Below are 72,089 nucleotides of genomic sequence, written 5' to 3'. Positions count from 1 at the left end.
TCCAATTTCCAGCCCTTTGTATTGCAATGGCACTCAATAAGAGATGACCAGAGTTCAAGCGATATTTAATTATAGCTATGTCTTATCCAAGCCATAGAATTGACTGTACAAGTTTGGTTTTCTTGTATGAAAAAGCAAAATGGCAGACATTGTAACCGAATTAAAGCTTCATTTGTAAAAAGCCCTTCTAAATTTATTTGGCTCCTGGAGATGTCTTCTTTGTTACAAGTAACCGTACCCTTTCCCACTCCTCAGACTTGAACAAAACAGTTCAGTTACCCAAATATTCATATAATATTTGAATAAATGAGGGATTCAGGTTTCCAATACATGGATTAGTAACAATTGTAGTCTTAATACCACTTCTATAGTTTTCATATTATACTGTACAATATAAAAAGAAGAGGTGGAACTGCAGCATATGGTCTAAAATGCAACAGACAAAGTTTAAAGGCATGAAATTAAATAATTTCTGTAAAATAACTAATAATTTACAGTATACGTATATAAAATGTGTGTGAAAGTTTCAATACCTTCACAGAACTTGAGATAGTTAATATGGCATTTACATTTGTTATGCTACTATTCTGTGTAATTTGCCATATGTGCCTAAAAGAAGCTACGCACAGAATTACTAACAAGAAGTCAGCTGTGTGCAGGAAGTTTATCTTCCGCTATCATCAGAACTTGCTCCAATGTATTCAGTTCTGATAAGCTCTTCAAGCTCTTTGTGAATGTTATTAATACCTTATGTATCAGGCTTGTAATTTAGTATTTCCGGCCCTGTAACTGTAAACAGAAGATTAGTTAAAGAAGTGTATTTTTTTAAAAACAACATTTAATTAGGCTTGTTTCAAACTACCCCCAGTAATGTAATGTACTTGTCACTAGTTTTTGTACTCAAACTGAATAAGCCCTGCAGAAAGATCTGTTTGCCCCCACAATTTCCAATTAGTTGAACATTCCAGTTTCCAGAGCTTTTTGTACACATCCATCCTATCATTGGTGTGAAGATGTTTGATAATGTCACACTAAAGATGGACATACACTATACAATTATCTGGCAGATTTTGTCCGTTTTTCAGTGTTTGGGAGCAAATGGTCGATTGTCAATTGCTTTCATCCATTACCAGATTTTCATTTCAACCAGCCAGATCTGGCAGATAATCTGCCAGATAATTGTATAGTGTGCTCAGCCTTTAGCTTGGCATCTCAACTTACTTTATCCTAGGGGGAGGGTGGGGGGGAGAGGGTAGAAATGGATGCTGCATATCAAAATGAACAAAGTGCTGCTGTTTATGGTACCCTACTGTAAAAGAAAATGCATAATTTCAGAACTGTAAATAGACCATGTACATAGTCATGTAAAAATAATTTTGTGATTAAAGCCCTTTTAAATAAAAACACAAAAGTAAATTAAATCTTTGTTTTGTTCTTTTTTTCAAGTACATTAAAATAACATTACACACAAGTTTCAGACCAATGGAACTGTTAGTGTTGAGATCTTGATGCATGATTGCAGGTTCTATCTACAGCCTAATCACAGCTTACCAATATATGTATGTATAACAGAAAATACATTTTTACACTACCTGTTATGTGTAGATTATTGCCCAGGCACTCAAAACACTCATATTGATTATAGAGCTCTCACAAGCTAAGCTTTACCTATCTTTCTCTAGCATCCATAAGAGATATTGGGGAGCCTTAGTATGATTGGGGGGGGGGGGGGGGTATAGACGTGGTCCAAATGAGCCGGTGCACTTTGAATTTCTTCACTGGGTGTGCTGGCTTCTCCCCTCTATGCCCCCTCCCACATGCAATTTAGAAAAAAGTGCCCTTGGGAGAGGATGCACATCTCTGCAGCTCCAGAGAGTTTTCTTCAATTTCTTTAAAACGTTTGTTATTTCGGTATGCTGTTTGGGCAACAGCATACCTGCACCGTGGGAGTTAGGGGGTGGTCACCGGCCTTGTGAGGTGCAGAGCCGCTTCCCCGCTGCAGGACCACCGTCCTGAGGGGTTGTTGTTCAGCGGGGCACTGCGCCCGCAGACCCCTAACATATGTCTGAAGATGATTACTGACGAGTACAAACCGGGGCCCCCGCTAGGACGGTCCTACGGTTCAAAGTGTGGCTGAACGCGGGCACGGCATACGGGACCCTCCTGGGGGGGCCCTGCTAAAGCCCCCTCTGTAGACTGGCATAAAATAGCTTGAACTAGCACTTGTGTAATGTTTTTAAGCAAAACAGGAGACATTGCTAGTATAAAAATCAGAGAGGGGCAGGTAATAACACTTACATGTGTGGCCAGCAACTAGGACTAACGTCTTCCTGACGATTGAAACTGAATACTTACAGATATTCTTCATGCATTGAAACAACCATGCAATTCTGGTGGAATTTGGAATAACTGGATAACTGTTTATCGGTTTCTGTGGAACCAGGACCTTGACAGAGAATTGCAAACGGTGGGGATGACTTATTACAAGTTTTATCACCATCGGATATTTCCAGTGGTTGGAGTATTCAGGAGGAGACCAGATAAGAGATTTATCCTATTCTTGACTTTTTGACTGATTGACTTTATTTGGACATTTATGCTCTATAATTGAGAGATTTCTGCTTTGAGAAAAGTGTCTGGAAGAATTTATTTCTAATATGATTCCATCCACTGATAACTAGAAGGATTGGCTTCATAACCATAAGACACCGAATAAGGAGTGTCATATACCTTCTTAAGTGCGCAGGAACTTCTTTTTTATTTGTATTGTATTCTTGTGATTGGTGCAGTCACTTCTAGTTCCAGCAGCCGGTTTACCAGCAAGGAGCGCAGGTGGTAACTTTGTTTCTTTTCATAAAAATCACAGTAGCTCCGGTGCCATTGCAGGGGGTGGAGCTACCTCAGAGCAGGACCAGAGGCATTTTGGCGCCTTCCTCTGCTTAATGCAGCCACAGACAGCAGACACAGCGCTTCCTGCCTTACAAGCCACGCTGGAAAACTGGTTCAGAGTATAGCAAAGGGGGAGAGCCGCTATTGTACACTATCTGGGTCCTCTACAGGACAGAAACGATTGGTGTTACTGTGATATAAATAGCGGTCAGTCTCACTAGGGGTGTGCTGGTGTGTGTGTGTCTCTCTCTCTCCTCTCACATACAGTAAGGGTAGGCTTGAAAAGTATTACTGTATGTGTATGTTATTGTGCTTACTGTGAAACATGGGTAAACACAAGCTGTGCAGTGTATGTCACACTAGATTATCTCCATTATCATCTGATTCTGTTTCTTGTGAACAATTCAGCAAATCTTCACAAATCAGTTAAGGGGCTGGAGGAGAGGGTCCAGAGCCCTCCTGGCTAGGGTCTCTTAAAACTATGATGTCAGATATGTCATCCCAGCTCACTGCTAATGTACAGAAAACTCAGCTACTACAACAGACTGTTGCAGACTTAGCTGCTAGCGCAGATGTTACCCAGCCCCCCCGCCCCCCCTCTCATGCAGGTCCACAGATGCGTGGTTTACCTGCTCTACTCTGTGATACTGATGAGGATATACAGGAGGGTGGGGAGGACTTGGATCCCGTTAGTGGGGATTCCGATTCTGCTCAGGGTATTGAACCCCTCATTTTGGCAAAGAAAAATCCAGACCAAAAATTCCAAGTGTCAAAACAGTTTTTGCGCACTTCCCATTTGCACCCGAAGGTAGAAAATTCTGGGAAGAACCCCCGGGGGTTGAATGTATCAGTCTCTCGACTAACCAGAAAGGCGGTGTTGCTTGCCCCGGGCTCCTTTACCATAAAGGATCTGTGGGACAGAAAAATAGAAGCTACGCTCAAATCTATTTACATGGCAGCAGGTGTATTGCAAAGGCCGGTCATAGCGGGTTGCTGGATGACCCATGCCATTCATTCATGGGCTACTCAAATTCAGGAGGGCCTCTCCAGGGATATGCCTCTGGTCATTACGGTGACCCTCCTAAGGCACATTCAGGACACTGCACGTGTCCTGTGTGATTCGCTCAAGGAGATGGGCAATATTAATGCTAGGACTTCTGCCATGGCAGTGTCAGCGCGCAGGGTCTTGTGGTTGCTTCAGTGGATCCAAGTGCAGTGTGGAATCCCTCCCCTTTTCTGGGGAATGGCTCTTTGGGGATAAGTTGGATACGTGGATTTCCAAAGTCCCTGCTGGGAAATTCACGTTTCTCCCCTCTGGGGCCCCGCCGGCGAGACGCTCCTACCTGGGGCCGTCTATTCAGTCCTTTCGGTCTAACAGATTTCAGTCTAGGGCCAGAGGTGCCTCCAATGCGGCTAGAGGCACCAGAGGTAAGACAAGAAAGCCTGCAAACTCTGGTTCTCAGGATCAGTCCACCGGTTCTTCTTCCACTAAGGCCTCAGCACGACTATGCCCACCCACCCCGAGATGGGAGCTCGTCTGCGTCACTTCAGTTGCGTCTGTGAGATTTCCTGCCAGGATACCTGGGTCAGGGATCTCATTTCTCAGGGCTATCAGCTGGAGTTCGACGGTGCTCCTACCCAACGATTTTTCAAATCAAGCTTACCAGCTTTGGAGGATACGCAGGTTACGTTATGACAGGCCATGCAAAAGTTGGTCCAGTCACGCGTCATTGTTTCAGTACCATTATCTCAACAAGGAAAACGTTACTACTCCAACCTGTTTGGTACCGAAGCCGGATTGTTCGGTGAAGACCCATTTTGAATCTGAAGTCCTTGAATCCTTATCTAAAGGTGTTCAAGTTCAAAATGGAATCCCTGCGAGCAGTGATTTCAGGCCTGGAAGAACAGGAATTCATGGTTTCCTTCGATATCAAGGATGCCTACCTTCATATCCCGATTTGGCCACCTCATCAGGCGTACCTGAGGTTTGCCCTGCAGGATGATCACTACCAGTTCCAGGCCCTACCCTTCGGCCTATCCACGACTCCGAGGGTTTTCACAAAGGTGATGGCGGAGATTATGTTCCAGCGCCGGGTCCAGGGGGTCAATGTTGTCCCTTACCTGGACGATCTGATCAAAGCAAGATCCAGGGAGCTTTTATTGCTCCATATCGCCCGCACTATCCACCTTCTGTCACACCGTGGGTCTATCCTCAGCTTACAGAAGTCCCACCTGGAGCCAACTCAGCAGCTTCTGTTCCTGGGTATGTTGCTGGATACTGTGGCGGACAAGGCGAGAACACTTCGGGAGATGGTCCGCATGGTGCGCTGACCTACTCGAGTGTCCATCCATCTTTGCATAAGATTCTTAAGCCTCATGCCTCTAAGCCTCATGCCAGAGGTTCCATGCCAGAACATTTCAGTTGTATCTCCTGAGCAAGTGGCCCGGATCACATCTACAGATGCACCGGATGATTCGACGGTCACCTCAGGCCAGAATTTTCTTCCTGTGATGGCTGCAGACCTCCAATCTACTGGAGGGCCGGAGTTATGGGACCCAGGATTGGACCCTCTTCACGACAGATGCGAGTCTACGAAGATGGGGAGCTGTCACCCAAGGGGCGCAGTTCCAGGGTAGGTGGTCAGTAGACAAAGCCCGCCTTCCGATTCTGGAACTTTGGGCGATTTACAATGCTCTGCTTCAGGCCTCTCCTTTGCTTAAGGATCACGCGATCCAAGTACAATTGGACAACGCCACAGCAGTGACGTACATCAATCGGCAAGGGGGGACAAAAAGCAGAGCCTGCATGCAAGGTGTCAAGGATACTTCTCTGGGCAGAAAGAAATGCAACAGCAATGTCGTCAATTTTCATTCCGAGTTTGGACAACTGGGAAGCGGACTTCCTGAGGAGTCTTTATCTCCACCCGGTGGAGTGGGGACTCCACCGTCAGGTATTCCAACAGATCATTCAACGGTGGGGCTGCCCGTAGATAGATATGATGGCTCATCTTATCTCTCATCTTAACAAGAAACTTCACTGGTATTGCTCACGAACCAGGAACCCTCAGGTGAGGGCAGTGGATGCATTGACGTCGCCTTGGCCCTACCGGCTGGTCTACCTGTTTCCTCCGATTCCGTTGCTCCCAAGGGTGCTCAAGCGAATCAGAAATCAAGTAGTACAGGCAATTCTGATTGGCCTCGGAGGGCGTGTTACACGGATTTTCTGGACATGTCCGTCGAAGACCCTTGGCATCTACCACTAAGAAGAGATCTTCTTCAACAAGGACCGTTCGTCTACCCGTACTTACGGTGACTTCATTTGACGGCATGGAGGTTGAGCGAAACATCCTAGCTCACAAGGGCCTTTCCACAAAGGTTATTGCTACCATGGTTCAGGCCCAGAAACCTGTGACATCAAAACACTATCATATCTGGAGGAGATATGTCTCTTGGTGTGAGGAACGCGCATATCCGCCTGCAGATTTCCACTTGGGACGTTTCTTATGTTTCCTGCAGGCTCGTGGATAAGGGCTTACGTCTGGGGTCATTAAGGTCCAGCTTTCAGCTCTCTCCATTTTTTTCCAAAAGAAATGGTCACTGTTGCCAGAAGTTCAGACCTTCTTGCAAGGGGTACTCCATACAAACCTCCGTTTGTGCCGCCCACAGCACCTTGGGATTTGAATGTGGTGATGAATTTTCTACAGTCCTCTTGGTTTGAACCTCTGATGACGGTAGAAGACAAGTACCTCACGTTGAAGACAGTGATGTTACTGGCCTTGGCTTCTGCTAGGCGTGTCTCAGAATTGGGAGCCTTATCGTGTAAAAGTCCATACTTGGTCTTTTATGATGACACAGCGGAGCTCAGGACTAGGCAGCAGTTCCTGCCGAAGGTTGTCTCTGCGTTTCACCTGAATCAACCTATTGTGGTTCCATCCAGGTCTGATACTTCCGCTCCTCCGGAGGCATTGCATGCTGTGCGAGCCTTGAAGATCTATGTCAAGCGAACGGCTCAGATCAGAAAGACGGATTCCTTGTTCGTGCTCTATGATGCGCAGAAACAGTTGTCCTGCTTCGAAGCAGTCCATTACTCGTTGGCTTAGACTTACTATACAACAGGCCTATGTGTCTGCAGCCTTACCTGTTCCTACGTCTCTGAAAGCCCACTCTACAAGATCTGTGGGCTCTTCCTGGGCTGCTGCCCGAGGAGTCTCGGCCTTGCAACTATGCCGAGCGGCTACCTGGCCAGGGAAGAACACTTGTGAAGTTCTACAAGTTTGATACCCTGGTCAAAGAGGATACCCAGTTTGGGCAGGCGGTGCTGCAGCAGTCTCCGCATGTTCCTGCCCGTTCTGGAAGCTTTGGGACGTCCCCATCGTACTAAGTCTCCCCAATATCCCTTGTGAATGCTAGAGAAAATAGGATTTTAATTAACTACCAGTAAATCCTTTTCTCGTAGTCCATAAGGGCCCTCATTCCGAGTTGATCGCACTAAGCAACTTTTTGCTGCTGGCGCGATCAACTAATCTCCGCCTATGGGGAAGTGTATTTTAGTTTAGCAGGGCTGCGTTCGCTTGTGCAGCCCTGCTTAACTAAAAAAGTTTTGTGCAAGTTAAGAGCAAGGCTGGAGCTACTTACCCTGTGCGACGGATCCAACGACGAAGGTCCCGGCTTTGGCGTCAGACATCTGCCTTCCGTTCGCCTGGACACATCTGCGTTCGGCCGACCACTGCCCAAAAATGGCTTCCAACGGTGAGTATCCGCCCCGGAACGCCTCTCTGCTGTCAATCTTCTTGTGGTCGCCGCTGCGACCGCTTTCTTCATAGTCAGCGTCGTTGCCTGGTGATGGGCGTGCATGCACATTATGGCCTCCGCGCGTGCACAGTAGTGACCCGGTCGCAGCTGTGCGAACAAAAGCACGCTGCGATCGGGTCTGAATGACCCCCATTGGACGCCCACCTCAGTGCGTTGACTTTTCTGCAGGTTCTCTGTTATGCGGTTACCTGTTTAGCTGTAGCTGCTGTTGTTTCCACCCATTGCTGGTTGTTATATGTTCGTGGTGTGCTGGTATTAAATCTCACAACTCTTTATCACGTTCCTTCTCTCCTATATGTCCTTTCTCCTTCGGGCACTGCTTTACCTATAACTGCCTGTGGGAGGGGGCATACATGGGAGAGGCCAGCACACCCAGTGAAGAAATTTAAAGTGCTCCGGCTCCTTTGGACCCCGTCTAAACCCCCCCCCCCCATTCATATCGTACTAAGTCTCCCTAATATCCCTAATGGACTACAAGAAAAGGATTTACCGGTAGGTAATGAAAATCCTGTTTACAGTATACTCCCATCATTGACACCAAATTCCTTGGTTTTCTATCACACTGCTACTTACAGTATTTCAGTGTCATTTGCTGATACAGCTATGTTTATATATACTTATCCTGTACTGTCTGGAATTGTAAGTCACTGTTTTCTTGTCTTGCTTATTTCTTTGTGTACTCTGTAATTTCTAAATAACGGATGATGATTATACTAATAGAGCTATTTTACCAATAACTTCATAATACTAAATAATTGCAAATTATAGCTAGTTTGTTTTATTTAGCTCAGAGTGTAACTACAAAAATGAAGCACACAGGTCTATAAACAATACACTTCAGGGAGATATCAATTGCCTAATTTTCTCCCCCCAGCGCTACCTTATTAGCCGAATCCGCTGACACTTATTGGGTGCTTGGTTCACCTGCCTCAGGCAGGTAAAACCAAATCCTCGATAAGTGTTCTACAAAGCTGCAATCACTGCCGTGGAAACACACAGCACATTTTCACTGAAACTGTGTGTTTCCGTGCCGTATAGGGTACTTCAATGCATTTTATAATTGGATAGCCTAATTGCCATCGTGCAAAAGTTTTGTTAAATGCCCATTTTTGCCGTGCTGTAAATTACTGCGGTAAGTAGGATACCCCCTTAACCACTTAACTGATGATTTTTTTCTCTCCAAAAATTGCTCCGAAATTGTTGGGGGGATTTTATGAGTGAATTAGGTGAAGAACATGAATTTAACTTTATCCAAAATGATTTTAGTAAAAAAATAAAAAGTAAATTTGTTTTTTTTTTTGGGGGGGGGGGGGGGGGATTAATTTTTTTTTTTAATTCTCAAACATCGAATAGGAACATACCGACCATTGGAACATCGTGACTTTAGGTTTTAGATCCCGGACAGCTGCCAGGTACATGGGGGGGAGGGGGGGTCTGGGGGTTGCTTGGGGGTGCTGGTTTATACTTCCCCAGTGGCTGCTATTGTCTGCAGCTGCGGGGTAGGTGGGGGATCCTGCCATGCTGACCGATCAGCAATGATCGGCAGCACAGCAGACACAGGGGGAGGGTGCGGTGAGGCAGTGGGACCTTCCGGTCCTTCTGACAGCAGCAGCAGAGGGAAGCTTCCATTCCCTGCCGCTGCTATCGCTATTTATCTGACTGGTTGCATCCTGTGCAACCAAGTCAGATAAAACACTACCTGGTGTGGTCGCATCTGATGCGACCATGCCAGGCAAGTGGTTAAGTAAAGGGTAAAAAAAGCGCTGATAGTAGCAGTATTTGTTTTATCCTTCAACAGTGAAAAAGATTATAAATAGATAAATATAACTAAACACAAAAATACTGCATTGCAGAGTTGTAAATGGAAAACAAATTTTTCTGCAGCGGGGTACACTGGGGTTCCACAGGATAACATTGGGGTGTAGAGTTGGATCTTGATCCGAGGCACCAACAGGCCAAAAGCTTTAACTGTTCCCAAGATGCTTAGCGCCGCCTCCTTTATATCCCTGCCTCCTTTATATCCCCGCCTCCAGGCACAAGCTCAGTTGGTGCCTGTAGTGTAGGCAGCAAACAGGGAGGGCTGCTCTGGGCAGCCCCGAAAAGAGCTTTCAGACGACTTCAAGGGCCGCAGCATAGGCACTTACAAGTGCTTTATGTCATTCTGACATATCATGCTGCGGCTCCCTCCCCCCGGCGGCGCTGTATACTCCCGCACCCTGGTTGCCGGGTACTTACAGCGGAGGGCACCGGTTTCCACTAGGGCGCACACTTTTGCCGCTGCTCTCCAGGATCGTGTGGCCGCATCAAGGGAGGAGGTAAGAGGGTCCCCCAGGCGGGACCTGCTGTAAATCGCCATCCGGCGCGGTCTTTAGGAGACGGACCGCGCGCGCTGGCGTGGACACTGTGGCCGTACAGGGACCACACAAGACCACCAGGGCAAGGGCACAGGTCGGATTACCTCATAATCCGTTTTGCTAAGGCCCGCAGTACCCGGTAGTGAAGTCCAGCAAGGGGATAAGACTTTGACCTGTAGCCCCTCCCTCAGCCCCAGGTGCCATTTACTGCTAATGTTCCTGCCCTGGAGCTGCATCTCTCTATCTCCCTCACTCCCTCTCAGCGTTTGGGCGCCATTACACACATGCTGAGCTGACTTTGGGACTGCTGGGCAATGTCTCCTCTGTAAAGCCGCCTGCATCCTCAGCGCTGAGTATTCTACATGTCTTTTAGACAGTGTTAGTTAAGAACAAGTGCATACATTCAGGGCTATTTAGTACAAGTACCCTGGATATACATCCAGTCTTTACTCTGCATTGTTAGATCTATATACATATATAGCATTAGTTTGTAGTGCAGTTACTTAGTATTGCTAGTCCAGTGCAGTTTTATTGTTTGTGATAATTTCTGGATTGTACATGTGACTGTGTGTGTGCCAGTAGCTGCTGTGTGATTTCCATTCCGTGTATCTCACATATACTGCTATCCCTATATTCTGTACCCTGAAGGGGGCTAAGTGCATCAGGGTTCTAATATAATATAGTGTTTCATAGGATATACTCTTGTGATATTTTTCTTTGTGTATTACAGTCACCATATACCTCTTAAATCCTCCGTGTGTGCTCTGCTTGCAGACACACTATACAGGGGGATTTCTGCCAGGTATTTTGCTTTTATTGTACTATTTTGCCCTACGGTTACGCTTTCATATAATGTCAGCTAAACAGGTTGATAATTCTATGGCTGATCCTGCAACATACAGTGCTACTGCCATGAATGTCTGAGGAGAATATTGCTGCTAAGGGTTCAAGTACTAGGGGTTTTATACCCCTCAGTCAGTCTACAGCAAAGGGGGCGAATCATGACCCGCCTTGGGCTACATTTTCTAATTTACTAACTACGCTGGTAATTAGACTTGCGCCCCCTATTGGACCTCCTGTGCCAGTACAGTCACATATTGTCCCTGCAGTTAATCCGCCATGGGCAGATACTCTGTCCTCTCAGTTACAACAATTAAATCAGTCTTTGGCTAAGCAAAATCCTAACCCTCGCCCGCCTAAGAACAAGGGGTCGTCTAAGAGAGCTATTACTTCCTCACAATCTACACATTTTTCAGTTACTTCATCTGATGAAGATGGCGCATATACTGATGGGTGTAGTACGGTATGCCGGCGCTCGGGCTCCCGGCGACCAGCATACCGGCGCCGGGAGCCCAACCGCCGGCATACCGACAGCGGGGCGAGCACAAAGGAGCCCCTTACGGGCTCGCTGCGCTCGCCAAGCTGCACTATTTTATTCTCCCTCCAGGGGGGTCGTGGACCACCACGAGGGAGAATAGCTGTCGGTATGCTGGGTGTCGGGATTCCGGCGCCGGTATACTGTGCGCCGTGATCCCGACATTCGGCATACTGAAGACCACCCATACTCACCCCTCAGACACTGATGCAGATGCTTCTGATGGGGAATCTATGAAACAAGTGGATGTTCCTGACCTCTTGGAGGCTATCAGGCTGATTCTTCAAATTGATGATGACGAAGAACCTACAGCTACCTCTAAGAAACCAGATACGTTCAAGCGTCAGAAGGTTAATAAATTAGTTTTGCCCCACTCTGACCACTTAGTATACATACGACAGGAATCCTGGGAGTCTCCAGGAAAGAAATTCTCCCATCTTTTTAAATGCTAGCTTGTTATCCCCTCGCTGCAGAAAGTAAAAATTGGGAAACACTGCCGCCGGTGGACTCTCAAGTCGCGCGCCTCGTGGTGTCCTCTGCCTGTCACTACCGTCACCTCTCTGAAGGAACCGACTGATAAGGGTGTGGAGGGTTGCTTGAAGTCTATTTACACTCTTGCTGGAGCTCTGCACAGGCCTACTATTGCGGCCTCCTGGGCTGCTAAAGCTATTGAGGCCTGGGTTCAGGAAGTTGAAGCGGAACTACCGTCTAATTTTCCTAATAATGTTAGACAGTGTCTGTAACGGACGCAGCCCAGCTGGCTCATGAGGAGTACTTTTTGCCAGCCTGTTTCTGGATTCAGTGCGTTAGTGTAAAGAGACAGGACAGAACTTGGTTATCACCTATACAGCATGCTGCCTGGATTCACAATAGAACTGGACATCACATATTATTGTGAAACATTATCCCTCTGTTATATGTGTTTGTGCTTATCAGGGATTAATATGTCTAGCCTGATATTTTGTACAGAATGCATATGAAGATGTATATATATGAATGTACTGGTTATTGTATTATAGTTTGTAAAATAATGTGTGTGTGTCCCCCCATGTGACTGCTTTGATAACCTGTTTGTTTGCTGTTGGAGATACAGCCAGTCTCAGATGTCAGTCCATACACCCCCCTCATTCTTCCCCAGACAATGGATTCCAGGCCACACAATCAGATTAATTAAGGTTCATTTAATTAACATCTATTGTGTGCTAGAGGACATGCCTGGGCATGTTAAAGTAGGTCTATCTGAAAGTGTTCTGTAGTCAGCCCCTTTAATGTAACCCACCCAATACAGAGCCAGAAGGTGTCGCCTATGGTAGGACAGACAAAGGTTTGAGGATAACAGAGGCTATTGAAACGGAGAGTGCACGGAAGTTCCTGGCCTGAGTGGAGTGATGTGTTTGGCTTCTGAAAGCTACTGGTAAGGTAGTGCTGCCAGTGTGCTGAGGCCTAGAAGCATTGTTGGGATCCGCAGGTTTCAAGAGGCTACTGGACGTGCACTGAGGGGGAGATCTACACAGAAGGACAGAGAGAGTGGAGTTCTTGACCTGAGAGGAATAAGGTGTATGGCTTCTGAAAGCTACTGGTAGGATAGCACTTCCAGTGTGCTGAGGCCTAGAAGTATTGTTGTTATCCTCTCGTTTCAAAAAGGCTATTGGACGTGCACTGAGGACGAGGCTTCCAGTGTGCTGAGTGAGGATTGTGTCTGAATGCATTGTGGACACTGGATGACAAGCTTTTCCTGGGAGTGCAGACTTGTTGGCTCTGCTATACAGATACTCCCTCACACATCTGTAATCCTATACTATTGTGGGAACCTAGTAGGTAAGATACCATCCTGGCATGTAATAGTTGCTGTTTTGTGTACTGTGTGTGTATTTTTACAATAAAGGGCATTTGCCACTTTACTAAACTGTTTACCTGAGTGATCAGAGAATCCGTATCCTCACAATTGGTGGCAGCAGTGGGATCACTTGGTCCGGTATCACAAGAACCGGGAGGCTGCGAGGAATGCAAGCGTTTGCAGTCCAAGAGCCTTGCAGGGACAGCACAACACGGGAAACACAGCACTCAGAGAAAGCCAGTCAGAGGACTTATAAGAAACATCAACCATGAAGAGATACAGCTCCCTAAACCTGAAGAGGATCCAGGAAATATGCCGGGCAAGGTAAATTTCTACCACCCGTGATGACTCCAGGACACAGCTAGTGGGAAAACTACACCAATGGGACATGTCCCTACTCGATGAGGCAATCGGTATGAAAACAGTGGAGGTCCCAGCGATAGAATTCTCTAAAGTTGGGACTCATGTAGCAGAGATTCTGGATGCCAGGCAATCAGGTGTGGACCAGGAGCAACCCTGTATGTTGGTACTGAGTAATGGGGCCATGCTATTTGCAAAACCATCTGAGGTGAGCGTTATTAAGGAAAGGCAGGAGAACTTCCCAGAAATGGTGGGGGAATGGTCCAAGGAAACTGGGGTGAGTTACTACATCACCTCACTGCCTGAGGAGCAGATGCCACTGGAGTCCACAGACCTGGCACTACTCTTTCCGGAACAGCCAGTAAAGATTCCTGAGATCACAGCTACCGTGCAGACCAAAACCACCACAGGCCAGTCAGCAGTGCGCAGTGGAAGCTGTGACTACGATCAGCTTTGCCGAGAGCTGCAGGAAGTTCTGAATCGGTGGATCTTGAAAAAAGGTCTTGGGTCAGTAAAAGCATGGCTGCCTGACATTTTACTCAACCTTCAGGATTGGGTGGCCAAGTGGAAGCCACAGTCCCAGGAAAAGCCACAAAAGGGGCAGAAGGAAGGCACAATGCGACCCAGCAACCGAGGACACTTGGGAAAAGTCTGGAAGCGGTGCCATCGATGTGGACATTGGGGGCATCTACGTCGGGAGTGTCCCAGAAAAGGAGGTCAATTGGATCAATCCCAACCCATGGGTGTTGTTGGCAGGAGCCACTGTTGGAAAAACAAACATTACCCCCCTGATGCGCCAGAGGCGAGGGGGGTAAATGCTATTTGCAATGTTATTGTTGGTGAAAAGCAAAGCAACAGGCAAAGGAAAAACTTTCACCACTACACACCAGTGACAACTGGGTATCAGCAACCCATTTTCCCCACCTCCGGACCTCTGAGGGTGAGTAGCTAAGACCATCCTGAGGGGGTGTTAGTCCTAGGGGAGGAGGCGAAGTCTAGACTGCAAGAAGCCCAGTTACTAGATCCAGAGCTAGATGGGATGCGGGCAATTGCAGATAGGGCATATGAGACCGGGATGCCAGAGGAATGTGTTTGGATGGATGGATTACTGCATACCGTGTCCAGTCCAAATCATAAGTACAGGCTGGTAGTCCCACCCGAATATCGGGGTCTGTTCCTAGCTCAGGCCCATAGGGCAGGTACCAGTCACTGGGGAAAACGAAGAACAAGAGCCCGGCTCAGGCAGCATTTCATGTGGTTAGGTTTAGCAAGGGATGTAGATCGCTACATAGCCAACTGTGCAGATTGCCAGAATAAGTTACAGCACGGCTGCATCAGTGACAGTCAGACACAGGAGGAGGGTAGGCAGCATAGACAGCAAGGCATTGAGGACTGTGTGCTATCACTGTCAGTAGTCCCTGGGGGAGGTAAAGAGCAGCAGGAATCCTGCAGGCAGTCAATCCATAAGCGGGCGCAGACTGGGGAAATAAGTAACCCCAGGACAGATAGGAACTGGGGGAGGTGGAGGCGCAGCCAGGCAGGGCCCCAGGCAACCAAGGAAAGGCAGTGGGTAGGTCACTCAGACAGTAGGGCTCAGACTAGCTACTGGAGAAGGAGACAGAGACTTCCTTCAGAGGTTCGGGGAACTGACTGGTGCTGGTGGTTACAAGAGAACAACATGGGACAACAAGTAAACGCTGGAAGTGGTGCACAGACCAGCAGGAATTGTTTCAACATGCGGAGGTCAACATACAACCTGCAGTAGTGTCTGCAGAAGAGACTGGGGCTCAAGTTTAAAAAGTGGGGGAGGTATATGTAACGAAACGAGATGGACTTGGACTGAGAACCTTTTTATTCATCACTCGTTTCTCTCAGTATAATGTACTTTTTAATCCTTGGCCCAGTCTAGGTATATACACCAGAGCATAGGTGTATCATGTGTTATTTCATGTTATTAGGTATTTAGTGTCTTGCTATTACCTGCAATATGGTATGTATTGGAGATATAAAGACAATTGCCATACTGTGTGACTATAGCAGGACAGGTCATAATGTGTGACAGGAGGAGAGCCAGGCAGCTGTGCTAGTTCATTACCATTTGTATCACATATGTGAGTCCATTGTGTGAGGTGTGATAGGTGTTGCTGGTAATGTAATCAGAACAATGACTGAGTGACTGGTAAGATAGCTAGCTGCCAGCCCAAGTTATTTATATAGGTCATCAGGTCATCTGGGAGGTAATTAGGTTAGAACTCCCAGAGGATGTACAATGGGTCTCCACAGCAGGATACTGGCTGAAATAGCCTTGGGATATCCTGACCCAACCTCCTGAGTAGACTGTTTGGCACCAGAGGGGATCTGCCAGTCAGGTATATAAGGAGAGCAGGTCTCAATGGAAGGGAGTCTATTGTGGTGGATCCTGTGAATCAGACATCAGCAGGAAACACTCTGAGCTGGGCATCGTTGTGCCACCAGAGGAAACCCTACCAGGACAGGGTCAGTGTGAGCCAGTACCCCAGGCTGGGGGACACAGGACTGTCTAGCAAGAGGTAGTGGTAAGGATACAGATTACTTCTATTGCTACTTATGGATGCTGACTGCAAGAGTCTGCTGGAGGATATGTGCTACCAATTACCCTGTAACATGTGACTATTTTATGGTGCTGTGCTGTCATAATAAAGACTTATTTTTTATATATTCTGATCTGCCCGAGTGAATTGAATCCCACAGAGGGTAACTACCATCCCAGTGAAGCGTGGTTTCCTCAGTGTCTTTCATACATTATTACAGCCTCTCATTATATTCAGGAGGTGGCATCTGATGCAGGTATCCTGGCGGCCAAAGCGTCTACTACATCTATTCTGGCTCGCCTGATTGCGGTCCTGGTCTGTAGATCTGGACTCCAAAAAGACCTTGGAGGTAATCCCTTTTAAGGGAAACATACTTTTTGGGGAAGACCTCAGTAAGATTGTTGCTGACTTAGCATCGGCTAAGATTGCATGTCTACCTAGTACTACACCTTCGGCCCCGAAGGCTAAGGGTACTTCCTTTCGTTCCTTTCGGCCTCCAGGTAAAGCAAAGGGTCAGGTGTACCCGAAACAGGCTCGCACTTCTAAGCCCAAACCTAAACGTGCCTGGGCTGCCCGTCAGCCTGCTTCCAAAACAGACAAGCCTGCTGCATGACGGGGCGGGCCTCCCTCTGGGGTATCCCAGGGTGGGAGGCTGACTTCTACGGTTTGCTCAGGTATGGTCACAGACCACTTCGGACGCCTGGGTAAGGGAAGTCGTCGCACACGGATATGCCATCTCTTGTCCCCCTCGCCAGTTTTGCTTGACAAACGTCCCTATAGATCCGGTGAAAGCAAAAACTCTCCATCTTGTGGTGCAATCCCTCCTGGACACGGTAGTGATAGTGACAGTGCCTCTGGCTCAGAGAGGCAGGGGTTACTATTCAACGCTGTTCCTAGTTCCGAAGCCGAATGGTTCTTCCCGGCCCATTCTCAACCTCAAGTCTTTAAACAAGTTTGTGAAAGTTTCCAAATTCCGTATGGAAACTCTTCGCTCTGTTGTTCTGGCTTTTGGAGCCCAAGGACTATATGGTATCTCTGGACATACAGGATGCTTACCTGCATATACCTATTGCAGTGTCGCATCAGCAAAACCTGCAATTTGCTATTGGCAACCTCCATTTTCAATTCCAGGCCTTACCTTTTGGTCTGACCACGGCTCCAAGAATTTTCACCAAGGTCATGACGGCTCTACTCCACCGTCAGGGTATCAGGATCCTGCCGTATCTGGACGACTTGTTGATCCTGGCGAACTCTCCAGAGGTTCTCCTCTGTCATCTGGAACTGAAGGTCCAATTCCTGCAAGCCCACGGGTGGCTCATCTACTGGAAGAAATCTTCCCTGGTCCCTGCTCAGAGTATGGTGCACCTGGGAGCACTATTGGACTCCCACAATCAGCGGTTGTTTTTGTCTCTAGAGAAGGTCCTGAAACTTCAGGATAAGATATGATGCTTCCTCTCTCACCCACATGTGTCGATACACTCGGCGATGCAAGTACTAGGCCTCATGGTGTCTGCTTTCGACATGGTGGAGTATGCTCAATTTCATTCCCGCCCTCTGCAGAAGTTGATACTCTCCGAGTGGAACGGCCTGCCTCACCCGATCAGGACTCGCATGGTCTCCTTGACTCCGGAGGGCCGCCTGTCACTGAGCTGGTGGCTACAGGACCAGCAATTGAGCAGGAGTCGTCCCTTCTGGATCTCCAACTGGGTCTTTCTGACGATGGATGCCAGTCTGCGGGGCTGGGGCGCGGTGTTGGAGCAACACTCTCTTCAGGGTCGGTGGACCAGGGAGGGATCTCTCCTGCCGATAAACATTCTAGCATTGTGGGCAGTGTTCAATGCGTTGACTCTAGCCCTGCCTCTGATACAGAGCAGGCCTGTTCAAGTACAGTCAGACAACGCCACCACGGTGGCGTACATAAATCATCAAGGCGGCACTCGAAGCCGCATGGCAATGATGGAAGTATCAAAAATTCTTTGTTGGGAGCAACGCCATTTGCCACCCATATCGGCAGTGTTCATTCCGGGAGTCCTCAGTAATCAGGACGTACACGCCGGAGAGTGGAGTCTTCATCCTAGTGGACAAGTGGGGCCTACCAGATGTAGACCTAATGGCGTCTCGACACAATCACAAGGTTCTGGTCTTTGGAGCAAGGACAAGGGATCCTGAAGCAGCGTTCGTAGACGCACTAGCAATTCCATGGAACTTTCGGCTGCCATACGTGTTCCCTCCGGTGTCACTTCTGCCCAGGGTGATAAGGAAGTTCAAGCAAGAAGGAGGAATACTACTTCTAATCACTCCAGCGTGGCCCAGACGACATTAGTTCTCAGACCTACAGGGTCTCTCGATAGAGCGTCCTCTTCTACTTCTGCAATGCCCAGACCTTCTCGTTCAGGACCCTTGTGTCTACCAGGATTTGGCCCGGCTGGCTTTGACGGCGTGGCTCTTGAAGCTTCCGTACTGAGGACCAAAGGATTTTCTCTTATGTCCTAGAGGATGCTGAGGTCCACATTAGTACCATGGGGTAAAGACTGGTCCACCAGGAGCCATTGGCACTTTGAGTTTGAGAATGTGGGCTGGCTCCTGCCTCTATGACCCTCCTACCAGACTCCATTCAGAAAATGTGCCCGGAGGAGCTGGTCACAGCTAGGGGAGCTCCATAGGAATTTCTTTTAGTTTTATTTTTTTGAATAGAGTTTAGGCACAGGGAGGCTGCTGGCAACAGCCTCCCTGCTTCCTGGGACTAAGGGGGGGAGGGGGAGTAGTGTCCACCCTGCGGGGTGCGAGCCACTATCTCCGGATACTGAACTCCTGAGGTGACAGTTCGATCGCCGCCACAGGGGATCGCTCACCCCAGCAGCATGCTGCCAACCCCCTTACAGAGCCAGAAGACGTCGGTGGTGAGTTAGTCACCGGCTCCCTGACAAGCGAGGAGCCGGTGGGAAGATGGCGGCAACAGGGTAGGGAGCGCAGTACTAACTGCGCTCCGGGGCTCAGTGGTACATGGTGCGGCGCTGGGAGGGGCGCCCTGAGCCAGCACCTACACCCTAAACTGGTCACACAGCTTGTCGGGGACCCGGATCACCGCCAGCAATTCACCTCAGGCCAGTATAAAAATTCAAATACAAGCGGGAGCCAGCGCCATGGAATGGGGTGGAGCTTCTCAGAGCGGACCCAGCTGCGTTCAGCGCCATCTTTCCTGCATGCAGACGCTGACAGGGGAGAGCTGTCCCTCCACATCGACTCCAGCTGCCTTGTAACGGTACCAGGGGGTTGTAGAAGTGGGGGGGGGGGGAGGCTGTGATTAGACACTGTAACCTATTAAGGTACACAGCGCTGGTAAGGGGTGTCCTTATCTCCCAAGGCGCTGTGTGTGGGTTGGATCCAAACTCTTTGTCTCTCTTGGCATTCTTACTGGGGAAACTCTGCCTGCCATTTCCCTGTGTGGGGGGGGGGGGGGGGGGTGCTTGCTGTCTCACATAAGCCATGTCTAGAGATTCTGTGTCATATGCTGCGGAAGATATGTCATCTCAGGATGATCCCATTCCATGTAATCAGGATTGCTCTGGTTTAGCACAGATTCCATTAAGAGAACCGGAGTGGTTAACCTCTATCAAGAGTATGATTTCTCAGATTTCTACTAGAGTAGCACAAAATTAAAATGCAACTCGGGTTTTACAGACCTCAATGGCTGTTTGGTCCGGGTCGGCACCTTCAGGGGCCCCTGGCACTCTCTCAAAAAGGGCTCTTGCCCAGATTATGCAAGACAACACAGACACTGACTCTGACACTGTAGACGGTGATGGGAAAGTGCTGAGGGGGGTGCCATCTCTTGCAAAAGGGGTGCAGTTAATGATTGAAGCCATTAGAGACGTGTTAAATATTGTTGACACAATACCTGAGCAGGTTGAGGAGGCTTACTTCACCGATACTAAGAAAGCCTTCCTAACCTTTTCTGTGTGTAAAGAATTAAATGCTACATTTGAAAAAACCTGGGAAAACCCAGAGAAAAAATTCCAGATCCCAAGAAAGGTTCTGGTTGCATTCCCCTTCCTTGAGGTGGATGGGTAGAAATGGGAAACCCCACCCATAGTTGACGCATCGGTATCCAGACTGTCAAAAAAGGTGGTTTTACCTGTCCCGGAATCTGCCGTGTTGAAAGAACCGGCTGATCGCAAAATTGACACTACGCTCAAATCCATATACACGGCTTCAGGGGCGATATTACGTCCTACTATTGCCTGTGCATAGATTTCTAAAGCTATAGTAAAGTGGTCAGGCTCGTTACTTGAGGAATTGGATACAATGGATAAATGTGACAATGAATTGTTCTTGCGTAACATACAGGATTCTGCGGGATTTACGGTCGAATCCATGAAGGACCTGGGTTCGATGGCTGCTGGGATTTCTTCCATGTAGGTCTCAGCTCGTAGAGGGCTCTGGCTGCGCCAATGGTCTGCCGACACGGAATCCAGGAAAGGCGTGGAGAACCTACCCTATACAGGTCAGGGCCTATTTGGGGAAGCACTAGATGCGTGGATCTCCACAGCAACGGCGGGTAAGTCACCCTTTGTCCCTTCAGCTGCGCCTGCCATGAAGAAACCTTTTTCTTCAGCTACGTCACAGTCCTTTCGGACTCCTAAAACGAGAACAAAAAAGCTGCATAATACCTTCTTTAGAGGAGGGCGGGCAAAATCCAAAAAACCTACTGCTGCAGGCTCCCAGGACCAGAAGCCTGCTTCTGGTACACCAAAATCCTCAGCATGACAGTGGACCGCACGGCCTGGAGGAGAGCCCAGTGGGGGCGGGGCTCAGAAGGTTCAGTCACGTTTGGGTGACGTCGGGCCTGGACCCCTGGGTGCAAGATATTGTGTCCCAGGGGTACAGGCTGGAATTTCAGGAGCTCCCGCCTCACCGATTCTTCAAAGCAGGCTTGCCAGCTTTGCTACCAAACAGGGCTGTCCTACAGGAAGCCATCCAAAAATTAGCAGGGTCACAGGTCATTGTCCCAGTTCCACTTTATATGCACGACAAGGGTTGCTATTCAAACCTTTTCGTGGTACCGAAACCGGATGGTTCGGTCAGACCAATTTTTAATTTGAAATCGTTAAACCACTATCTGAGGGAGTTCAAATTCAAAATGGAATCTCTGAGAGCGGTGATCTCAGGTCTGGAGGAGGGGGAGTTTCTGATATCCCTGGATATAAAGGATGCGTACCTCCACATTACAATTTGGCCACCGCACCAGGCTTATCCCAGATTTGCACTGTTAGACAGTCACTATCTGTTTCGGGCTCTGCCATTTGGCCTCTCCACAGCACCAAGGGTGTTTACCAAGGTGGAGATGGCGGAGATGATTGTTCTCATCCGCAGGCAGGGAGTAAACATAATTCCATACCTGGACGATCTGCTCATAAAGGCAGTATACAGGGAGAGGTTGTTACAGTCGATTACTCTTAACGACTCAGCTGCTCAGGAATCACGGTTGGACCCTGAACCTTCCGAAATCACATTTGGAGCCGACAAGGAGATTGTCTTTCCTGGGGATGGCCCTCTACACGGAAATGCAGAGGGTGTTTCTTCCAAGGGAGAAAGCGTTGGTGATACAGTCTATGGTCCGGGATGTCTTGAACCCTGCCGGGTGTCGGTTCATCAGTGCATTCGCCTTCTGGGGAAGATGGTGGCCTCATACGAGGCTCTACAGTACGGAGGATTCCATGTTCGACCCTTCCAACTGGATCTCCTGGACAAATGGTCGGGGTCTCATCTGCACATGCACCAGAGGATCCGTCTGTCGCTGAAGGCAAGGATTTCGCTCCGCTGGTGGTTAAAAATGCCTCACCTTCTGGAGGGCCGCAGGTTCGGAATTCAGAACTGGATCCTTCTGACCACGGATGCAAGTCTCAGAGGTTGGGGAGCGGTCACCCAGGGGGAAACCTTCCAAGGAAGGTGGTCAAGTCAGGAAGCCATTCATAAAATAAATATTCTGGAATTAAGAGCAGTGTACAACGGTCATCTCCAAGCGGCACATTTTCTTCTATAAGATCAGGCCATTCAAGTACAGTCGGACAATGTAATGGCGGTGGCCTACATAAACCGACAGGGAGGAACAAATGTCAGATGTGACAAGAATCCTACTTTGGGCAAAAATGCACGCGTTGTCGCTGTCAGCGAACTTCCTTCCGGGAGTGGATAACTGGGAAGCAGACTTCGTCAGCAGGCAGTATCTCCATCCAGGGGAATGGGGCCTCCATCCGGAGGTGTTCACAGACGTGACCTGTCGTTGGGGCATGCCTCAAATAGACATGATGGCCTCACGTCTCAACAAGAAACTTTGGAGGTACTGTTCCAGGTCCAGAGACCCACAAGCAGTGGCGGTGGATACCCTGGTAACTCCGTGGGTGTTCCAGTCAGTGTATGTGTTCCCTCCACTTCCACTCATTCCAAGAATCCTAAAGCTCATAAAGAGAACAAGGGTTCGGGCAATTCTCATTGCTCCGGACTGGCCAAGAAGGGCTTGGTATGCGGGTCTCCTGCTGGAAGAACTGTGGCCTCTCCCTCTTTGCGAGGACTTTCTGCAACAAGGGGCATTCGCTTATCAGGACTTACCGCGACTATGTTTGACAGCATGGCGGTTGAACGCCAAATCTTAGCTTGTAAGGGTATTCCGAGCAAGGTTATTCCTACCCTGATACAGGCTAGGAAAGGGGTAACGTCTAAATTAAAATTACCATCGCATTAGGAAAAATGTGTCTTGGTGTGAATCCAAGAAATTTCCTACGGTGGAGTTTCAACTTGGATGGTTTCTCCTCTTCCTGCAAGCAGGTGTGGCTATGGGTCTGCGTTTGGGATCCATAAAGTTCCAGATTTCGGCCTTATCTATTTTTTTCCAGAAACAATTGGCTGCCCTCCCTGAGGTTCAGACCTTTTTGAAAGGGGTTCTTCACATCCAGTCTCCCTTTGTGGCGCCAACAGCACTCTGGGATCTTAACGTGGTGTTGCAGTTCCTGCAATCGGATTGGTTTGAGCCTCTATAGGAGGTTGAGGTCAAGTTTCTCACGTGGAAGGCTGTCACTTTGTTGGCCTTAGCTTCTGCTTGACGTGTGTCGGAGTTGGGGACTTTATCCTGTTAAAGTCCCTATTTAATCTTCCATGAAGATAGAGCTGAGCTCAGGACTCTTCAGCAGTTTCTTCCAAAGGTTGTGTCAGCTTTTCATATCAACCAACCTATTGTGGTGACTCCTCAATTACATCAAAGTCCTTGGAAGTGGTGAGGGCTTTGAAGATCTACGTGAAGAGGACTGCTCGTCACAGAAAATCGGACTCTTTGTTTGTCCTGTATGATCCCAAGAAAATTGGGTGTCCTGCTTCTAAGCAGATGATTTCTCACTGGATTAGGTTCACTAACCAGCATGCATATTCTACGGCAGGATTGCCGTGTCCAAAATCTGTTAAGGCCCACTCTACTCGTAAGGTGGGTTCTTCCTGGGCGGCTGCCTGAGGTGTCTTGGCTTTACAACTTTGCCGAGCGGCTACTTGGTCAGGGTCGAACACGTTTGCTAAGTTCTACAAGTTCGACACTTTGGCCTCTGAGGACCTAAAGTTTGGTCAGTCAGTTCTGCAGGAGCCTCCGCGCTCTCCCTCCCGTTCTGGGAGCTTTGGTACTAATGGTACTAATGTACCCCATGGTACTAATCCCTATGGTACTAATTTGGACCCCAGCATCCTCTAGGACGTAAGAGAGAATAGGATTTGAATTACCTACCGGCAAATCCTTTTCTCGTAGTCCGTAGAGGATGCTTGGTGCCCGCCCAGCGCTTCGTGATCCTGCAGTGGTTACTTAGTTCAGTACTGCTTTGTTCTTGGTTAAGTACTGCTTTTGTTACTTGGTTAAGTAATTTTTCAGCTTTTGCTGAGTTTCGAGCTTGTTAGCTTGGTTTAAAAGGAGGGGAGTATGCTTTGCGCTTGAAACAATATATCAAAAATTATATGTGCAGTCGGACAAAGAAGATAGACTCAGTACAACTTCAAAATGATAATAAAAAAACACTTTTATGGTATCAATTAAAGCAGAATATGCCACATATAGAATGAATTAAAATAATGACAGTTTTACAATTTGTTAGATAAACTAAACTGAAAATAAAAATAAACATAAGAATAAAAATAAAACAGTTAAATGATTATATTCAAATGGTGATAATAAAAAAATCACAACACTGGCGTCCCAGTGTATTATTTTGGGTTTGTAATTCCCGCAGGGATAATTGACAGTCTCACAGTCTCAGATATTAATATAGTTCTTTAAAGGAAAGGTGCAATCTGTAATTAATGCTCCCGTGCTGGTTCCTGCGTTAGTGTAGAAACAGGGTCCTCATTAGATGAAATACACGAGGAGTAATAATGTGTGCTTTATTTCCTGTTATAATTACAGCTGGTAGTTGCCGTCTTTCCCGGTAAGGTTTTGTTAATTATAAATATAGCAGCAATGTTCAATTTAGATGGATTTAGCCGCCGTGAACAAACTACTGGGAACAGGTGTTAGGCGTTTCGTCTCCGTTGCTAGGAGACGAAACGCGTTGACGCCCACTCTCGATACACTTCTCACTTGGTGATACCCGCCGAAAGGACCCAGTCCGCAGCTCAGCATAACCGTGACAGCTTCGGTCACAGCTTTTTGCCGCACGCTGGATTCATCATTGCCGCACGGCTGTACAAACACTGGTCGGGTGAGTTCTGTGTGACCCCCGCTGTGGGGCCTAACACCTGTTCCCAGTAGTTTGTTCACGGCGGCTAAATCCATCTAAATTGAACATTGCTGCTATATTTATAATTAACAAAACCTTACCGGGAAAGACGGCAACTACCAGCTGTAATTATAACAGGAAATAAAGCACACATTATTACTCCTCGTGTATTTCATCTAATGAGGACCCTGTTTCTACACTAACGCAGGAACCAGCACGGGAGCATTAATTACAGATTGCACCTTTCCTTTAAAGAACTATATTAATATCTGAGACTGTGAGACTGTCAATTATCCCTGCGGGAATTACAAACCCAAAATAATACACTGGGACGCCAGTGTTGTGATTTTTTTATTATCACCATTTGAATATAATCATTTAACTGTTTTATTTTTATTCTTATGTTTATTTTTATTTTCAGTTTAGTTTATCTAACAAATTGTAAAACTGTCATTATTTTAATTCATTCTATATGTGGCATATTCTGCTTTAATTGATACCATAAAAGTGTTTTTTTATTATCATTTTGAAGTTGTACTGAGTCTATCTTCTTTGTCCGACTGCACATATAATTTTTGATATATTGTTTCAAGCGCAAAGCATACTCCCCTCCTTTTTTTCTCTCTAGATTTTAACGTTGCAACCTGGCAAGTTGTTTATGCTTAGCTGCTGAAACATCTCAAATATATAACTATTTACACTATTACAGCGCCGGGTTATCACAAACGGTCTCCGTTTTGTGATCTCTTTCTTTTCTTGTTAGCTTGGTTTGCCTTGTATGTGTGAGCTGGTATGAATCTTGCCACTATCTGTGTAAAATCCTTCTCTCGAAGATGTCCGTCTCTTTGGGCACAGTTTCTAGACTGAGTCTGGTAGGAGGGGCATAGAGGGCGGAGCCAGCCCACACTCTCAAACTCTTAAAGTGCCAATGGCTCCTGGTGGACCCGTCCATACCCCATGGTACTAATGTGGACCCCAGCAGGACTACGAGAAAAGGATTTACCAGTAGATAATTAAAATCCTATTTTCTGAGGCGGTTATTCAAACTATGTTAAAGGCCTGTAAACCGGAGTCTGCTCGCATTTATCATAGGGTCTGGAATTCTTACTTTTGCCTGGTGTGCGACTAACGATTATAACGCATACAAGTTCAGTACTTCCAAACTTTTTGGCTTTCCTGGACTTAGGACTTCGTCTGGCCTCCCTCAAGGTTCTTATTTCTGCCTTGTCAATATGGTTTCAGAGACAAATTGCGACTCTGTCTGATGTTCATACATTCACTCAGAGTGTTTTACGGATTCAACCTCCCTATGTCCCACCTGTGGCTCCTTGGGATTTGTCGGTTGTTCTGGATGCCTTGATGCCTTACGAGTCTCCGTTTGAACCTCTTGAGTCTGTGGACCTTAAGTGGCTTACTCAGAAAAAAAAAAAAAATTCAGAAAGGGTAACCGACAGGACAAGGTCTGAAACACATCTAGCAGAGGCAATAGCTAGCAAGAACAAGACCTTACGAATAGTAAGGTCTTGTTCTTGCTAGCTAATGCCTCTGCTACATGTGTTTCAGACCTTGTCCTGTCGGTCACCCTTTCTGAGTTTTCACCGTGACTGGCCGGTTCTTAGAACTCGCCCTGGTTATTTGCCTAAGGTGGTGTCGTCTTTCCACCTTAACCAGGAGATTGTGGTCCCAGCATTTGCCTCTCCAGGTTTGTCCTCCAAAGAGCGGCCTTTGGACGTGGTACGGGCTCTCCGTATTTATGTGAAGAGTACAGCTTCTCTTAGGACAGGGCTGGCCAAACCAGTCCTCGAGATCTACCAACAGTTCACATTTTCCAGACCACCTAGCTGGTGCATAGGTGTAGTCATTACTAATTAAGATGTGCTGCATTCATTCCTAACTGACCATTCTACAGATCTCCAGGAGGCCTGGAAAACATGAACTTTTGGTAGATCTCGAGGACCGGTTTGGCCAGCCCTGTCTTAGGAGATCTGATTCCCTCTTTGTCCTTTTTGGTTTTCACAAACGTGGCTGGCCTGCTAATAAGCAGACCTTGGCCAGATGGCTTAGAATGGTGATTGCACATGCTTATGTACAGGCTGACCTTACAGCTCCTGCTACCATCAAAGCCCATTCTACTCGGTCTGTTGGACCTTCTTGGGCGGCCCGCCGTAGTGCCACCCTTGATTAGTTGTGCAAGGCGGCTACGTGGTCCTCAGTGTACACGTTCATAAGGTTCTATGCCTTCGATACTTCAGCCTCCCAGGATGCCTCGTTTGGACGCCGGGTTCTTGTGCCCGCAACAGTGCGTCCCCTCCCAAAAGGAACTGCTTTAGGACATCCCCGATATTATATCTGTGGAACCCCAGTGTACGTCGCTGCAGAAAAGGAGATTTATGGTAAGAACTTACCTTTGTTAAATCTCTTTCTGCGAGGTACACTGGGCTCCACAGGGCGCCCACCCTGACTCACTTAGCTTCTTTGGGTTTGTATGGCATTAGCCGCTGGTACCTTCTCCTGTCGTGAGAATGTAGTGTATGTGGCTACTAACTGTTGTTGTCTCTCTTACCTGATACTGCATTGGACTGGTTAACAAAACTGAGCTCCAGTGCCTGGAGGTGGGGATATAGAGGAGACGGCACTAAGCATCCTGGGAACAGTCAAAACTTTTGCACTTTGGGGGGGCCTCGGATCAAGATCCAACTCTACACCCCAATGTTATCCCTGTGGAACCCCAGTGTACCTCGCAGAAAGATTTAACAAAGGTAAGTTATTACCATAAATCTCCTTATTTCAGTATAGTTCAACATAAAAACATATACAAAACAAGCATATAGAAGGACTGAGGAATCCAAATTAATTACTAAATAAAATATAGACCTGCTGTACCGTACATTTTTGCATTGCATGCCCAACAGGATATAATGAGCACAAAAATGACAGTATAAGCAAAGCTGAACACAGAATACAAAGTAATACATGGGTAGTCAATAACTACATATTTTTGCATATAAATAGAGTGTAAGCTTGGGAGCAGGGCCTTCCTACATCTATGACTGTATGTTATTACCAGGTTTTGTTTTAGCATTGTTTCCAATTGGAAAGCGCAGCAGAAAATGCTGCGCTATATAAGAAGCTGTTAAATATAAAGTCGCCATAACCACAAAATAAGCATTGACTGAACCTGTATTCTCATTGATATGTAAGTCATTCAGTTTCTCTTTCATCCTGGAGGACATTGGACCATGGGGTTGTAGATTGGGACTGCAGGAGCTGGTACTTAAATTAAGATACAGCTGTAGCTTTAAGATTCTCCCCTCTGCAACCTACACCATGCCAGTGTACTTTAATCTAGCTAGTTTGTTTTTTTGGTTTAGGTGCTGTCACAGTACATTTCGGGAAGCTGCAGCTGTTGTCAGCTCCTGCTCTTCCTGTGGGTTGGTCCTCGGTGGTGTCTTCCACTAGGTCGGATCTATTGCTGTAGTCTATTGCTATATTGTCTGTTTCTGACCAAACTCTTGAAGGTTAAGGGTTATTCTCCTTTGGCGGTCTGTACTATGTTGCGGGCCCAGAAACCAATTATTGATTTCATATACACTTGCCACAGGGTTTTGCAGATCTGCATATTATGACATTGAAGCGCAGGTTTTGCCTTCCTCATTTCTTGGCCTTACTTTAGGGCAGTTTGGAAGCCTGTTTACAGTGTTGTTTGATAGTGCAACTTTCAGCTGTGTCACTTTATTGCCATTGAATTTCCAAAAGGACCAGACGCCAACGTACCTTTTGCTGGGCTACCCAGCAGTATCTGCTGACATCGCAAAGTCAGAATTACTGGACTACACAGGAGTAACTGCTGACATCACACAGGCAGATTTGATGGACTATTCAGCAGTAATTGCTGCATCACAAAGGCCCTATTACTATATTACCCAGCAGTATCTGCTGACATCACAAAAGACCTATTACTGCGTTACCTAGTAGTAACTGCTTACATCACAATAGACCTGTTTCTGAGCTACCAACTGATGACATCATAAAAGACCTATTGCTGGGCTACCCAGTAGTAACTGCTGACATCTCAAATGCCCTATTATATGCTACTGCTGACATCACAAAAGACATATTGCTGGGCTACCAAGTAGTAACTGCTGATTTCACCCCATTTTGGTCGCCACTTGTCTCTTGTATGTCTAGCCGGGGACAAGGAGGGATCTGGCTGATTGCGGCTGAAGTGCCATGATGCTGCTGTGCTGCCTCAGCCTGTCTGTCATACAGTTTGACAGGCACAGCAGTGGATAGCTGGCCACTGGAAATTGACTGACACCAGAAAAGCATAAAGCCTGTGCAGTAGAGTGGAAACAGTGCCTCTCCTGCCCATCGTCCTCCAGCAAAGCTTACCGCATCATGCCGGCCCTGCTGCCAGTCTATTGCACTCCATGATCTTGGCTTTTAATGTTCTGTAATCATTCATTAGAATTGTACCACAACACCGTAAAATAACTGCATGGAAAAGGTAAATTAAAAGGTAATGGAACAGTGCATATGATAAGAGACCAGTTGTGCATACAGTACATGGGGCAGGAAACCATCAGGACAGGCAGACAGCGGTCCAGATGGTGTGCACAGATCAGTGCCGTAACTAGACATTTTAGCGATGTGTGCAAGAATCGGCATCGGCGCCACTACCCCCTCATGTGAAATAGGGGCATTGCGCGCCGTAGGTGCGCGTAAAATAGGGGCGTGGCTTCATGGGGAAGGGGTGTGGCCACAAAATAATACCAATTCATATTACTGTGCACAGTAGTCTCCATTATTCAAATTACGCCACACAGCGCCACTACACCAGGTAGAGCCCCTTTTTACACATTACGGCAGACAGTCCCCTTATTACAATTACGGCAGACAGCGTCCCCTTTCTTACACATTATGGCAGACAGTGTCCCGCTTTTTTACACATTACGGCAGACAGCGTCCCTTTTTTACACATTACGGCAGACAGCGTTCCCTTTTTTTACACATTACGGCAGACAGCGTCCCCTTTTTTTACACATTATGGCAGACAGCGTCCCCTTTTTTTTACACATTATGGCAGACAGCGTCCCCTTTTTTACACATTATGGCAGACAACGTCCCCTTTTTTACACATTACGGCAGACAGCGTCCCCCTTTTTTACACATTACGCCAGACAGCGTCCCTTTTTTTACACATTATGGCAGACAGCGTCCCCTTTTTTTTACACATTATGGCAGACAGCGTCCCCTTTCTTACACATTACGGCAGACAGCGTCCCCTTTTTTACACATTACGGCAGACAGTGTCCCCTTTTCCCTTTCCTCGGCGGCACATCGCCATATGTGTAGGGCCCTTAACTTTCAGAGTGAGCAAAGCACATATACTACTCCAGATTACCACCTGCAAACTTTCTAGCCAACGACCTTGTGACCCCTCACACACACACACACACACACACTCAGCCTGTGCCCTACACACACAGCTTGTCCCCCCTCCCCCCACACACAGCCTGTCCCCTACTCCCCACACACACACAGCTTGCCCCCCCAACACACAGACACACACAGCCTGTCCTCCCTCCCCCCACACACAGCCTGTCCCCTACACACACAGACACACAGCCTGTCTCCCCCCACCCCACACTATACCTGCCTCATACACACACAGTCTGTACCTCAAATCCACACACGCAGTCACTCACTCTCCCCACCCTCCCCTGTTCCCACTGTTACCTCCGACAGAAGAGCAGAGGCCAGGGACGCGAAGACAGTCAGTCACTAAAAACCACAGGCAAAGTCGGGGCGTGGCCTAATCGTGGACCCGTGGCCACGCCCTCTTTGAGGGGGAAAACCAATTACAGCAATCGAGGATAGGCGGCCTGGCGCAAACTCACCCGGCGTCTGCTGACGGGCGCTGCACATGCTGAAAGTTCCTCGGACACACCAAGCAGCGTGGACCTCCTGCAGGTGTGTGCCGGCGGTCCTGCGCCCTCAGTGCACATGTGCTGTGTGCCAGGCACTGCCGGCACACACCTAGTTACGGCTCTGGCGCAGATCTAGGAGTGACAAACTGGAGAAAAGGTAAGGCATGGGGGAGACCAAGCTTGCAAGTTAAAGACGAGGGCTGGTATGTAATGAAGCCGAGTTCGGCGGCCGTTCAGGATGCCGGATGAACTCGCTTTTTTTTTTCTTTTTAAAGGGGAAATCATTTACAAGGCATTGTTTAGAAAAGCGTCCCGAGTTCAGCCGTCACCCCACATCGCCGCCGAACTTGGACTTCATTGTATCCCGCCCAAGATGTTAAAGACAATAAGGCAAGGCTCAGTGGAAGAGAGAAGGTTGAGATCAACAAGGCATGAGAAAAATGAAATGGTGGGGATGAAGTAACATGATCAAAATTTGGAAAAGTGAAGATTTTGAGAAGATGCAGGCTTGATTTATAGGGGTAACTACAAATGGCCACATAGTGGGAACAACAAAGATGGAAAAAATGGCAGAGTACCAAGGAATAAAATTCAATTCCCTATAAAGGGTGTGCGGTGTGTAAAATACGGCAATGACACCTGAATTCGCACTCCTGGCTCCTTTCAGTGCCCAACTAGGAGATTTTTGCATGCAGCCCTATTCGGCTGCAAACAAAAATTTGGGAGTCGTTGATATCATAAGTGCAGCAAAGCGCCGCACTTACACCTGCCAACACATCGCAGGGAATTGCATTGACCCCTGAATTAGAATTGCAGACATTTCTGGAGACATAGTAGATTGTTTTGAGTGTCATTGGTGGTGATCTTTTTTTTTGGAATTGAATCGGGAGTGTAGTGATCACCAACACCCTCATCTTTGCCATAGTGCAGAAGTATTATAGACCTGTGTTCTTAGTGGATAACAGTCAGATGATAACTGCTCCTCCTTTTTTTTTTTTTTACCGAGCTTTTAACCCGTGGTTAACCTGAGTCGTGGTTCGGTGTAAAAGGACTAACCCAGGTCCAGTGACCTGGGATTCCAACCTGGGTATCTTGCAGGGTTCATCCCAGGAAAACCCTGGTTAGATGGCAGTGTGAAGAGGTAACCCGGGCCGTCCAACCCGGGTCCCATTCACCACATCGGGATATTTGAATTCCCAGTGCAAGGAGATGATGTCATCTCCAAGCACAGGCACTGCACCCATGTGCAGTGTGGATGGGACCAATCCAGTAATAGTGAGAAATGGGTCTGACCCGGTTTGGAACTGTATTCCAAATCCTGGGTCAGAAAGGGACTGGTGTAAAAGGGTATAATTTTAGTGAGCTTCTGCTCCAGCCATAGGGTTTTATTATTATTTTTTATTCAGTAGGCGCATATGTTGCTAGTACCTTATTGTAATGTGCCTAGTCCAGAGGTTCACAAACGCGGTCCTCAAGGCACCCCAACGGTACAAGTTTTAGGTATATCCATGGCACTGCACAGATGGTTAAATCAACTGACTGATGTTCTAAATAAGTCAATTGTGGCCAAGCATAGATAAACTTAAAACCTGGACCATTGAGGACCGCGTTTGAGAACCTCTGACCTAGCATGATCTTTGTTTGTAAGGAGTGTGATGGAAGCACTGGAGTTTATATACTACTGTATGCTGGATATAGCTGGTGATTCAGACCTGATTGGTGGGCTGTTAAAATTGTTGTGCTGCGTTCAGATAGTCGCCGCCCAAGGGGAGTGTATATTCATTGTGCATGTGTGTGATTGCATGTGTACGCCGAGCTGCTAAAAATCCCTCAGCGGACAGCTGCAAATCCACTGTGTGCAGTCTGTGCGCAGGCCGGGACTTACTCCTATAGTGCGATGAGAACAGGCTGATCGGGTCCAGAGCTGACGTAGCATACCCTCCCTGAAAACGCTTGGGAACCCCTGTGTTTCCTGGGATCCAGTCTCTAGGTCGACCACTATTGGTCGACGGGGTCTCAAGGTCGACAGGTCAAAACCTTGCCCGAAGCGAGCCATGCGATAGGACACGGTGCACTAATTGGGGTTTCCCGGTCACTCTACAAAGAAAACAACACAAAAAAAACATAAAAAAACTCATGTCAACCTTTTGACCTGTCGACCTAGAACATTCAACCTAGAGACCCTGTTGACCAATAGTGGTCGACCTAGTTACTATCTACTTTCCATACCACACCCGTTTTCCCTGACACTACCAGAAAACGGTCAGTTACCATCCACAAACGGCCTCTTCCTGTCAATCAGCATACGAATGGCTGTGGGATTGCATTTTTCGCACCAGCCTGTCACTTACCGGTGATGCCTGTTGTTTTCTGACACGCTTGCGCATTGCGGTGCATGCACAGTGTATTGTTGATTGCCCGCTGTGCAAAAACGCACTGCATGGTTCAGATCTGAATCGCCACCAATAATTCGCGCGAACACTAGCATTGCAGATTTGTCAGCTTTATAATAGTATACGGTGGGGTTATTTTACATGTTAAACAGTTTGGGTATGGCTGTATTCTTATTACCTGAGCATTGCTGTTTTGCACAATGTTATATTTTTTCATTATATAAAATGTTGTACTTTATCTTTTCTATATTATTTGAAAGTGCAAGGAGCTGTGACGGTATCCATACTATATGTCTACACTAAAAAGGTCTACAGTCAATAGGTCTACCACTAATGGTAGACATGTGTTAGGTCGACAGGGTCAAAAGGTTGACATGTAAAAGGTAGACAGTTCAAAGGGTTGTTGTGGTCAAAAGGTCGAAATGACAATGGTCGACACACATGGCAGATACAAGTTTTTTCATTTTATTTCAACTTTTTCATACTTGATCATCCACCAGGACTACGATTTGGGAATAGTAACCTATGCCGAGCATGGCACCTTACCCGAAGCATGACAAGCAGAGTGGGGCACCTTGCCCGAAGCATGGCAAGCGGAGCCAGGCACCTTGCCCGAAGCATGGCAAGCGGAGCCAGGCACCTTGCCCGAAGCATGGCAAGCGGAGCCAGGCACCTTGCCCGAAGCATGGCAAGCGGAGCCAGGCACCTTGCCCGAAGCATGGCAAGCGGAGCCAGGCACCTTGCCCGAAGCATGGCAAGTGGAGCCAGGCACCTTGCCCGAAGCATGGCAAGTGGAGCCAGGCACCTTGCCCGAAGCATGGCAAGCGGAGCCAGGCACCTTGCCCGAAGCATGGCCAGAGCAGAGAGGCACTTTGCCCGAAGCATGGCCAGAGCAGCGAGGCACTTTGCCCGAAGCATGACGAGAGAAGCCAGGCACTTTGCCTGAAGCATGACGAGAGGAGCGAGACACCTTGCCTGAAGCATGGCGAGTGGAGCCAGACAACTTGCCCGAAGCATGGCGAGAGGAGCGAGGCACCTTGCCCGAAGCATGGCGAACGGAGCGAGGCACCTTGCCTGAAGCGAGGGGACGGTGTACACTGATGGGACATGTTTGTTGAAGAAAAGTGGCAAAACACACATAAAAAGTTTAAAAAAAAAATCTGTTTACCTTTTTTGTGCCGAACCATTTACATGTCGACCTTTCCTGCTGTCTACCTATTTTATGTTGACCCTGTCTACCATTAGTGGTATCCCTATTGACTATAGACCTTTGTAGTGTAGATTTAATAATCCACACCCGAGTGACACCATAGTGATCGCACATAGAACAGCTTTGTCTGTTATGTTGTGAATCTGTAATCTAACCCTTTACTCTTGTACTCTTGGATTCGGTTTGTCTATAGTCTACTTTAATGCCTCACTTGACTGACTCTCTCTCTCTCTCTGTGTGCGTGCGTGTGTATGTATGGATATATATATATATATATATATCCTGATGAAAATGCCTAACTAATAAATGGCATTGAAACGTTGTGACTTACGGAGCTTTACGACTGGTTTATTGGAGTGCCGCACCTACCTTCTGCGTATATATATATATACATCATAGATATATATATATATATATATATATATATACATCATAGGTCTGAATGAATGAAATATTCTTATTAAATACTTTGTTCTTTACATAGTTGAATGTGCTGACAACAAAATCACACAAAAATTATCAATGGAAATCAAATTTATTAACCCATGGAGATCTGGATTTGGAGTCACACTCAAAGTGGAAAAACACACTACAGGCTGATCCAACTTTGATGTAATGTCCTTAACACAAGTCAAAATGAGGCTCAGTAGTGTGTGTGGCCTCCACGTGCCTGTATGACCTCCCTACAACGCCTGGGCATGCTCCTGATGAGGTGGCGGATGGTCTCCTGAGGGATCTCCTCCCAGACCTGGACTAAAGCATCCGCCAACTCCTGGACAGTGTGTGGTGCAATGTTGCGTTGGTGGATGGAGCGAGACATGATGTCCCAGATGTGCTCAATTGGATTCAGGTCTGGGGAACGGGCGGGCCAGTCCATAGCATCAATGCCTTCGTCTTGCAGGAACTGCTGACACACTCCAGCCACATGAGGTCTAGCATTGTCTTGCATTAGGAGGAACCCAGGGCCAACCGCACCAGCATATGGTCTCACAAGGGGTCTGAGGATCTCATCTCGGTACCTAATGGCAGTCAGGCTATCTCTGGCGAGCACATGGAGGGATGTGCGTTCCCCCAAAGAAATGCCACCCCACAACATTACTGACCCACTGCCAAACCGGTCATGCTGGAGTATGTTGCAGGCAGCAGAACGTTCTCCTTGGCATCTCCAGACTCTGTCGCATGTGCTCAGTGAGAACCTGCTTTCATCTGTGAAGAGCACAGGGCGCCAGTGGCGAATTTGCCAATCTTGGTGTTCTCTGGCTAATGGCAAACGTCCTGCACGGTGTTGGGCTGTAAGCACAACCCCCACCTGTGGACGTTGGGCCCTCATACCACCCTCATGGAGTCTGTTTCTGATCGTTTGAGTAGACAATGCACATTTGTGGCTTGCTGGAGGTCATTTTGCAGGGCTCTGGTAGTGCTCCTCCTGTTCCTCCTTGCACAAAGCCGGAGGTAGCGGTCCTGCTGCTGGGTTGTTGCCCTCCTACGGCCTCCTCCACGTCTCCTGATGTACTGGCCTGTCTCCTGGTAGCGCCTCCATGCTCTGGACACTACGCTGACCGACACAGCAAACCTTCTTGTCACAGCTCGCATTGATGTGCCATCCTGGATGAGCTGCACTGCCTGAGCCACTTGTGTGGGTTGTAGATTCCGTCTCATGCTACCACTAGAGTGAAAGCACCGCCAGCTTTCAAAAGTGACCAAAACATCAGCCAGAAAACATACGAGCTGAGAAGTGGTCTGTGGTCACCACCTGCAGAACAACTCCTTTATTGGGGGTGTCTGTCTAATTGCCTATAATTCTCACCTGTTGTCTATTCCATTTGCACAACAGCATGTGAAATTGATTGTCAATCAGTGTTGCTTCCTAAGTGGACAGTTTGATTTCACAGAAGTGTGATTGACTTGGAGTTACATTGTGTTGTTTAAGTGTTCGCTTTATTTTTTTGAGCAGTGTGTGTGTATATATATAATCATCAAATTCGCCGATGACACCACCGTCATCGGACTCATCAAGGACGGTAACGAATCGGCCTATAGACGGGAAGTAGACCGGTTGGCCCAGTGGTGCATCCACAACAACCTTGAGCTCAACCCCCTCAAAACTGTCGAGATGATAGTGGACTACAGGAAGAAGTCATCTAGTGCACCTCCGTTAACGATTTCTGACAGTGTGGTATCGCTAGTGGACTCCTTCAAGTTTCTAGGGACCACAATCTCCCAGGACCTTAAATGGGGGTCCAACGCTGACGCCACTGTTGGGAAAGCGCCGCAGAGGTTGTTCTTCCTCAGGCAACTAAGGAAGTTCAACATCCCACAGAAGCTTCTGCTCCTCTTCTACTCCGCGATTGTGGAGTCGGTACTGTGCTCCTTGATACTCGTATGGTACAGCTCCGCCAGCGCGAGGGACAGATGCAGGCTCCAAAAGGTGGTCAGAACAGCAGAGAGGATCGTCGGGGCCGACCTTCCCTCAGTCCAGGACCTGTACCTGTCCAGAGCTAAAAAGCAGGCAATAAAGATAGTAAAAGACCAGCTACACCCGGCCACAGCATGTTTAACTTGCTTCCATCAGGCAGGCGTTACAGGGCCGTCCCCGCCAGGTCCACCAGAAGCAGAGGCGTAACTAGGGTTTTTGGAGCCCAGGGCAAGATGTAAAATGGCGCCCTCCCCCCCCCCCCCCCACAAAAAAAGCACACAAAAAGAAGCATGTGCGCGCGCCGGAAAAATGGGCGTGGCCACACACCAGAAGGGGTGTAGCCATGCTACAGAAGGGGTGTGGCCACTGTAAATGGCCCACAGTGCCAGTTACATTGCCCCACAGTGCCAGATACAATGCCCCACAGTGCCAGTTACAATGCCCCACAGTGCCAGTTACAATGCCCCACAGTGCCGGATACATGCCCCACAGTGCCGGATACATGCCCCACAGTGCCAGTTACATTGCCCCACTGTGTCAGATACATGCCCCACAGTGCCAGTTACATTGCCCCACTGTGTCAGATACATGCCCCACAGTGCCAGTTACATTGCCCCACTGTGCCAGATACATGCCCCACTGTGCCAGATACATGCCCCTCAGTGCAAGTTACATTGCCCCACAGTGCCAGATACATGCCCCACAGTGCCAGATACATGCCCCACAGTGCCAGATACATTGCCCCACTGTGCCAGATACATGCCCCACTGTGCCAGATACATGCCCCACAGTGCCAGATACATGCCCCACAGTGCCAGATACATGCCCCACAGTGCCAGTTACATTGCCCCACAGTGCCAGATACATGCCCCACAGTGCCAGTTACATTGCCCCACTGTGTCAGATACATGCCCCACAGTGCCAGTTACATTGCCCCACTGTGCCAGATACATGCCCCACTGTGCCAGATACATGCCCCACTGTGCCAGATACATGCCCCACTGTGCCAGATACATGCCCCACAGTGCCAGATACATTGCCCCACTGTGCCAGATACATGCCCCACTGTGCCAGTTACATTGCCCCACAGTGCCAGATACATGCCCCACAGTGCCAGATACATGCCCCACAGTGCCAGATACATGCCCCACAGTGCCAGATACATTGCCCCACTGTGCCAGATACATTGCCTCACTGTGCCAGTTACATTGCCCCACAGTGCCAGTTACATTGCCCCACAGTGCCAGATACATGCCCCACAGTGCCAGATACATTGCCCCACAGTGCCAGATACATTGCCCCACTGTGCCAGATACATGCCCCACAGTGCCAGATACATGCCCCACAGTGCCAGTTACATTGCCCCACAGTGCCAGTTACATTGCCCCACAGTGCCAGTTACATGCCCCACAGTGCCAGATACATGCCCCACTGTGCCAGATATATTGCCCCACTGTGCCAGATACATGCCCCACTGTGCCAGATACATGCCCCACAGTGCCAGTTACATTGCCCCACAGTGCCAGTTACATTGCCCCACTGTGCCAGATACATGCCCCACTGTGCCAGATATATTGCCCCACTGTGCCAGATACATGCCCCACTGTGCCAGATACATGCCCCACAGTGCCAGATACATGCCCCACAGTGCCAGTTACATGCCCCACAGTGCCAGATACATTGCCCCACAGTGCCAGATACATGCCCCACAGTGCCAGATACATGCCCCACAGTGCCAGATACATTGCCCCACTGTGCCAGATACATTGCCTCACTGTGCCAGTTACATTGCCCCACAGTGCCAGTTACGTTGCCCCACAGTGCCAGTTACGTTGCCCCACAGTGCCAGATACATGCCCCACAGTGCCAGATACATGCCCCACAGTGCCAGATACATTGCCCCACAGTGCCAGATACATGCCCCACAGTGCCAGATACATGCCCCACAGTGCCAGTTACATTGCCCCACAGTGCCAGTTACATGCCCCACAGTGCCAGTTACATGCCCCACAGTGCCAGTTACATGCCCCACAGTGCCAGTTACATTGCCCCACAGTGCCAGATACAATGCCCCACAGTGCCGGATACATGCCCCACAGTGCCAGTTACATTGCCCTACTGTGTCAGATACATGCCCCACAGTTCCAGTTACATTGCCCCACTGTGCCAGATACATGCCTTACAGTGCCAGATACATGCCCCACAGTGCCAGGCCCTGCTCAGTGCCAGATACATGCCCCACTGTGCCAGATACATGCCCCACAGTGCCAGGCCCCACTCAGTGCCAGATACATGCCCCACTGTGCCCATGCCCCCCCCCCCCGTTCACTTACCTGCCGCTTATGTGAGGGGAGGAGAGCGCAGCGCCTCTCTCCTCACCGCTCCGTCCAGGTCTCCCGTCCCATCTCCGGCGGCTGTGTCTGGCGCCGGTTCGCTAGCCAATCAGAGCTCGCGGACCGGCAGCCAATCAGGAGCCGGTCCGCAAGCTCTGATTGGCTAACGCCGGAGACCGGACACAGCAGCGCTGCTGGCAGCGGCGGTGAGGGGAGTGAGAGACGCTGCGCTCTCCTCCCCTCACATTTAGGGTTGACGGGGCCTGTGGGGCATAATGCCCTGGCCGCCGGCGGCGCCCCCCTCTCCTAAGCCTGCCATGGCGCCCAGGGCACGTGCCCCGCTCGCCCTACCCTAGATACGCCTCTGACCAGAAGCCTCAAAAGTTTCTTTCCCAAAGCGGTCCGCCTGCTGAACTCCTGAACATTGACTGACTAGACGTACATGTAACTAACTTGTGTCCCTGCGGTATACCTATCTGTGTGACTTTACTTGCCCCTCCCCCACCTGCTTATCTGTTACCTACTTGGCTGTTGTATAGCAAACCGAAGACAAATTCCTAGTATACGCAAGTATACTTGGCCAATAAAGCTGATTCCGATATATATATATATATATATATATATATATATATATATACATACATACATACATACATACATTTATTACTACAATGGTCTTTCTGTGAATTCTGCTGTCCCTAAATTACAGCAGCAATGAAAGTAGTGTAATTAAAATCATTGATGGATATATTGTTACAATAAGTCAAATAATAATTTTGGTATATCATGTGAATACAGATCTGAGATACCTGCACTTCCTAGTAGTATTTTGCGCACTCTTATCATTTTCTGGTGATTTTCTGTATTGAGTGCTGATTGCCTTCTATATATTACATCTGTACATTATGTTGGTCTTTCTAAATGCGAAGCGCCTTTCCCCTTCTATATTTATGTTTACAGCAACTGTATCAGTTGTTGCTTTTCTCTTTGCAGGTAGTATTTAAGTATTCAAAGTTTTGGTAAGGGAAGGAATATACAATACAAAGTGTTGTCATTTATTGCTGGTAGTGTTGAATACTTCTGTTCTGTTCCTGTTAAGATGAATGTAATAGAATAGTTTTCTATTTCCAGACCCTTCAAAGATGTGACATCTTCACCGTTATCAGCAGGATGCACTTTGTTACATACTGTATCTGTATAAATTCCAACTTTTGCTTGTTTTATGATTATTAGACCTTCAGACTTGGAGTAGTACATTGCTGGCACAGGTATTTTTCCAATAACATCTGTTTCTTTTATGATTTAAATGTAGCCATTGTTTCTATTAATACAGGTTGAGTATCCCTTATCCAAAATGCTTGGGACCAGAGGTATTTTGGATATTCGGATTTTTCCGTATTTTGGAATAATTGCATACCATAATGAGATATCATGGTGATGGGACCTAAATATAAGCACAGAATGCATTTGTTACATATACACCTTATATACACAGCCTGAAGGTTATTTTAGACAATATGTTTTATAACTTTGTGCATTAAACAAAGTGTGTATACATTCACACAATTAATTTGTTTCATATACACCTTATACACACAGCCTGAAGGTCATTTAATACAATATTTTTAATAACTTTGTGTATTAAACAAAGTTTGTGTACATTGAGCCATCAAAAAATAAAGGTTTCACTATCTCACTCTCGCTCAAAAAAGTCAGTATTTCAGAATATTCTGTATTTCGGAATATTTGGATATGGGATACTCAACCTGTACTGTATTTTTTTTTATTGTTTAAATAATGTTTGATTATTTTCTTTGTTCACAACTGAAATAACTGATAATAAATAACTCACAAGATCTCTGTTCATTCTGTTATTTTAGGATATCTGGCAACTATGATTGTATTCTTACTGCTGATCACTGAAAGCTTTGTGAATGTTGGTGCATTTTGCCCTGTTACATGTGATTGCTCAACGAAAGATGTAATTTCTTGCAACGATCAGTCAATTACAAGCATTGCCAAATTAGCTATACCTAATAATTTTACTTATATTATTATAAGCAACACTCAAGCTACGGAGCTGACAGACTGGAGCTTTCCAGAAATGCCACTTGCTTTACGCCTGTCCTTGGAAGGCAACAAATTCTCCACAATAACTGCTGCGGCTTTTCAAAAATTCCCTTTTCTAAAATCTCTCAAGTTAACCCACAACAATTTAAGCACTCTCTCTTCTGGAGTGTTTCATCCTTTAATTCATCTTGAACAGTTGTTTCTCGACAGAAATGTTTTAATGCGGCTTGAGCCACAGATGTTTGACACCCTGAGTGATCTGAAAGAACTTGCCTTGAACAGAAATAATCTTACAGAATTACCTGCTGGATTGCTAGATCAACTAGTAAAGCTACAAGTCTTAAATTTATCTAGAAACAAACTGAATGTTTTGCCTAAAAATATTTTTGGTTCATTGTTCAAGTTAACACAGCTTGTGATCTATGATAATAACCTGGTGGAGATAACATCCTGGATGTTTAGTAATCTCACAGAACTCGTTGAACTTAATATGCGTTCAAATTTAATCCAAATAATTGACAAAGATGCATTTTACCACCTCCCAAAGCTAAAAAAATTGTCTCTGCAGAAGAATCATCTAAAAACATTGCCTGATGGATTATTTCTCCACTTGCCCATGTTAGTTGCATTGTCATTTTATGAAAACCCATTGATGGAACTTCCCACTGTACTGTTTGGTAAAATGGACTACCTAAAATCATTCTGGCTATATCATACAGATCTTACAACAATACCTAATTTCTTCTTTAGCAATCTAACTAACCTGGAGTTACTTGTCCTTACAAGGAATAAAAATCTTCACACTCTCCCACCAGATTCATTTAGTGGTCTGAGTAAGCTTGTGGAGCTTGCATTGCATACTAATAACTTTAGCTCTCTTGGTGAAGGTCTATTCAAGGAACTACAACAGCTCCAAATTCTTTCTCTATATAATAACAATTTTGAGGTTCTCCCAGAGAACTTTTTTCATCCTCAAAAAAATCTTCAGACTGTATATCTTAATAGCACTAAAATAAAGACCCTGCCAGGGAACTTATTTACAGGGTTGACAAATCTTCAAATGGTCCGCCTTGATGGCAACCCTTGGACCTGTGATTGCAAACTTAAGGATTTCAAGGTGTGGCTTGAAATGAATAAGGGAAAGATAAAAAACATAATGTCACTTGTGTGTACGAGTCCTAGAACACTGCAAGGAATCCCTGTATTGGAGGTGGAGGCACTGATTTGTCCCTATACAATAACTACAGCTGAGGACAAGAGTTCTTTCATGGTAACAACAGGTTCCAACTCTTGGTATGGTTTCACCAATGTTTCACAGGGCACACTTCCCAGTGATGTGACTGTGACTTCTTCTATTGGAAACCAGTTTCTTAATGAAACTCATTCCTCTCTCAGTGATCCTACCACTGACTGGTATTACGATGATACTACAAGTCCTTCTTTACTCAGTCACTTAGGAACAACCACTGAAACAATATTATCTGAGTATGATTTACATCATATAAAAAATATATTCAGGCTTTCTCTTCCATGTGGAAAAATATTTTATTATGCCCTTTTACTCAACACAGTATTGCAAGTGTTAACGTTATTACTAACATGCTTCAGCTTGATGAAAATTAAGATCCTCTATAATTACTTTGATAGTTGTACTGAACCTGTAGTTCTACTGCGCATTTTAATACCATTAAGTTCTAATCCCAGGTCCAGTACAATAGAAATGTGATTTTCTTGAGACCTAGCTCTTGTGTAAAGGTTGGTACACAGCTCTTGTGTAAAGGTGGGTACACACTAGGCGAAGCTTAAATGCCGGCGATGAACGACGACATCATTGAACGATATAGCACGTGCACACTGAACGTTATCGCTCAACGATAACAATCAGTGACGTCATCGCCAGCATTCCCAGACATGCAGCTCAGCCCGACATTGACGGGTTTAGGTGACATGCACCAATATTGGTGATCGCTGAACGACGTGTGGGAGCGCTCATCGTTCACCAATAATAATTCACCAATAATAATAATACACACTGGACAATATAAGCCTAAAAATAAACAATAACTTTTATGTCATTATCATTTATTTTTTTAGGCTGAAATCGCCTAGTGTGTTCCCGCCTTAAGTATGCTTTATGTGAAAGTCTTATCTAGAGGAGGGGCTTTAGCTTTAGTTATGGTGCCAAATACTTCTGAATCTTGCCTATCCTATATAGTATAACATTCTGCCATTATGAATTGTATATAATAAGATTTGTCCCCATTGACTTATTCCATGTTTGCATGTTGATTTATTGATCCTCAACCATTTTTTATAATGTTTTCTGTTTTATAATCCACTTCTTTGCAGATCATTATTTGATATTCTGTAAACAAAGCACATGAGATTAAATGTTTATTTAATATTATTATGTATCTATTAAGATGGGCTCTCCATGATAAAAAAAAATTCTGCCAATTATACATAAATTACAGATTATTATTATCCTTTATTTATATGGCACCACAAGGGTTCCGCAGCGCCCAATTACAGATGCACATAATCAAAACAGGAAAACAGTGACTTACAGTTGAAGACAATATAGGACAAGTACAGGGTAACGAAGCATAACTACAACAGTAAACAACATAGAGATAAGTTTCAAGGTGGTAAAAAAAACTGCAGGATTATTAACGTAAGAAAAGGATAAGCACATGAGGGAATAGGGCCCTACTCGTGAGAGCTTACATTCTAAAGGGGAGGGGCAGAAAGACAGGGGTGACACAGATTTGGGTATCAAATTCTACTGACGCTTTGTAGTAAATTTACTAAGCAGCGCTTTTCAAAGCTGCTGCACTTTTGGCAAATTCAGCTGCTGGATTTAAAGCGGCAATAATAATAAATACAAAACATGCCTAGTTTTATATTTAATGTTATTGCCTCTTAAAATTTAGTAGCTGAAACCGCTATCAACGTGGCAGCGGCTTTGATAAGTGAAAAACAACACTTCGGAAATGTACCCCTTTATGTTCTTAGAAAATGTTACTGCAATTGAAATCAAATGCAATCAAGGAGACAAATAGAATCTGCAATTGAAACTGGGAAAATAACAGCTTAGTTTTATGTTATTTAGTAAAGTCAGGAGACTGTCACATTTTTTTTCTAATTTAATTTAATTTCATGTTTTGTTTTGTTTTTTATACTGAATACCAGCAAATTAATTGATGCTTGATAACAAAGGAATTAGGATCTAGCCAACCCTGAAAGCCCGGGATTCTATATTTCATAACTAGCTGAGCTGGGGTACTTGTCTACGTTTGTATCCAGAATATATGATTCAGTAAAAAAAAAAATAAGAAAAAAAAATTCCTTTCAGGTTTTAATGATTTAAATATCCTAAGGCTTTTGCAGACTGGACCTAATTATAACGCTGAAATTTAGGTTCTGGTAATTTGTGATTATGAGAAAGTTTAAGGTGAGAATTTTCCCCCAATTACTGTACATGTTGCTGGTATTGGGTACGTTTACATGAAACATACTTTTTTTGTTTGTATAACTGATGCTCTTCTAGACAAGAAAATCTGCAGGCTTTCTTTTGCGGACCTAATCGAGATGTCTATCTGTGGTCAAACACTGTTGTTTAAGGACAACATCAGCAACATATTCCAGTGATTCCCAAATTGAAACTGGGTATCTCGGGGTACTTGCAGGGGTGCCCTGGATTGGGGAGTCCAGGACAAATTAAAATTATTTATGGTCCATGTAATAGCAAAACCACTGCTTGTGATTTCCCATCATAAAATATATGGACAAACCTGTCCCTCACCACATACCTGAACCTTTTGATGACCTATAAACACAAATGACTTAATTTAATTTGTTTTTCTGAATTTCACAATAAGAAATGTTTGGCCTAAGAGGGCAGTGAAGAAAATTCTGATACTCTAAAGCGCCATTATTCCAAAAAGTTTGGGAACCACTAATACAATATGGGGCTAACTCAGACTGGATCGCTGCAGTGCCAGCGATCGCAGTCTCCATTTTTTTGTGGAGTGCGCACGTGCACCCCGGGAGCCCAGTGACATGCTAAAAGCATCTCTGGGCTGCAATCGCCTTTGCCTGATTGACAGGCAGAGACGGTCGCGGGGCGGGAGGGGCCGTGCCACGGTCTGGACAATGCAAGCGTGTCTGGACCGTTGGGGCAGGCCGCGGTGGCTGGGTGACGTCACATGCAGCCGCTGCAACCCGGAACATGGCGGGTAGCCCCCTGCCAGCGTGCAGTAGCTGCGTTGCCAGGGAGCTACTCGTCTGGTGCAAAAGCATCGCCGCCGTGTGATGCTTTAGAACCTGTGCTAGAGGGGTAAGGACTGACATGCGGGGCGGACTAGCCCTGTGCTGGATGTCCCCCCGCATGTCAGAGTAAATGACAGTAGATGTGCTAAATTTAGCACATCTACGATCATCTCTGAATTACCCCCTTTATCATTCAAAACAGATCCCTCCAGCCCAGGTTATTCCCCATTGTTAACAAGTTTGTTATTGTCCACTGAGACACATCAGTGACAATTGGGTGGGTGATTTGACTTCATACTTAGAATGTATATAGTAAATGTAGCTGCTGGTATAATCCAGTCCTTTGCTTGAAAGGAAAGATTTAGTTCACCAGCATAGACAGCTGTCTTCTGCCTGGCGTTCTGTATGCCTCAGCTATGTGCATTATTTTAATTTGGATGTACTTTGTTTTTGTTTTTTACATGCAGCAAATTTGTTAGCTAATGCGCAAAACCAAGTGTACTGCAGGTGGGGGTGGTGGGGGGGGGGTAGATATAACATGTGCAGAGAGAGTTAGATTTGGGTGGGTTATTTTGTTTCTGTGCAGGGTAAATACTGGCTGCTTTATTTTTACGCTGCAATTTAGATTTCAGTTTGAACACACCACACCCAAATCTAACTCTCTCTGCCTGGAGTGTTTTGGGTGGGTCCATTGGTGTCTGACCTTTTTCCAGATTTTTTTTTTCCAGAATTGTATTCAAATGAGAGGGGGATTATGTTGGAGGTGGCTGTCCTTACCCACCAAGGCCTGTCCTGCAACAAAACAGATTGGCTGCCTGTCATTACAACAGTACAGAATGAATGTCAACATAAAACATCAAGCGCCAGAAAAAACTTCCCTTAGATGTGGGGAACTCTGTAGAGAATAATCCTTTCTACTTCACAAAAGATGGTTTCTCCTTCCACTCTCAATGAAGATGGTACATAAAAAGGAATAGGACAATACAATAGTGTAGTATGTCTATACCAAGTGATATTGCACCCGAGTGATAAAATCTGAAGTTAGGGGACAAGTGCAGGTCCTTCACCACAGCTTCAATAACTTTCCTTTAATCAGGAGATTAATTTCAGGTATGCATACCCCAACTCACAGGTAAGATGTTTATTTTCAAACATATAAAGGTATCTTTGACCGGATATATCCCCAATGAAACTGTATTTAGTGAGCGTACCCCAACTCACAGAAAATGGCGATTTATAAATCACATAAAGGTTTCTTTTTTGAGGTGGCAAGAAAGGACAGCGTACCCCAACTCACAATTCAGTTGATTTTCGTAAGCATATAGCGGTTTCTTTAGATATCCAAAAAAGACTGACCAGTGGGAAAAGTCCAATGTATTTATTCCATAAAAGATGTACCCCAAATAGGTTTAACAGAGATAAAGGGGTGCAGAAAAAAAAATCCATAAAAACATATAAAATATATATAAAAAATTACAGAGAGCATAGTGGCATGGTCTCACCCAGGGAAATAGGCTACTGGTGTTCGAACCCCTGACAAGTCGGATTCCGGAATATCCCACCAGTTAAAGGCTTCCAGAGTCCAGATCCAAAAGGGGAGACCAGGCAATCCAAAAAAATGATTAGCTCCTGTCTGCAACCAACGCGTTTCGATCTCTCCAGGAGATCTTTTTCAAGGCATGCAGACTGGGAGCCATGTGTTGGAATTTATACCAAACTGATGCTTCACACAGGAAGTGAGGTCACGGGTTGAAATAGCCCTTTTTATATCCTTTTTAGGTACTCTATTCAGGCACAGGTGATTTTGCCTAATACATTAATATGATTTAAATTTATATAGTCCCGAAAGAGCATTTCTAAATCCCTGATAACTTAAAATACAGAGATAATTGATTGCAGAACCGGAAGCGTCCCATCCCGGAACGCACCGTGAACCGCATACAACTTCCGACAATCTCGGAAGTTGAAATTACTAAAACATAATACTCGTTTTGTGCTCTCTCGCGAGAGCAAGCGTGCCGACCGCTGGAACACATATGCGTTCCACTGAAGCACTTCCGCAATCACAACTGTGGAATCGGAAGCGCTCCGTCACGGAACGCGTCGTGAGCCACATGACAACTGGACTTCTCATGTTCTCTCGCGGGAGGGGACATGTTGGCCGCTGGAACGCATGTGCGTTCCACTGAAGATTTCAGCAACAAGTTTAGCCATTTTAGATAAACTACATGCGTTCCATTTTCAAAGTGGAACGGAACGCATGACATTTCAAAGGATCAATAAAAAAGGCTTCCAACCCTTACTTAATACAATATTTCAACATATTAAACAATAAATAATGCAGTAAAACATAATACAATAAAATATGAAGTACATCATTCCATCAGAAAACCGGGTCCAAGGTGTTCCATCCAAAATTGATTTCACATCAAGTCCATAAAGAGTTCATGTTTTTTTTTTATATACAAATATAACTGGGGAGGAAACAAACAGTGATTAGTGAGTATAGCAGACTTTTTATAAAAACCGTTTTGTCTCGAAATCACTATTGAGACCATTGGGCATGAGGGTTTTGTAATTGAAAATAAAGGACATTTCTTTTTTTGCCAATTGACTGGCAGTGTCTTTACTTCTAATGTCCTGTTCGATCATAAATAGACCATAGAAGCCAACAATATGGGTGTGTGAACATTGATGTGTCTGTTTGAAGTGAAGAGACAGAGCGTGTGTTTCTAGACCATTTTACAGAAAGGCGCCCAATTTGAGAAATCAACTAGTGAGCAGTAGATTACGAGGCCACAAAAAGGGAACCATTACATCGAAAGGGTTCTATAGATGTGGGCTTTGTCAGGGCTGTAAAAATATTAAAGGAGAGGGAGCTAGCAAAATTGAAAAGGTAAACATTAATGGAAAACTGTTTTCTATCAATCAATTTATCACATGCAATAGCAAAAATGTGGTTTATGCAGTGAAATGTTCTTGTGAAAAAATTTACATAGGACGTACATCGAGACCGCTCAAAGTGAGAATGGGGGAGCACTTGAGGAACTTAAAAAATGGTCTAGAAACACACGCCCTGTATCTTCACTTCAAACAGACACACCCATATTGTTGGCTTCTATGGTCTATTTATGATCGAACAGGACATTAGAAGTAAAGACACTGCCAGTCAATTGGCAAAAAAAGAAATGTCCTTTATTTTCAATTACAAAACCCTCATGCCCAATGGTCTCAATAGTGATTTCGAGACAAAATGGTTTTTATAAAAAGTCTGCTATACTCACTAATCACTGTTTGTTTCCTCCCCAGTTATATTTGTATATAAAAAAAAAAACATGAACTCTTTATGGACTTGATGTGAAATCAATTTTGGATGGAACACCTTGGACCCGGTTTTCTGATGGAATGATGTACTTCATATTTTATTGTATTATGTTTTACTGCATTATTTATTGTTTAATATGTTGAAATATTGTATTAAGTAAGGGTTTGAAGCCTTTTTTATTGATCCTTTGAAATGTCATGCGTTCCGTTCCACTTTGAAAATGGAACGCATGTAGTTTATCTAAAATGGCTAAACTTGTTGCTGAAATCTTCAGTGGAACGCACATGCATTCCAGCGGCCAACATGTCCCCTCCCGCGAGAGAACATGAGAAGTCCAGTTGTCATGTGGCTCACGACGCGTTCCGTGACGGAGCGCTTCCGATTCCACAGTTGTGATTGCGGAAGTGCTTCAGTGGAACGCATATGTGTTCCAGCGGTCGGCACGCTTGCTCTCGCAAGAGAGCACAAAACGAGTATTATGTTTTAGTAGTTTCAACTTCCGAGATTGTCGGAAGTTGTATGCGGTTCACGGTGCATTCCGGGATGGGACGCTTCCGGTTCTGCAATCAATTATCTCTGTATTTTAAGTTATCAGGGATTTAGAAATGCTCTTTCGGGACTATATACATTTAAATCATATTAATGTATTAGGCAAAATCACCTGTGCCTGAATAGAGTACCTAAAAAGGATATAAAAAGGGCTATTTCAACCCGTGACCTCACTTCCTGTGTGAAGCATCAGTTTGGTATAAATTCCAACACATGGCTCCCAGTCTGCATGCCTTGAAAAAGATCTCCTGGAGAGATCGAAACGCGTTGGTTGCAGACAGGAGCTAATCATTTTTTTGGATTGCCTGGTCTCCCCTTTTGGATCTGGACTCTGGAAGCCTTTAACTGGTGGGATATTCCGGAATCCGACTTGTCAGGGGTTCGAACACCAGTAGCCTATTTCCCTGGGTGAGACCATGCCACTATGCTCTCTGTAATTTTTTATATATATTTTATATGTTTTTATGGATTTTTTTTTCTGCACCCCTTTTTCTCTGTTAAACCTATTTGGGGTACATCTTTTATGGAATAAATACATTGGACTTTTCCCACTGGTCAGTCTTTTTTGGATATCTAAAGAAACCGCTATATGCTTACGAAAATCAACTGAATTGTGAGTTGGGGTACGCTGTCCTTTCTTGCCACCTCAAAAAAGAAACCTTTATGTGATTTATAAATCGCCATTTTCTGTGAGTTGGGGTACGCTCACTAAATACAGTTTCATTGGGGATATATCAGGTCAAAGATACCTTTATATGTTTGAAAATAAACATCTTACCTGTGAGTTGGGGTATGCATACCTGAAATTAATCTCCTGATTAAAGGAAAGTTATTGAAGCTGTGGTGAAGGACCTGCACTTGTCCCCTAACTTCAGATTTTATCACTCGGGTGCAATATCACTTGGTATAGACATACTACACTATTGTATTGTCCTATTCCTTTTTATGTACCATCTTCATTGAGAGTGGAAGGAGAAACCATCTTTTGTGAAGTAGAAAGGATTATTCTCTACAGAGTTCCCCACATCTAAGGGAAGTTTTTTCTGGCGCTTGATGTTTTATGTTGACATTCATTCTGTACTGTTGATCATTTGTTTGGAGAGGGGTGTTCTCTCTGTTGTCATACATTACTCAGCAGCTGGGGGCGCCTGAGAGAGATCCAATCCGTTTTTGTTTGCCTGTCATTACAGTCTGCAGCTGCTGCAAAGTACTGGCAGCCAATCTGCTTTGTATGTTTTTGATTTGGATTTTTTTTTCCCCTAGGGGTGAGTGTAGTGTTATTCGTTTTGTTTTCTCTGACGTCCTAGTGGATGCTGGGGACTCCGAAAGGACCATGGGGAATAGCGGCTCCGCAGGAGACTGGGCACAAAAGTAAAAGCTTTACGACTACCTGGTGTGCACTGGCTCCTCCCCCTATGACCCTCCTCCAAGCCTCAGTTAGATTTTTGTGCCCGAACGAGAAGGGTGCTCACTAGGTGGCTCTCCTGAGCTGCTTAGTAAAAAAGTTTAAGTAGGTTTTTTATTTTCAGTGAATCCTGCTGGCAACAGGTTCACTGCACCGAGGGACTAAGGGGAGAAGAAGCAAACTCACCTGCGTGCAGAGTGGATTGGGCTTCTTAGGCTACTGGACATTAGCTCCAGAGGGACGATCACAGGCCCAGCCATGGATGGGTCCCAGAGCCGCGCCGCCGTCCCCCTTACAGAGCCAGAAGACTGAAGAGGTCCGGAAAATCGGCGGCAGAAGACGTCCTGTCTTCAATAAGGTAGCGCACAGCACCGCAGCTGTGCGCCATTGCTCTCAGCACACTTCACACTCCGGTCACTGAGGGTGCAGGGCGCTGGGGGGGGGTGCCCTGAGACGCAATAAAAACACCTTATATGGCAAAAAAATACATCACATATAGCTCCTGGGCTATATGGATGTATTTAACCCCTGCCAATTTTTCCTTAAAAAAGCGGGAGAAAGGCCGCCGAGAAGGGGGCGGAGCCTATCTCCTCAGCACACTGGCGCCATTTTTCCTCACAGCTCCGTTGGAGGGAAGCTCCCTGACTCTCCCCTGCAGTCCTGCACTACAGAAACAGGGTAAAACAAGAGAGGGGGGGCACTAATTTGGCAGATAAATCTATATAGCCGCTATATAAGGGAAAAAACCCTATATAAGGTTATCCCTGTATATATATAGCGCTCTGGTGTGTGCTGGCAAACTCTCCCTCTGTCTCCCCAAAGGGCTAGTGGGGTCCTGTCCTCTATCAGAGCATTCCCTGTGTGTGTGCTGTGTGCCGGTACGTTGTGTCGACATGTATGAGGAGGAAAATGGTATGGAGGCGGAGCAATTGCCTGTAATAGTGATGTCACCCCCTAGGGAGTCGACACCTGACTGGATGGTCTTATGGAAGGAATTACGTGATAGTGTCAGCACTTTACAAAAGACTGTTGACGACATGAGACAGCCGGCAAATCAGTTATTACCTGTACAGGCGTCTCAAACACCGTCAGGGGCTCTAAAGCGCCCGTTACCTCAGATGGTCGACACAGACCCAGACACGGACACTGACTCCAGTGTCGACGGTGAGGAAACAAACGTATTTTCCAGTAGGGCCACACGTTACATGATCACGGCAATGAAGGAGGTTTTGAACATTTCTGATACTACAAGTACCACAAAAAAGGGTATTATGTGGGGTGTGAAAAAACTACCCGTAGTTTTTCCTGAATCAGATGAATTAAATGAGGTGTGTGATGAAGCGTGGGTTTCCCCCGATAAAAAACTGCTAATTTCTAAAAAATTATTGGCATTATACCCTTTCACGCCAGAGGTTAGGGCGCGTTGGGAAACACCCCCTAGGGTAGATAAGGCGCTCACACGCTTATCAAAACAAGTGGCGTTACCGTCTCCTGATACGGCCGCCCTCAAGGAACCAGCTGATAGGAAGCTGGAAAATATCCTAAAAAGTATATACACACATACTGGTATTATACTGCGACCAGCAATCGCCTCAGCCTGGATGTGCAGTGCTGGGTGGCTTGGTCGGATTCCCTGACTGAAAATATTGATACCCTGGACAGGGACAGTATATTATTGACTATAGAGCATTTAAAGGATGCATTTCTATATATGCGAGATGCACAGAGGGATATTTGCACTCTGGCATCAAGAGTAAGTGCGCTGTCCATTTCTGCCAGAAGAGGGTTATGGACGCGACAGTGGTCAGGTGATGCGGATTCCAAACGGCATATGGAAGTATTGCCGTATAAAGGGGAGGAGTTATTTGGGGTCAGTCTATCGGACCTGGTGGCCACGGCAACGGCTGGGAAATCCACCTTTTTACCCCAGGTCACCTCTCAGCAGAAAAAGACACCGTCTTTTCAGGCTCAGTCCTTTCGTCCCCATAAGGGCAAGCGGGCAAAAGGCCACTCATATCTGCCCCGGGGCAGAGGAAGGGGAAAAAGACTGCAGCAGGCAGCCTCTTCCCAGGAACAGAAGCCCTCCCCCGCTTCTGCCAAGTCCTCAGCATGACGCTGGGGCCTTACAAGCGGACTCAGGCACGGTGGGGGCCCGTCTCAAGAATTTCAGCGCGCAGTGGGCTCACTCGCAAGTGGACACCTGGATCCTGCAGGTAGTATCTCAGGGGTACAAATTGGAATTCGAGACGTCTCCCCCTCGCCGGTTCCTGAAGTCTGCTTTACCAACGTCTCCCTCCGACAGGGAGGCGGTATTGGAAGCCATTCACAAGCTGTATTCCCAGCAGGTGATAATCAAGGTACCCCTCCTACAACAGGGAAAGGGGTATTATTCCACGCTGTTTGTGGTACCGAAGCTGGACGGCTCGGTGAGACCTATTTTAAATCTGAAATCCTTGAACACTTACATACAAAGGTTCAAATTCAAGATGGAGTCACTCAGAGCAGTGATAGCGAACCTGGAAGAAGGGGATTATATGGTGTCTCTGGACATCAAGGATGCTTACCTCCATGTCCCAATTTGCCCTTCTCACCAAGGGTACCTCAGGTTTGTGGTACAGAACTGTCACTATCAGTTTCAGACGCTGCCGTTTGGATTGTCCACGGCACCCCGGGTCTTTACCAAGGTAATGGCCGAAATGATGATTCTTCTTCGAAGAAAAGGCGTCTTAATTATCCCTTACTTGGACGATCTCCTGATAAGGGCAAGGTCCAGAGAACAGTTAGAGGTCGGAGTAGCACTATCTCAAGTAGTACTACGACAGCACGGGTGGATTCTAAATATTCCAAAATCGCAGCTGATTCCGACGACACGTCTGCTGTTCCTAGGGATGATTCTGGACACAGTCCAGAAAAAGGTGTTTCTCCCGGAGGAGAAAGCCAGGGAGTTATCCGAGCTAGTCAGGAACCTCCTAAAACCAGGCCAAGTGTCAGTGCATCAATGCACAAGGGTCCTGAAAAAAATGGTGGCTTCTTACGAAGCGATTCCATTCGGCAGATTCCACGCAAGAACTTTTCAGTGGGATCTGCTGGACAAATGGTCCGGATCGCATCTTCAAATGCATCAGCGGATAACCCTGTCTCCAAGGACAAGGGTGTCTCTCCTGTGGTGGTTACAGAGTGCTCATCTTCTAGAGGGCCGCAGATTCGGCATTCAGGACTGGGTCCTGGTGACCACGGATGCCAGCCTGAGAGGCTGGGGAGCAGTCACACAGGGAAAAAATTTCCAGGGCTTGTGGTCAAGCATGGAAACGTCACTTCACATAAATATCCTGGAACTAAGGGCCATTTACAATGCCCTAAGTCAGGCAAGGCCTCTGCTTCAGGGTCAGCCGGTGTTGATCCAGTCGGACAACATCACGGCAGTCGCCCACGTAAACAGACAGGGCGGCACAAGAAGCAGGAGGGCAATGACGGAAGTTGCAAGGATTCTTCGCTGGGCGGAAAATCATGTGATAGCACTGTCAGCAGTGTTCATTCCGGGAGTGGACAACTGGGAAGCAGACTTCCTCAGCAGACACGACCTCCACCCGGGAGAGTGGGGACTTCACCCAGAAGTCTTCCACATGATTGTGAACCGTTGGGAAAAACCAAAGGTGGACATGATGGCGTCCCGCCTCAACAAAAAACTGGACAGATATTGCGCCAGGTCAAGGGACCCTCAGGCAATAGCTGTGGACGCTCTGGTAACACCGTGGGTGTACCAGTCAGTGTATGTGTTCCCTCCTCTGCCTCTCATACCCAAGGTACTGAGAATCATAAGAAGGAGAGGAGTAAGGACTATACTCGTGGCTCCGGATTGGCCAAGAAGGACTTGGTACCCGGAACTTCAAGAGATGCTCACGGAGGACCCGTGGCCTCTACCTCTAAGAAAGGACCTGCTCCAGCAGGGACCCTGTCTGTTCCAAAACTTACCGCGGCTGCGTTTGACGGCATGGCGGTTGAACGCAGGATCCTGAAGGAAAAAGGCATTCCGGATGAAGTCATCCCTACCCTGATCAAAGCCAGGAAGGATGTAACTGTGCAACATTATCACCGTATTTGGCGTAAATATGTTGCGTGGTGTGAGGCCAGGAAGGCCCCTACAGAGGAATTTCAACTGGGTCGTTTCCTGCATTTCCTGCAAACAGGACTGTCTATGGGCCTAAAATTAGGGTCCATTAAGGTTCAAATTTCGGCCCTGTCGATATTCTTCCAAAAAGAACTAGCTTCAGTTCCTGAAGTTCAGACGTTCGTCAAGGGGGTACTGCATATACAGCCTCCTTTTGTGCCTCCAGTGGCACCTTGGGATCTCAATGTAGTTTTGGGGTTCCTAAAATCACATTGGTTTGAACCACTCACCACTGTGGACTTAAAATATCTCACATGGAAAGTGGTAATGCTGTTAGCCCTGGCTTCAGCCAGGCGTGTCTCAGAATTGGCGGCTTTATCCTATAAAAGCCCTTACCTAATTTTTCATACGGACAGGGCAGAATTGAGGACTCGTCCCCAATTTCTCCCTAAGGTGGTTTCAGCGTTTCACTTAAACCAGCCTATTGTGGTACCTGCGGCTACTAGGGACTTGGAGGATTCCAAGTTGCTGGACGTAGTCAGGGCCCTGAAAATATATGTTTCCAGGACGGCTGGAGTCAGAAAATCTGACTCGCTGTTTATCCTGTATGCACCCAACAAGCTGGGTGCTCCTGCTTCTAAGCAGACTATTGCTCGTTGGATTTGTAGTACAATTCAGCTTGCACATTCTGTGGCAGGCCTGCCACAGCCAAAATCTGTAAAAGCCCATTCCACACGAAAAGTGGGCTCATCTTGGGCGGCTGCCCGAGGGGTCTCGGCTTTACAACTTTGCCGAGCAGCTACTTGGTCAGGGGCAAATACGTTTGCTAAATTCTACAAATTTGATACCCTGGCTGAGGAGGACCTGGAGTTCTCTCATTCGGTGCTGCAGAGTCATCCGCACTCTCCCGCCCGTTTGGGAGCTTTGGTATAATCCCCATGGTCCTTTCGGAGTCCCCAGCATCCACTAGGACGTCAGAGAAAATAATAATTTACTTACCGATAATTCTATTTCTCATAGTCCGTAGTGGATGCTGGGCGCCCATCCCAAGTGCGGATTGTCTGCAATACTTGTACATAGTTATTGTTACAAAAATCGGGTTATTATTGTTGTGAGCCATCTTTTCAGAGGCTCCTCTGTTATCATGCTGTTAACTGGGTTCAGATCACAAGTTGTACGGTGTGATTGGTGTGGCTGGTATGAGTCTTACCCGGGATTCAAAATCCTTCCTTATTGTGTACGCTCGTCCGGGCACAGTATCCTAACTGAGGCTTGGAGGAGGGTCATAGGGGGAGGAGCCAGTGTACACCAGGTAGTCCTAAAGCTTTTACTTTTGTGCCCAGTCTCCTGCGGAGCCGCTATTCCCCATGGTCCTTTCGGAGTCCCCAGCATCCACTACGGACTATGAGAAATAGAATTATCGGTAAGTAAATTCTTATTTTTTTTCCTGTGGGGACCAATGTGTTGTTGTTTTTTTCCCGTGTGGGCCAATGCATTTTTCCACTATGGGGGACCAATGTGTTTTGTCTTCTGAGGGTGCCAACGGGTTTTTTTTTTTTTTTTTTTTGGGGGGGGTGAGGGCCGCTCCAGAGTATATTGCATTGAAGGTGCTGTGGGTGCTCTGTGACTTAGTTATTAAAGGGGCCAATTAATGCTGTAAGGTAGACAGTGAAGGGGGGAGGTAGTGCTGTCAGGTAGACATTGAAGGTAGGGGGGGAGTGCTGTAAGGTGGACAGTGGGTGCTGTGAGGGGGACAGCCTAGTGCTCTGAGGTGAACAGTGAGTGCAATGAGGGGGGGGAGTGTGAGCTTTGAGACAGTATATGAATGAGCTGCAAGGAGCTCATTGTTGTATGGAAGCCTATGACTATGGTTTCACCTTTGAGTCTCTGATGCACCATATTTGCCATGACTTTTGTGGCTGTAAGGACCTTGTCTCCAATACTCTGATTGTTATATGGTCATGTGGTCACCAGAGGCGGATTGGTCATAGGGTTTACAGGGAAGATTCCCGGTGGGCCGACGCACCCGCGGGGCCTGTTTTGTTTGAGGACATGTGGTCCTTTTTATAGACAATAATGAATAAGATACAAAATAATTTGCATATATGAAAATGACTTTGCCACTTAGCCTGTGATTGCAGATGATCTAGTGTATGCTCTGTCTGCCTGCTTGGCTGACATATAAGATTGAGTGAATAGTGATTGGGATACAGTTGGTGTAATAAGCAAGAAAATATATCTTTCTAAAGAATTATATAGTTTCCTAAACTCTGAAGGTGTATCATTGATATAATGTGCTCATAATATTTAATTTTATTTCTTTTTAACTTCCCCCTTGATGCTGGACATGCCCACTATCTGGAAAGTCTTGGTGGGAGGGTGCTGCTGCCATGGCCCATGGCTAGACCTTACACCTCTGGTGCTGCCCATTTGGGGCCACTAGTACAATTTTTTTCAGGGCCGCTTTTTGTTCCCAATCCGCCCCTGGTGGTCACGGATGTAAACCGTTCTTGATTGCAACTGAAATGCCTCGTGGCTCCTAAGTCCATGTATCAGCAATCCTTCTTGCGACTATCTGTTGAATTTAAACCTGATTCCATTTCTTTTATCGTGCTTCCTCTGCACAACTATTGAGTGTTTCAGTCTGCATTCACAGGCTTTATGTCCCACTTTGTGACATAAGAACACTTGTGCATAAGCCTTTTTGTGAGAAAAGCAGACCTCTCAGCATTTGTCTCAACTGGTATGCATTTCTGGAACTGCAGCAGTTTAGCCATCATGATCTCCATTGATAGCTTAGTCACATAGGATTCCAAAGCCACCACCAAGAAATCCTATTCGGACATTAAATTCTGCAACATCGCCATTACAATTTACAACATCCTGCACCACCAAACAAAACTATCCTGTCTTTGGTGGAAATGTTCCGACAAACAGGGTCTGTGGCTAATCATAATAAAGGATGTTCCCGGCAGAACCCCGCTGCACCACAAGCAATGTGTGAGGACCGAAAAAAGCTTATTATATATTTTTTTTTGTTTTTTTTAAACACTCTGTATTTTAGTTATATGTTCTCTATTTAGATATCGGTGTAGTACAGATGTGTTCATACTTACCTACTCTCCTTGAGGTTTCGGGAGGATTTTTCAGATAGTTCCCCGTACACGCAGAAGAGAGGGTGGATCTCCTGAATCCTGCCCTTCCTAGTGAAGTGGGGACGAGCCTTGTGCACTTAGATGTGTCATGTGACCAGGAAGTGCACTGTAGTCTGCAGCAGCAAGAGAAAACTCAGGGATACAGGTAGGAGACTCAATGGACACTGAAGCTTAGTGTAGTGAGGGAAGGTTACAGTGAGTAGGGGGTGAGGCAGGCTTCCAGCATTCAGACCTATCCCCATGTGTGCCTCTCCAGCCATTCATCTCACTTCACTGGGAATTCAGGTCACTGGCTGAGGAACAGAATACCATTTCATCTCGGATCTTGTCAATCTTGTGCTTGAAGTAGAAAGCAAGATCTTGCGCATTGATAGTGGGTTGGGTGAGGGCAGGGCCGGTGCAAGGTCTCTCTGCACCCTAGGCAAAGCTTCAGCCTAGAGCCCCCTAACATGCAATCCCCACCACCACCCCCACCTCTCGGAAGGGAGATTCAGGTGGCCACTAGGTGGGCTGGGGTGAACTGCATCATTAAACATATACAGAGAAAAGGGACAACACTCACTACATCAGCATTTGGGGTCTGTTGGGGATATTTAAATGTATGTGTATACATACAAATATACACATAGTAACATAACATAGTAACATAGTATCTGAGGTTGAAAAAAGACAATTGTCCATTGAGTTCAACCTATTTGTGGTCTCCTATGCATGATGATTTGACAAAAATTTCTGACTGATGCTGCTGTCAGCCGTTGCATTTTATTCCTATTTATAGTAACTATAATGCATGACTATGCACCATACCCCTGGATATCCTTATCCATTAAGAATTTATCTAACCCATTCTTAAAGGTGTTGACAGATTCCGCCATTACAACTCCCTCGGGCAGGGAATTCCAAACACGTATTGTCCTTACCGTGAAAAAGCCTTTACGCCGTATTGTGCGGAATCTCCTCTCCTCTAACCTGAGCGAGTGTCCACGAGTCCTCTGTGTTGATCTAACCAAAAACAGGTCCCGCGCAAGCTCTGTGTATTGTCCCCTTATATATTTGTAGATGTTGATCATATCCCCTCTTAGTCTCCGCTTTTCCAATGTAAACATGCCTAGTCTTTCAAGCCTTTCCTTGTATTCCATCGTCTCCATGCCCTTAATGAGTTTGGTCGCCCTCCTCTGCACCTTTTCAAGCTCCAGGATATCCTTTTTGTAGTACGGTGCCCAGAATTGTACACAGTATTCAAGGTGTGGCCTCACTAGTGATTTATATAACGGGAGTATAATACTCTCGTCCCTAGCATCAATACCCTGTTTTATGCATGCTAATATCTTATTAGCCTTCTTTGCTGCAGTCCTACTTTGGGTACTACTGCTTAGCTTGCTATCTATGAGGACACCCAAGTCCTTTTCCAGTACAGAATCCCCTAATTTTACCCCATTTAGTAGGTAGGTGTAATTTTTGTTCTTGTTACCACAGTGCATTACCTTACACTTGTCTGTGTTGAAGCGCATTCTCCATTTGGCTGCCCATGCTTCTAATTTAACTAAGTCGTTCTGAAGAGACTCGGCATCCTCCTCTGTATTTATAGCCTTACACAATTTGGTATCATCTGCAAAAATTGACACCATGCTCTCTAGACCTTCTGTTAGGTCGTTAATGAAAATATTGAACAATAGCGGTCCTAATACTGAGCCTTGCGGCACACCACTTAGCACTTCAGTCCAAGTTGAAAAAGATCCATTAACCACAATGCGCTGCTCCCTATTATCTAACCAGTTTTTGACCCAAGTGCATATTGTGCTTCCTAGCCCTGATTCTTGTAGCTTGTAGATAAGTCTCATGTGTGGTACAGTATCGAACGCTTTGGCAAAGTCTAAAAAGATTACATCCACGTCTTTACCCTGATCTAGGTTTGCGCTTACTGTTTCATAAAAGCCAAGTAAGTTGGTTTGACAGGATCTGTCCTTCATAAACCCATGTTGATTCCTTTTAATGACCTTATTGACTTCAAGGAACTTCTGAATACTATCTCTTAGAATACCTTCCAATACTTTCCCCACTATAGATGTAAGACTAACTGGTCTATAATTACCTGGTTCAGCTTTACTTCCCTTTTTGAATATAGGCACTACTTCCGCTATACGCCAGTCTTTGGGAACCATACCTGAAATAACTGAATCCTTAAAGATCAAAGATAGCGGTTTTGCCAGTTCAGAGTGAAGCTCCATTAGAACCCTTGGGTGAATACCATCGGGCCCTGGTGATTTATTAATCTTTAAATGTTTTAATCGGTCACAGACTACTTCCTCGCTTAAATAAGTACCTATCAGTGGGATATTCTCATTATTGAGATTGTGTGTCAGTCCCTGAAATGGGTCCTCTCTAGTGAATACTGTTGAAAAAAACTCATTTAGTGTGTCCGCTATGTCATTATCATTTTTGCTTAAGACTCCCAACTTGTCTTTTAAAGGGCCTATACTCTCCTTCTTTAATCTCTTGCTATTAATGTATTTAAAGAATTTTTGGGGATTCGCTTTGCTTTCCTTTGCTACTAGTTTTTCAGTTTCTACTTTAGCCGCTCTTATTTCCTTTTTGCAAATTTTGTTACATTCCTTATAGTGCTGAAATGACTCTGCTTCCCCATCAGATTTGTATTTTTTAAATGCTCGCCTTTTCTTGCCCATAAATTCCTTAATCTTTCTGTTAAGCCACATCGGTTTATGATTTTTATTCCTTTTTTTGCTACTCATAGGAATAAATTTGAGTGTATTTTTAGCTAGCAGGAATTTTAGTACCTCCCATTTCTCCGTAGTATTTTTTCCTAAAAACAAACCTTCCCATTTAATATCCCTGAAAAATACCCTCATCATTTCAAAATTTGCTTTGCTAAAGTTTAAAGTGCTAGTTGAGCCAGTATAGGGCTGTTTATGGAAACTGATATTGAATGTGACCATATTGTGGTCGCTGTTTCTTATGGGTTCCCCTACTATAATACCTAATACCAAATCCCCATTGTTTGTTAATACCAGGTCTAAGATTGCATTGTACCTAGTTGGTTCCTCAATTAGTTGGACTAAGTAGTTATCATTAAGTGTGTTTAAAAACATATTTCCCCTAGCAGTATCACATGAATCGTTTTTCCAGTTTATCTCTGGATAGTTAAAATCTCCCATCACTACTATGTCTCCTACTCCTGCTGCTCTTTCAATTTGTTTTAGTAACAATTCCTCATCAGATGCGTTGATACCAGGCGGCCTATAGCATACACCCAATACTAACTTTTTTATTCCTTTTTCCCCGCATGCAATTTCTACCCATAATGTCTCGACAGTGTCTACAGTCCCCTCCTGAAAATCTTCCCATATATCAGGTTTTAAAAACGGCTTTACGCAAAGACACACCCCTCCACCCTTTTTATTTAGTCTGTCTCTCCTAAACAGTGTATAGCCCTCTAGATTGACTGTCCAATCATGAAATTCATCCCACCAAGTTTCAGTAATGCCTATAATATCATACTGTTTGCTTGCTGCAAGTATTTCTAGTTCACCCTTTTTACCAGTAATGCTTCTGGCGTTTACATACATACAACTAAGATAAGTATTTTCCCTTGCGTTAGGGACATCTTTCACCTTATGTGGCAAGGATGACCTGTAATCGTCATTGGTTAGTGCTTTGGTAAAATCCCTTTTAGTACCCATGTTAGTAACCTTACCTCCTGCTCTTACCCCTCCCCCAACTTCTCCCCCATTTCGTTTACTACCGCCATCCACACTATTCTCACTGCATGACCCACTCATACCTATATTTGTATGCTCCCTATTGTGTTCCATCCTCCCACCTGTAAGTTCATTACTGACCCCACCTCCTCCATATGTACTGTATTGTGCCCCAGTGCCCGTGTTTTCCCTATTACGCTGCTTACAAGTGCAACCCCCCCATTGGGCTTTAAGATCTGTACTGTCTGTGGTCCTGCAGAAACCCCCATGGGTTACTAAATTTAACTAACAGTGGTTTCCTTGTTTTCCCTCGGCATTGGCAGGATGCCTCTTTCAGGCGGCAGAATTACAGTGACACTGCTGGGTGCAGACATATGCAGTCAGGTGCTGCTTGTTGCTGGAGACCCGGGATCCAGGGGCCCGGAGTTGGTGCATCAGGGCTATGAGGAGTGCTGTCACATGACTTTATGTTACACGTGTCAGCACTGAGAAAGCACTGAGACACTATGTGGAACAGCCTGATAGCAGTGGCTGCACCTGATAAGAGCCACAGCAGCAGCCAGCGTAGTGTAAAAGGAGGCCGCATACAGAGATATCCTTCAGTTTTTTACTTGATGAATTCAGTGGCGCCCTCCAGGGGACGATGCCCCTAGGCAGCCGCCTAAAGCTGCCTAGTGGTAGAGCCGGCCCTGGGTGAGGGAAGGTTTAGAAGTAATTTAAATGTCTTAAAAAGTTGCTTAGGATTAGATGCTTGAGCAGAGATGAGAGTTTGAAAATGTTTAATAGTGCCCAGGGCATTACAATAGGAGTGGTAGTCTTATACATGAGTAAGTCGCTTGGTGTATTTATTTATTATTTAATACCAGTTATTTATATAACGCACACATATTCCGTGAGTCTCCCAAAACCTTGAGGTTTCGGGAAACTCGCGATTTTTCAGGTAGTTTCCCGTGCACGCAGAAGAGAGGGTGGATCTCCTGAATCCTGCCCTTCCAGGTGAAGTGGGCACCATGGTGAGAGAATACCAGCAATCAAGGTATTGACGCAAATCACATCATTATAGTCCCGCCTCTTCCTACGGGTCCATGTTTCATGGCATTTGCAGTGATGGGGCCTATTGATGTGACGGCCCCGCCCCTGAGGTAATCTGCTGCATCACCTCTCCGAGCTGCACCGGCAGAGGAGGATTATAAATTGGAAAGCATGTGATAGTTGGCCTTTAAAGTGTTACCCATCAGAAACAGCAGGTGACCGCCAATTTGTATGTGGTTATGGCTCCAGGTATGCCTATCACTGGGGAGGTTCCCGCTTCCATTCGCTGTGCATCATTTTTCCATTTCCTTCTAGTGGTGATACACTGAATTACAAACCTCTTTTAAAACCATGATCAGTCGACCACTGACAACAGACTGTCTACCTTTGTCTTGTGCTGCAGAATTAGATGTGAGATGGGAACAACGGATGGCATAGGATGACTTCTAGAGAAATTAGAGATTGAAAATAATATTAATTTCTCTGACGTCCTAGTGGATGCTGGGAACTCCGAAAGGACCATGGGGAATAGCGGCTCCGCAGGAGACTGGGCACAACTAAAGAAAGCTTTTAGGTCACCTGGTGTGCACTGGCTCCTCCCACTATGACCCTCCTCCAAGCCTCAGTTAGATTTTGTGCCCGGCCGAGGTTGGATGCACACTAGGGGCTCTCCTGAGCTTCTAAAAAGAAAGTATATAATTAGGTTTTTTTATTTTACAGTGAGACCTGCTGGCAACAGGCTCACTGCAGCGAGGGACTAAGGGGAGAAGAAGCGAACCTACCTGCTTGCAGCTAGCTTGGGCTTCTTAGGCTACTGGACACCATTAGCTCCAGAGGGATCGACCGCATGGAACTGGCCTTGGTGTTCGGTCCCGGAGCCGCGCCGCCGTCCCCCTTACAGAGCCAGAAGCAAGAAGAGGTCCGGAAAATCGGCGGCAGAAGACATCAGTCTTCACCAAGGTAGCGCACAGCACTGCAGCTGTGCGCCATTGCTCCTCATACACACTTCACACACCGGTCACTGAGGGTGCAGGGCGCTAGGGGGGGGGGGGGGCGCCCTGAGCAGCAATAAAAACACCTTGGCTGGCAAAAATACCACAATATATAGCCCCAGAGGCTATATATGTGATAATTACCCCTGCCAGAATCCATAAAAAAGCGGGAGAAAAGTCTGCGAAAAAGGGGCGGAGCTATCTCCAGCACACTGGCGCCATTTCTCCCTCACAGCTCCGCTGGAGGGAAGCTCCCTGGCTCTCCCCTGCAGTCTACACTACAGAAAAGGGTAAAAAAGAGAGGGGGGGGCACTAAATTTAGGCGCAGTATATATAACAGCAGCTATAGGGGACATAATTCAGTTAGTCCCTGCATTATATAGCGCTCTGGTGTGTGCTGGCATACTCTCACTCTGTCTCCCCAAAGGGCTTTTGTGGGTCCTGTCCTCTGTTAGAGCATTCCCTGTGTGTGTGCGGTGTGTCGGTACGGCTGTGTCGACATGTTTGATGAGGATAATGATGTGGAGGCGGAGCAGATGCCTATAGAAGGGATGTCACCCCCTGCGGGGCAGACACCTGAGTGGATGGACTTATGGAAGGAATTGCGTGCACGTGTCGACTCCTTACACAAAAAATTTGACGACATGCCAAATGCGGGACAGCCGGCTTCTCAGCTCGTGCCTGTCCAGGCGTCTCAAAGGCCATCGGGGGCTCTAAAACGCCCGCTACCTCAGATGGCAGACGCGGATGTCGACACGGATACTGACACCAGTGTCGACGACGATGAGTCTAGTCTAATGTCCACTAAGGCCATTCGTTGCATGATTGAAGCAATGAAAGAGGTGTTACAAATTTCTGATATAAACCCAGGTACCACTAAAAAGGGTATTATGTTTGGGGAGAAAAAACTACCCGTAGTTTTTCCCCCATCAGAAGAATTAAATGAAGTGTGTGAAGAAGTGTGGGCTTTCCCTGATAAAAGATTGGTAATCTCTAAGAAGTTACTAATGGCGTTCCCTTTCCCGCCAGAGGATAGGTCACGTTGGGAGACACCCCCTAGGGTGGATAAAGCGCTCACACGTTTGTCTAAAAAGGTGGCACTACCGTCTCCGGATACGGCCGCCCTCAAGGAACCTGCTGATAGAAAGCAGGAGGCGATCCTGAAGTCTGTATATACACACTCAGGCATTATACTTAGACCAGCTATTGCGTCAGCATGGATGTGCAGTGCTGCCGCTGCGTGGTCAGATTCCCTGTCAGAAAATATTGACACCCTAGACAGGGACACTATTCTGCTAACCATAGAGCATATAAAAGACTCAGTCTTATACATGACAGATGCACAGAGGGAGATCTGCCGGCTGGCATCTAAAATAAGTGCATTGTCCATTTCTGCTAGGAGAGGCTTATGGACTCGCCAGTGGACAGGGGATGCAGATTCAAAAAAGGAAGTTTTGCCTTATAAGGGTGAGGAGTTATTTGGGGATGGTCTCTCGGACCTAGTTTCCACAGCAACTGCTGGGAAGTCAGCATTTTTACCCCATGTTCCCTCACAGCCTAAAAAGGCGCCGTTTTATCAGGTACAGTCCTTTCGGACTCAGAAAAACAGGCGTGGAAAAGGCAGGTCCTTTCTGTCCAGAGGCAGAGGTAGGGGAAAAAGGCTGCAACAAACAGCAGGTTCCCAGGAGCAAAAGTCCTCCCCCGCTTCTTCCAAGTCCGCCGCATGATGGTGGGGCTCCACAGGCGGAGCCAGGTACGGTGGGGGGCCGCCTCAAAAATTTCAGCGATCAGTGGGCTCGCTCACAGGTGGATCCCTGGATCCTGCAAATAGTATCTCAAGGGTACAAACTGGAATTCGAGGCGTCTCCACCGCACCGGTTCCAAAAATCTGCCTTGCCGATTACTCCTTCAGACAAGGGAGGCTGTGCTAGCGGCAATTCACAAGCTGTATTCCCAGCAGGTGATAATCAAGGTGGCCCTACTTCAACAAGGACGGGGTTACTATTCCACACTGTTTGTGGTACCGAAACCGGACGGTTCGGTGAGACCCATTTTAAATTTGAAATCCTTGAACACATACATAAAAAAATTCAAGTTCAAGATGGAATCGCTCAGGGCGGTTATTGCAAGCCTGGACGAGGGGGATTACATGGTATCCCTGGACATCAAGGATGCTTACCTGCATGTCCCCATTTACTATCCTCACCAGGAGTACCTCAGATTTGTGGTACAGGATTGCCATTACCAATTCCAGACGCTGCCGTTTGGACTCTCCACGGCACCGAGGGTGTTTACCAAGGTAATGGCGGAAATGATGATACTCCTTCGAAGAAAGGGAGTTTTAATTATCCCGTACTTGGACGATCTCCTAATAAAGGCGAGGTCCAAGGAGCAGTTGTTGGTGGGAGTAGCACTATCTCAGGAGGTGCTACACCAGCACGGTTGGATTCTGAATATTCCAAAATCACAGCTGGTTCCGACGACACGTCTACTGTTCCTGGGTATGATTCTGGATACAGTCCAGAAAAAAGTGTTTCTCCCGAAGGAGAAAGCCAAGGAGCTGTCATCTCTAGTCAGAGACCTCCTGAAACCAAAACAGGTATCGGTGCATCACTGCACGCGGGTCCTGGGAAAGATGGTGGCTTCTTACGAAGCAATTCCTTTCGGCAGGTTCCATGCCAGAATCTTTCAGTGGGACCTGTTGGACCAATGGTCCGGATCGCATCTTCAGATGCATCGCCTAATAACCCTGTCTCCAAGAACCAGGGTGTCTCTGCTGTGGTGGCTGCAGAGTGCTCATCTTCTAGAGGGCCGCAGATTCGGCATACAGGACTGGGTCCTGGTGACCACGGATGCCAGCCTTCAAGGCTGGGGGGCAGTCACACAGGGAAAAAACTTCCAAGGACTATGGTCGAGTCAGGAGACTTCCCTACACATAAATATTCTGGAACTAAGGGCCATTTACAATGCCCTAAGTCAGGCAAAATCCCTGCTTCTACACCAGCCGGTACTGATCCAGTCAGACAACATCACGGCAGTCGCCCATGTAAATCGACAGGGCGGCACAAGAAGCAGGATGGCAATGGCAGAAGCCACAAGGATTCTCCGATGGGCGGAAAATCACGTACTAGCACTGTCGGCAGTGTTCATTCCGGGAGTGGACAACTGGGAAGCAGACTTTCTCAGCAGGCACGACCTCCACCCGGGAGAGTGGGGACTTCATCCAGAAGTCTTCACGCTGATTGTAAATCGATGGGAACGGCCACAGGTGGACATGATGGCGTCCCGCCTAAACAAAAAACTAGAGAGATATTGCGCCAGGTCAAGGGACCCTCAGGCGATAGCTGTGGACGCTCTAGTGACACCGTGGGTGTACCAGTCAGTTTATGTGTTCCCTCCTCTGCCTCTCATACCAAGGGTACTGAGAATAATATGAAAACGAGGAGTAAGAACAATACTCGTGGTTCCGGATTGGCCAAGACGAGCATGGTACCCGGAACTTCAAGAGATGATCTCAGAGGACCCATGGCCTCTGCCGCTCAGACAGGACCTGCTGCAGCAGGGGCCCTGTCTGTTCCAAGACTTACCGAAGCTGCGTTTGACGGCATGGCGGTTGAACGCCGGATCCTGAAGGAAAAGGGCATTCCGGAGGAAGTCATTCCTACGCTGATTAAAGCCAGGAAAGATGTAACTGCAAAGCATTATCACCGCATATGGCGGAAATATGTTGCTTGGTGTGAGGCCAAAAAGGCCCCAACAGAGGAATTTCAACTAGGTCGATTTTTGCATTTCCTACAAGCAGGAGTGACTATGGGCCTGAAATTAGGCTCCATTAAGGTACAGATCTCGGCTCTGTCGATTTTCTTCCAGAAAGAACTAGCTTCACTACCTGAAGTTCAGACGTTTGTGAAAGGAGTGCTGCATATTCAGCCCCCGTTTGTGCCTCCAGTGGCACCTTGGGATCTCAACGTGAGTGTTGAGTTTCTTAAAATCACATTGGTTTGAGCCACTTAGAACCGTGGATCTAAAATATCTCACGTGGAAAGTGGTCATGGTATTGGCCTTGGCTTCAGCCAGGCGTGTGTCAGAATTGGCAGCTTTGTCATGTAAAAGCCCTTATCTGATTTTCCATATGGATAGGGCGGAATTGAGGACTCGTCCCCAGTTTCTCCCTAAGGTGGTATCAGCTTTTCACTTGAACCAACCTATTGTGGTGCCTGCGGCTACTAGGGACTTGGAGGATTCCAAGTTACTGGACGTAGTCAGGGCCTTGAAAATGTATGTTTCCAGGACGGCTAGAGTCAGGAAAACTGACTCGCTATTTATCCTGTATGCACCCAACAAACTGGGTGCTCCTGCTTCTAAGCAGACTATTGCTCGCTGGATTTGTAGCACAATTCAGCTGGCGCATTCTGCGGCTGGACTGCCGCATCCTAAATCAGTAAAAGCCCGTTCCACAAGGAAGGTGGGCTCATCTTGCGCGGCTGCCCGAGGGGTCTCGGCTTTACAACTTTGCCGAGCTGCTACTTGGTCAGGGGCAAACACGTTTGCAAAATTCTACAAATTTGATACCCTGGCTGAGGAGGACCTTGAGTTCTCTCATTCGGTGCTGCAGAGTCATCCGCACTCTCCCGCCCGTTTGGGAGCTTTGGTATAATCCCCATGGTCCTTTCGGAGTTCCCAGCATCCACTAGGACGTCAGAGAAAATAAGATTTTACTCACCGGTAAATCTATTTCTCATAGTCCGTAGTGGATGCTGGGCGCCCATCCCAAGTGCGGATTGTCTGCAATACTTGTACATAGTTATTGTTAACTAAAGGGTTATTGTTGAGCCATCTGTTGAGAGGCTCAGTTGTTTTCATACTGTTAAACTGGGTATAGTATCACGAGTTATACGATGTGATTGGTGTGGCTGGTAGGAGTCTTACCCGGGATTCAAAATCCTTCCTTATTATGTCAGCTCGTCCGGGCACAGTGTCCTAACTGAGGCTTGGAGGAGGGTCATAGTGGGAGGAGCCAGTGCACACCAGGTGACCTAAAAGCTTTCTTTAGTTGTGCCCAGTCTCCTGCGGAGCCGCTATTCCCCATGGTCCTTTCGGAGTTCCCAGCATCCACTACGGACTACGAGAAATAGATTTACCGGTGAGTAAAATCTTATTTTCTCATACGTCCTAGAGGATGCTGGGGACTCCGTAAGGACCATGGGGGTATAGACGGGTTCCGCAGGAGACATGGGCACACTATAAGATTTTGAATGGGTGTGAACTGGCTCCTCCCTCTATGCCCCTCCTCCAGACCTCAGTTAGACTCTGTGCCCAGGAGAGACTGGACACACACTAGGGGAGCTCTACTGAGTTCCTCTGGAAAGACTTTATGCTAGGTTTTTTATTTTCAGAGAGACCTGCTGGCTACAGGCTCTCTGCTTCGTGGGACTGAGGGGAGAGAAGTCAGACCTACTTCTTCTGAGTTAAGGGCTCTGCTTCTTAGGCTACTGGACACCATTAGCTCCAGAGGGTTCGATCACTTGGTGCGCCTAGCTGCTTGTTCCCGTAGCCACGCCGTCATCCCCCTCACAGAAGCCAGAAGACAGAAGCCAGGTGAGTATTGGAAGAAAAAGAAGACTTCAGTGACGGTAGAAGACTTCAGGTTGGAGGTACAGCGTAGCGGTCGCGCTGCGCGCCATTGCTCCCACACACCAACGGTTCTACAAGGGTGCAGGGCGCAGGGGGGGCGCCCTGGGCAGCAATGTACCTCTTTCCTGCAACTGGCAAAAGATGTATACAGTGCATAGGCACTGTATAGGGACCCCCGCCAGTATAAATATGAATATTATTAGAGGGGGCGGGGCTTAGCCCTCACAACTTGTTACGGTGCCATTTTCTCCTCATGTCCCCGCCAAAAAAGCACTGTTAGGCAGCTAACTGTGGAAAACGAGGGGGGGGGGGGGGGGGGCAAGGTGGTTTTAGTGCAAAAGAGAAAATATAGCACTATACATTATAATGGGCGTGTTAGTTAATGAGTTGCACTTGTATTCTGTGTTTTCCCTGTCACATATACCCATGATAGCTTATAGTACTCATGTGTCGACATGTGTGTGTGCTCTGCCACGAGCTGGCTATGGGAATCACTCTGTCGGCATTGTCAATTCCTGATGGTACTTGGGTCTGTACATCAAGTGTCAGCAGGTCAGTAGTTGTATGCTTTTTCGGAAGTAAACACTGTATGGGTGACACAGTAGTATGTGGGTGACCTGTCGGCACCATCTGTAATTACTGGGGGTAAATTAACATGAAGTCAATAACTTATACCTGTATAGGGTACGGTTCCAAGGGCCTGTAGCTCTGGCACAGTTGTGCTTTTATTTGTGGGGGAATGATATTAAATTTATGTGTATATACTTCCTTCGGGGTCGTAAGAATGTTATTTTTACCTAATTACCACTCCCTGTTGTCGACAAAATTCTATGTTTTATGTCGACCATAAGGTTTCCTGGTCAGATCCACAACTTGGGCATTCAGTACATGGTCGTACACATTCAGCACACATTAATGTCATTAGGGACCCTGGGGTTCTGGACAAAATACTTATATGTATGATATATATATATTTATATAGAGGATATGTGTGTATATGTGTATTTAAATATGTATATTCATATTGCACGTTCTAATGAATGCTGAAGTAAAAGTATTCCTTCTCATGTGCTGGTCGCTCTGTTGATAAAGCTCTAGGTCGGCCGTGACGAGTTGGTCTCAGATCCTCACGAGGAGTCAGAGTGTTTATTCTTTTCCCGCCGCGGACAGAATACGGTGAAAGTCAACTCCTGGTCGGCACGGGGCCCTGTCACAAAGGATCGTATACAGGAAGCTAAGTGATATTTTTACTTATATGCTTTGAGGTTATTTGCATTACATGCGCATGGGGAAGTGCTTGTATTTGGAAAAACATCCGATAGAATTACCCTAGAGAGAGAGGAGAGGTTTTCTTATGTTGGTTCTTCTCTATAACATTGCGGCAGGCTGCCGTGCGTCTGCAGTAGGTGTGGCCGGAGGAATGCTGAGGCTGACTCCGAGAGATTCTGGAGTTTTTTCCCTGTGACGGTGTACCACTGTTTGGAGATGCCTCAGTTAAGTCACTCTCGATGAATACCACTGGTAAGTCTACCTTCGTGAGTTAGATTCCCTCACAACGGTTGGTGACGCATTCTTTTGTGGGATGCAGTAATTTTAACCGGTTCGACACAGTTCTTTTTTCCTTTTCTGTGCAGATAGTGGAAGGTGAAAAGGTAAGAGTTCTGCCACCTTGTTAGGTTCGCAGAAGCGGATATTGTCTTCTGTTTCTACCACATCCACCGCATGTCGCTGGGTCTATGTGGCTGGAGCCCACACCGGTGGGAACTCGTCTAATGCTCTACCGTCCGTCCGGGTATGGACTTGGATCTGGGGTTAATAGTAGAATCCAAAGGGGGACATACTGGAATTTACAGATGATTCCCCCTCACTGAGTTTTCAAATAGATCTTACTGATTCCCCTCTGGAAGGGGAGGTAATACGCGACGCCATACCAGAGTTGCGTAAGGTTCAGGATTTTGTCCTACTGTCCCTGTAAAAAAAACAAAAAAACAACAACATATAGCCACTCGAGTAGCCTAGTGGTACAGTGCTCTGCACTACAGCAGCTGGGGTCCTGGGTTCAGATCCCCATCCACCAGAAACAAAGACTTCTACTTACGAAGTTGAACTACAGGATGGAATCTCTCAGGCCAGGGAGCTAAAGCACGTTAAGGTAGAAAAAGGGTTTAAATGCGTTTTCTCATCATTCAGCCTACCTGGGTTGATATCCAGGATCATCTTTGCCATCTCACCGGAGTGTTGGCAGTATGATGGTTTTCTTTCAATAGTAAGAGCCATTGTTATTCTGTACTGAGATGCTCCCCTGATAACGGTGAGGTCAAGAAACAAGTGCTCCAAATAGTTGTTTTTCTCTGACTGTTCTTCGACACAGGGAATGGCTGTTGTTCCCAACGACGCGGATGTCGGAGGTGGGTATCAGAGTAGATACTGAACGGTTGAGGTTCTGTGTTTTCCTGTGGAAAAAGGTCTGAGGATCCAGAGTCTGATCAGATTTGCAGTGACAATCCATCAATATGTTCCGTTGATGAAGAAGACAGGTGCGGACTAAGAGGCCTTTTCTGTGAGCAGGTCAAATGCCAGAGTGGTTTTCACGGGACCAGTTGGA

The 72,089-nt window shown here is 46.5% G+C and overlaps 2 protein-coding genes across 3 annotated transcripts in view; both read left to right on the top strand.

Moving 5' to 3' along the window:
• The window catches only part of ATP13A3 (ATPase 13A3), a 326,626-nt gene extending 325,205 nt beyond the window's left edge, over positions 1–1,421 (top strand). For both annotated transcript variants that reach the window (XM_063916425.1, XM_063916424.1), the window contains one exon: positions 1–1,421. This exon is cut by the window's left edge and continues 6,053 nt beyond it. The gene's annotated coding sequence lies outside the window, so the exon portion shown is untranslated.
• Positions 1,422–40,361: 38,940 nt separating this feature from the next.
• On the top strand, positions 40,362–43,670 carry LOC134911392 (platelet glycoprotein V-like). Its single transcript, XM_063919625.1, has 2 exons — positions 40,362–40,494; positions 41,107–43,670. The coding sequence occupies exon 2, from the start codon at positions 41,121–41,123 to the stop codon at positions 43,020–43,022; it is 1,902 nt and encodes a 633-aa protein (XP_063775695.1). The 5' UTR covers positions 40,362–40,494; positions 41,107–41,120; the 3' UTR covers positions 43,023–43,670.
• Positions 43,671–72,089: the final 28,419 nt, after the last annotated feature.

Source organism: Pseudophryne corroboree, chromosome 4 (assembly GCF_028390025.1).
Source record: "Pseudophryne corroboree isolate aPseCor3 chromosome 4, aPseCor3.hap2, whole genome shotgun sequence".
NCBI classification, from domain to species: domain Eukaryota; kingdom Metazoa; phylum Chordata; class Amphibia; order Anura; family Myobatrachidae; genus Pseudophryne; species Pseudophryne corroboree.
The sequence above is the reverse complement of the archived record's forward strand: the minus strand, read 5'-3'. Positions and strand labels throughout refer to the sequence as shown.

Excerpts from the sequence above, each read along its gene's own strand:
- LOC134911392 (XM_063919625.1), top strand. The coding sequence starts at position 41,121 with ATGATTGTATTCTTACTGCTGATCACTGAAAGCTTTGTGAATGTTGGT.